This window comes from Taurulus bubalis, assembly GCF_910589615.1.
Source record: "Taurulus bubalis genome assembly, chromosome: 4".
Lineage (NCBI taxonomy): Eukaryota > Metazoa > Chordata > Actinopteri > Perciformes > Cottidae > Taurulus > Taurulus bubalis.
Window position 1 is genome coordinate 11,911,479 of NC_136592.1, and position 71,185 is coordinate 11,982,663.

At 39.6% G+C, this 71,185-nt stretch overlaps 8 protein-coding genes across 8 annotated transcripts in view; 1 reads left to right on the forward strand and 7 right to left on the reverse strand.

Moving 5' to 3' along the window:
- Positions 1 to 2,222: 2,222 nt before the first annotated feature.
- ist1 (IST1 factor associated with ESCRT-III) lies at positions 2,223 to 7,666 on the reverse strand. Its single transcript, XM_079217074.1, has 10 exons — positions 7,636 to 7,666; positions 6,989 to 7,089; positions 6,523 to 6,703; positions 6,282 to 6,369; positions 6,082 to 6,165; positions 5,874 to 5,984; positions 5,571 to 5,780; positions 5,054 to 5,155; positions 4,538 to 4,583; positions 2,223 to 4,144 (listed from the first exon to the last, which is right to left on the reverse strand). Exons 2-10 carry the CDS (start codon positions 7,074 to 7,076, stop codon positions 3,978 to 3,980), a joined length of 1,077 nt encoding a protein of 358 aa, XP_079073200.1. The 5' UTR covers positions 7,077 to 7,089; positions 7,636 to 7,666; the 3' UTR covers positions 2,223 to 3,977.
- Positions 7,667 to 7,990: 324 nt separating this feature from the next.
- On the reverse strand, positions 7,991 to 13,639 carry mphosph10 (M-phase phosphoprotein 10 (U3 small nucleolar ribonucleoprotein); the record flags this gene model as incomplete). The annotated part of the gene is made up of 11 exons (XM_079216722.1): positions 7,991 to 8,634; positions 9,229 to 9,459; positions 9,551 to 9,658; positions 10,425 to 10,535; positions 10,620 to 10,757; positions 10,849 to 10,916; positions 11,081 to 11,222; positions 11,711 to 11,867; positions 11,960 to 12,141; positions 12,229 to 12,880; positions 13,554 to 13,639. 11 exons carry the CDS (start codon positions 13,637 to 13,639, stop codon positions 8,485 to 8,487), a joined length of 2,025 nt encoding a protein of 674 aa, XP_079072848.1. The 3' UTR covers positions 7,991 to 8,484.
- Positions 13,640 to 14,601: 962 nt separating this feature from the next.
- mcee (methylmalonyl CoA epimerase) lies at positions 14,602 to 16,557 on the forward strand. Its single transcript, XM_079216594.1, has 2 exons — positions 14,602 to 14,891; positions 16,298 to 16,557. Exons 1-2 carry the CDS (start codon positions 14,685 to 14,687, stop codon positions 16,448 to 16,450), a joined length of 360 nt encoding a protein of 119 aa, XP_079072720.1. The 5' UTR covers positions 14,602 to 14,684; the 3' UTR covers positions 16,451 to 16,557.
- Positions 16,558 to 17,631: 1,074 nt separating this feature from the next.
- LOC306735836 (ferritin, heavy subunit) lies at positions 17,632 to 21,539 on the reverse strand. Its single transcript, XM_079217396.1, has 5 exons — positions 21,258 to 21,539; positions 20,202 to 20,307; positions 19,155 to 19,301; positions 18,742 to 18,867; positions 17,632 to 18,089 (listed from the first exon to the last, which is right to left on the reverse strand). Exons 2-5 carry the CDS (start codon positions 20,301 to 20,303, stop codon positions 17,931 to 17,933), a joined length of 534 nt encoding a protein of 177 aa, XP_079073522.1. The 5' UTR covers positions 20,304 to 20,307; positions 21,258 to 21,539; the 3' UTR covers positions 17,632 to 17,930.
- A 2,640-nt stretch (positions 21,540 to 24,179) lies between these two features.
- On the reverse strand, positions 24,180 to 25,997 carry rplp2b (ribosomal protein, large P2 b). Its single transcript, XM_079216906.1, has 5 exons — positions 25,937 to 25,997; positions 25,033 to 25,156; positions 24,884 to 24,932; positions 24,586 to 24,678; positions 24,180 to 24,300 (listed from the first exon to the last, which is right to left on the reverse strand). Exons 2-5 carry the CDS (start codon positions 25,153 to 25,155, stop codon positions 24,221 to 24,223), a joined length of 345 nt encoding a protein of 114 aa, XP_079073032.1. The 5' UTR covers position 25,156; positions 25,937 to 25,997; the 3' UTR covers positions 24,180 to 24,220.
- A 4,610-nt stretch (positions 25,998 to 30,607) lies between these two features.
- lin7c (lin-7 homolog C (C. elegans)) lies at positions 30,608 to 33,608 on the reverse strand (the record flags this gene model as incomplete). The annotated part of the gene is made up of 5 exons (XM_079216397.1): positions 30,608 to 30,775; positions 31,956 to 32,165; positions 32,265 to 32,336; positions 32,511 to 32,629; positions 33,572 to 33,608. 5 exons carry the CDS (start codon positions 33,606 to 33,608, stop codon positions 30,608 to 30,610), a joined length of 606 nt encoding a protein of 201 aa, XP_079072523.1.
- Positions 33,609 to 36,779: 3,171 nt separating this feature from the next.
- Positions 36,780 to 38,172, reverse strand: bdnf (brain-derived neurotrophic factor). The gene has a single exon (XM_079216430.1). The coding sequence runs from the start codon at positions 38,155 to 38,157 to the stop codon at positions 37,348 to 37,350; it is 810 nt and encodes a 269-aa protein (XP_079072556.1). The 5' UTR covers positions 38,158 to 38,172; the 3' UTR covers positions 36,780 to 37,347.
- A 27,689-nt stretch (positions 38,173 to 65,861) lies between these two features.
- kif18a (kinesin family member 18A) overlaps positions 65,862 to 71,185 on the reverse strand; it is a gene marked incomplete at both ends in the record, with an annotated part of 26,418 nt that continues 21,094 nt past the window's right edge. The window contains 4 exons of the mRNA XM_079216943.1: positions 65,862 to 65,992; positions 66,251 to 66,348; positions 66,479 to 66,568; positions 69,255 to 69,636. Coding sequence (XP_079073069.1) covers positions 65,862 to 65,992; positions 66,251 to 66,348; positions 66,479 to 66,568; positions 69,255 to 69,636 — 701 coding nt within the window. The remainder of the gene's footprint in view (positions 65,993 to 66,250; positions 66,349 to 66,478; positions 66,569 to 69,254; positions 69,637 to 71,185) is intronic.

The window sequence follows — 71,185 nt, forward strand, 5'->3', positions numbered from 1 at the left end:
ATGTGTGTGTATACAAAGAAAATGTCTGGTTACTTTCGTTCATTTCAGGAGGCTGTTATTTCCATTGTCCAAACAAATCCACCTCTATGTCTGACCCCAAATCAAACTCACCATCACTGAAACCTACAACACTCATAACTTAACGAAGAAGCTCAACCTGAATTTCTATGTTCATAACCAGATCAGACCATTTATCACCATACTGTCTCAGACACATGCTGAATCTACATGCGATCATTATATTGTCTTCCAATTTGGCCCCTCACCACAAAGGAAACCATTGAACCAATAGCAAGACTATAGAGCTCATGAGATCCATTGCAACCTTCCCTCTTAGACTCACCACTGCACTGTACTTTCACATTTTAACACCCTGCCGTTTCAGAACTGTTTTTGAAATATTTATCTTTTGTAATATTGTTATAGTTATTTTAAGGAATAAACTGTCAATCAATCAATAAAGTAAACACAATCAACAAGCAATGAAATAGGGGCCCTGCTAGAATTAGTGAATATACTATATAAAAAAACATTATCCATTAAAAACATGGACTTGGTAGAGTGGGACGGTGCTTTTACGTAACATATGGGATATATGGGAGCTGATTACCAATTTATGACCTTTTTCATTTCACCTTCATGTCACTTTAATACATGCTGAAGGTGCATCTCACGACTTTTCAGCATACATGCAGTCTTCTGTGAGATCCAGTTTGTCCTCCCGTTGAATGATTTATGGAGCAGAACTAACTACATTCAAGTTTGTGCTTTTGGTTTGGGAATACAAGCAGGTCTGAAGACACTTTTATGTCCTGTCATGAAGGCCACCTGTGTTTTTATTTAATCACCAATCTATTTATGTTTTCATGTATTATACTATGATACTGTGTACGTAGTGTATGTGTGAACTTGAATAAACATATCTATATTACCTAATACGTAAACCTGATAATCTTGTAAACCTGACAATTTTGTTTGCCTCAATGTCGCTATTATATTAAAAGATGTATATAGTATGTATGCATAAAGCAAGATTTGTATAAAGGGATCTTTAAATTTACAATGTGTATTTATACACTCTCCCCACGGCTGTAGCGCATGAGGAAAGTGGTCGTTCTGTAACCACAAGGTAGCCGGTTCGATCCCTGGTCTCCCCATAGCCCGCATATCAAAGTGTCCCTGAACAAGACACTGAACCCCCGGTTGCTCCCTGGGCGCTTCTCAGCAGCACACTGCTCCTTAATTACTAAGGATGGGTTAAATGCAGTGACCAATTTCCCCAAGGGGATTAATAAAAGATACTTTATTCTAATGTCATCCGGTCAATTTCACATTTGTCCTTGTGGAGCAGATACACATACGCTTAGTATTCACATCAACATTAAGAGCAAACTTAAACAAAACAAAAAATGTTTGTGTGTGTAATCATTTTCAATCACCACTGAAAAAGCAGTAGTAATGACAGCCTGGCCAAGTGAGGCTTAGACCACCAGCATTGAGTCAGTCTTTGACATCACACAGAAAACAAGTACTTGTATGACATTATCAGATCAATGCAGGTGAGATAAGCTAACTACTAACTAATCCTGCTAGTATTTCCTTTGCAGAATGCATCCTTTCAGTGAAATAACCATGTTTGTTATTTTTCCTCACAACATTCCAGTAGACTCAACCCATATTAATGCCACAGGGATTGGCTTATTCAAAGAAGGGTACTTGCCATATGTGACATTGTGATGAACACACACAAACTATTGTTAAACAGTTTACTTCATATCAAACATATTTGATAACATCTAGCTATTGTTCCTGTGTGAATGCACCTATAATGCACCCAACTTAAGACAAAATGTCTGTTAAATGCACGTCATGTAAACAAATCGGATTTGTTTATTCAGCAGAGCACGGTTAAAAGAATGGTTGACCTTCCGAGCTGAAAATGCCCTGCTCATTCACAGAGAAAGCACTTCACTGGACTTACGAGAGTATTTAAACCAAAATCCTGTGTGAAATGTAAATTACTATATAAAATTGGAAAAACCTACACCTCTAAAATAAGCCAATTCATCTTTAAATAAAAGTTTGTTGTAGTTCACTGCTACTGGAGTAATTTATCTTCAGGAATAATGATTTCCCTTTACACTGAGGACCCTTGCTGGCCACCATTTGACATTACATCGTTGTAAAGCAGGGTTATAGACAAAAAACTTACCAGCTTCCAGTTCCAAATACTCTTTTATTAAATTGTTATTTTAGTATACAGTTGGAAAAAAACTTTTTTTTTGCAACAAGACACGATTTTGTGTCTCAATGTAAGCATGAAAGAACAGTCTATCATAGAAAAGACAGTGAGCAGATCACAGTTCTGTAGTGTTAATCATCTCTATTTTCTCCAACACATCTAAAACCACCAGCTGGAAAGCCTTTTTATTTGTTTTCCAGAGATCGCTGAATCATTGTATTCAAGGCCACCGTCCATTTGCCAAGCAGGCAGAGCTGGGTGTGGTTCGGTTGCAGCGGCACGTCACGTCTGTACGACAACAAAACTCCCATTTCGCCACAAGAAATCAAAACATCAACCTCTATTGCCAGAACAGGCATTTCATCAAATCTACAAATTTCATCTCAACAGGTTTTTAGAGAATTGTTTAAGGGCAAAGCAGATAAAGCAAAGTGTAATCTAATCAAATAAAACCCAGACATAACATATGTTGATGAAAAACCAATACATAATCCTAGTACAGACTGGCAAGGCCTCTGATGAGAAATGGAACCTAAGGCAAATGCAGAGGTGCACATACAGTATAAGACACATGCACACATGCTCACAGAGGACAACACAAACCAATCACCTCTGTGGTCAATATTTACATCTAATCAATCAAATTAGGTTGTTGTGTGGCTGCTCATCGGCTTGTAAATTAAGTACTTTAATTTTAAGAAGGCGCAGGCATTTAGTAAAACTGAGATTCTAAAGGGGAAAAAAATATATTATATTTTGGAAGATCCTGTATATTAAAAAAAAGGATTTGTCAAATATTGAAGCACTCTCTGCTACCAAACATTTTTTCCCGGTACAGTTCAATTATTCGTGAATCTATATTAATGTAAATGCATTATATTACAGGTTTTCATACAGTTTTATCACTTTACATCTGTGCCCCACCACCTCTGTAACAGGTTAGACATGCGTCACTGTGGACTTTCCCAAGAGGGCTCATACAGTACACTTTTTTTTCCTGGTATGGATGAACCTAGAAGTGTAAAGAGTGTTTAAAAACCTCCTGCTCACTCGAACAAAACTGCACGACCGAGCAAGACACTGAAAATATGGCGTCTATCTGTCCCCATACATTTATGTAAAAAAATGAATAAATTGCAGGGTATTGGAGCCTCGTCTCAGAAACAATGTCTAGCCTCTGTTAGTGTGAATGCCAAATCCCCGTCGAACTGGGCTGGCCAGTCTGGCTTGTTTGACTACTTTGAGACTGGACTGAGTGACACAGTGGCAAAGATCAAAGCGAAGCATGTGGAAAGTATAATCAAGGTATGTACTGCAATTATTTATTCATCTCCTCCTCCCCCACCCCCAAAAAAAAACCCTAGGGAGAAGCAATAAATTCTAAGTTTGGTTAAATAGTACATTAAATAGACAAACTGGAAATGTTTAAAGTCTGTGTGAACTTAAAGAGGAGTGAACAGGAGTCAAAACCCACATGATTGTATGTAAGGATATATATGATGTGCCCAAAAGAAATTAAAACATATGGTACTCACTGGTACTGTCAACAGAAATAAGGTTTCTGCTAACTGCCACGGTCACATTCATACAAATGAGGTAAGAATACATGTTTAATGTAAGATTACTGTGGAAGGGAGAGAACTATCCAAATCATTTCCAGTTTTGAGCTGCGTCGATGACAACACATGCCTGTGTGTGCGCGTGTGTGCATGTGCATAGACCAAGGATAAAGCAATTAGGTCTTCTTCTTCAGCTCCTCAAACCGCCGCGTTAAGTCGTCAAAGTCGATGTCATCCGAGGTGGTGGTGTTTCTGCCGAAGGAGGTTGTGGGGAGCGTGTCAGGAACAGAAGGGAGTTCTGGGAGAGCGTTGTTGTCAAATAGCTGAGATGAAGGGCCAGGACCTGAGTGTAACATATGGTATTGAATGTAATTAATGCAGCAGTATACCTGGCAGTTTTTACAACCGGAAAAACACAGTGGTGGTGAATAAAGGCCTTGTGTGCACTGACAAAAATGCAAACAACAAACAATGGCAGGTCAGAAAGCAACCTTACTTAACAGAACATTTAAATATGCATATGAACAAATGCCGTTTTAAGACCTGAGGGATAATTTAAATAATGTGATGTTAAATATATATACTATATATTTATTTATTTATTTTCTTAAAGATTAACATCAACAGAGGGAATACATGGAATTTTGGGTTGAATGTTTTTTGCGGGGGGGGATTTGTTGACAGTAACAAAAATATAGGATAAAAATACAAACAAACTACTGGTGGCATAACTCACCTACGGCCTGGGAAGGAACAGAAGGTTTGTCAGTTAGGTCATCAATCTGTAACAAAGAGAAAATGTGTAAGGGGTCATGTCATCTTCATATTGAAAAATAATAATATTTTACGTGTTAGTGTTGTGAAAGTATTAACAATTATGTTCAATAATGTAAAAAGTAGAAACAAACAAAATAAAAAAGGGAAAACTGCAGGAGATTTTTGAGAAAGTATCACCTTTAGTGTGTTAAAAACAGACTTTAGGCCTTAGCTCCCTCTAAAATGCACAACACTAATCTGCCCTCCTCAGAGCAAATGATCAAATCAAGTTAGTAGTTAGTGAAGTATTAGCACTTCATGCAGATGAGGAAGAATCTGGTCCTACTCTGAGAATTGGTGCAAAAAAAGTAAAAGACATGCAAAACTGCAAGCAAGCTGAATAAACTGCTCTTCCCTGAATGATGCCCTGCCCTGTCCGTCTTTCCATATGTGGGAACGGGAAGGGGGCATGGATGGGAGAGATTCAGTCACTTACAGACTCGTACGTGGGGGGACAAGAGGGCAGCTGAGGGGGCTGCCCTCCTCCCATGGGGTGCTGGAAGTTGTTGTAGGTTCCAATGGGATTGTTATACGGTTCCTGAAGGAAAACAGTCAGGTATTAGTCTGAGGGAGGCAGGTGACAACCTTACATGTATAATTATCATGTATTTCAAGCCATCCAAAGAAAAGATAACAAAGTGCAATTGTTTTCAGACCATAAATCGGGTCTGGGTGCGATGATTGCTGGTAAAACTACATCTTCACACAGTCATATCATCACAATGACTGACTTCAAAAGTAAAAGAATGGGCCAAAATGTTACATTTACTTCAGAATAAAATGGACTATTTGTTTTAACGACATGTTCATTCAAATCACAAAGCAATAAATCACTGAAGATAATTCAGACATCTTTATGAGGAGCTTTAGTAGACAACACAACTTTTCCATCATCAAATGCATAACTCCCAACAAAATCATAAAGAATGGGGTCTATAAAAAGAATCTCTTACTTGTCCTTTAGGAGATGGATAGTTGAAAGCTGTTGGCATATGCATGGGCATGGGCATGGGCATAGGCATACCACCAGGGGGAACAGTGAAACCACCACCACCACCTCCTCCTCCTCCTCCTCCTCCTCCTCCTCCTCCTCCTCCTCTTCCAGACTTCCTGTCAGTGTCCACGTCAATCAGGTCTGCCTCCTCTCCAGGAGACACCTCGGGCTGTCCGTAAACAGGGGTGGATAAGCAAGTAAATCAACACAATGCATGATTTCATCCTTCAAAGTGAGTGATAATAGATTCTTTAACACTCACCCGGACCATGGCGTCAGGTTCATACGGCACATTATAGTTCTTGGCGATCTCTATCAGGTAGCGCTCCACTAAGATCTTGGGAGGGGCCTCCACACCCAGTTTGTGCATCAGCTATAAAACACATCAGATATTTGATTAAATGTCACAAAAAAAAGTTACTAGGTAGAAGGTGCATGCATTCTTAGATAGACATGACAAAATTGCCTACCCTATCGTTGACTGTGCCAATCTGGTTTGTCCTGCACAGCTTGCCATACTCCTTGCTATATTTTGCACACAGCTGATCAGATACCTGATAGAAGCATTTACAGATACAACTGTCAAGACTGGCACAATAGGAATTGACAGAATGTGTTCAATATTGTTGGCAATGCCACCAGCATCATGTTACACCTAGACAGTACTTACAATTTTTAGTTCAGACACCTCTGCCTGGAGACGAGGTGCTGCCCAGATGAGGGTGGACACTGCCTCCTGTAAGCCTGGGTCCAGTTCCCTAATTGGTGAAACAGGAAAGGGGTTCAAAGAAAAGGCCACAATGACAGAGTGAGAGTTAATAAAGCAAAACCCCACACATTCCCCATAGTCAATGAATGCACACGTTAAATCAGTATGTTCACCAGGTGCACCTACTTGACTAGTTACTCACTTCATAGACTGGATGAGGCCAAAGCGAGTCAGCAGCAGGTCACAGTAGAGCTCCAGGATCTCCATGGCTTCCACCAGATAGTCTTCTCTGATAATGTGCTCCACACGGATCCGAGCCCGCTCATCCTTTCCTGATGACAGGTAATCTGCGATCTCCTTCCTTGCTTTTTGAGCAAGCTCAGCTTAATTTTTTCATTTGTGAATGAGAGTGGGGAAAGGTAAACTGTCATTATCTTTTTAGTTTAAAAAAAATACATAAACATAGCAGAGATAAATGATATCACAGTTCAGAAAGCCTGGGCTTATTTGAAGCCTCCGCCTATATAATATTACATTTTCACAACATTATAGAGAACACAAAATTAATACACATAAGGCTTGGAGGAGCAGACAAATTAACAAGAACCCACTGATTCCACCTGAACTGGGAGAATAGGACCAGGGTTTGTATACGTGTATGGACTTACTTTTCTTTTTCTCAAGGAGTTTGAGACGATTAATGACAAGCCGGAGGTTGACTCTCAGCCTCTCTGCTTTGAATCCTCCTCCCAGCATGATGACAGACGACCTGTGAACACGAGAGCAGCATGAAAAGCACTGACTCCACGCGGAAGCAACAACCCAAACCTCAGATCCAGTGAGTCACGTCATCATGTGAGCGTGACCAACAGAATGACTCCGCAGATTCAACTCCTCCAAACAAATACTACACACACGAGAACATTAAGCCAGATTGCTAGCAAAACAAACGTGCTAAACGTTTATTAAATGCTCAAAACAGTTAGCTGTAGCTTGACGCGACAGACAGCGAACGCGGCTATATTAAGCCGCGCTATTTTAGACTTTAACATCTTATGTATTTAATGTATCGGATGTCCGTCTATCTACTAAACCATACTCTGACATACCCGTTTGTAAACAAAGCCGTGGGTCTATGTTGCTCCGATTGACATTTGGCAAGCCTTTGCTTTGTTTAGCTGTCTGTTCGCTAACGTCGACTAGCTCTCGCTCAACGCAAGCGAAATAAAAACAAACTGATCAAACACACTCGAGTAGTGTGGAGAATATTACACTTTTAAAGCGAATGACAGTCAGTATAGATGTCGTGACTTACCTGGAAGTATTAGCCAAGCGTACACAACTTATTTGGGTTTCTGTCAGGGTTCTGTCGATTTCGTCGCCCGGTTTACTTCCGTAATGATCTGTAGTGACGTCATGGGAATAATATCTCGAGAGGGCGTGGTCTTCATGCTTTTTGTCGAACACGTTCGACCACAGGTGTGACCAAAGTACACTGAAGTGCTATTAATTGCTGTTTAAGTAGTCGTATTTATAACTTTATTTTTACAGTATCATATTTAAGAAAAGTGTTCCACTCTGTATTGCACATGGTGGCTATCTTATAAGCAAAACGTACACAAGCTAATATGTAATGACTGAGGCAGGAAAGGAGTATGATTGCCGTAAGAGTATTTATTCAGTTATACCTGTACCAGATGAATGTGTTCTTTTATATTCTTTGGCTTCAATTAACCGCTTCTAAAAAGGGCTGATAGAGAGCAGCCTTATAAACACAAACCATCCTAGATTGTTACAGCGACATGTTTGTTGTAATGATCTGATCTTTGTTTTCGCCATTATGCACTCAGACAATATAAACATATAGGCCTCCATATACATTGTAATTTTTTGCAATGTATGTGTATATAAAAAAAAGAAAGAAAAGAACATACGACCGAACAATCTTGTTCACACAGGCTCTGTACATTCATCTTTCCTCAAAGCTCCGATATTTCTGTTATTTATTATTAGTTAAAAATGCGTTACTCATTGCCAAACAAACACAACTGGGCTCTCCATTTATTTTAATGAAAATGGAAACATTTAATATATTGCAGCTTTCTCATAAAAAAAGAATCTGTACAATAAAACGTTGCTAGTCCACACCAAACCATCACAGTTGTTATAACTTGAGTTTGCTGACAGAAACCTCTTTGTGTTTCTTCTTCTTTGAAGACGGATCCTTTGCACTTTTGATCTGACTTTTAACCTGGTCCTGCAGCTCAGAGAAGAAGGCTTGAGAGGACCGCAGAGCCTTGTCCTTCCCCTCATCCTGAAACAGAGGAACACATTGTTTATTGAGTCACCTCAGGAACATACAGTTTGATTTATTATCCAAGAATTCATGTAATGGGTATTTTGGCATGAAGATGTGATGTGCCTGGATAGTGTAAGCAGACATATGAAGCTAACACACAAATAACCAAGCACCACTACTTTGATGTAAAAGTTCTGTTACATATAAAAGTCCTGCATTAAACATGTTATTCAAACAAAAAAGTGCCAAATTAAAATACCCGCTATGCAGCTAAATGGCTTTCGTCGATGATACATTATGGTATGCGATTGTTTTTACTGATTCTTCAATGTGTAAACATTGTAAATGTTGTTGCTGGTCAAAAGGCAGTTCATTGGAATTATTTTCTATACTTCTGGGTAGATGATCATATTTGTAAAGTTTTTTATATTGTTCATAAGTTTCATGTGTAAACTGTTAGTAATAAAGTAACTAGTGACTATGACTATCAAATGAGGTAGAATATTTCCTCTAATGTAGAGAATTAGCATAAAATCCAAATGTTGCATTAAAGCACCAGTACCTCATAAGCACTGAATGAATACTGACTACATGAGAGAAGTCACCCACCTTGAGTATCTTGGCTTTGCCTCCTTTTGTGAGTTTCTTCAGGTTTTCTGTGACTTCAGCCTTTGAAGGCTTTCTGTTCTCCTCAGTTGTACTGGCCTCTTTAAGTTTCTGCCTCTTTTCTTTCTCCTTGATCTTTATACGCTTAACCGTCTTCTTGTGGCGTCGGTCACGCTTCTTGTCCGTTGCCGTCTTCTCAGTATCACCCAGAATTTCTCCTGCTTTGTTCTTCTCCTTTGGTCAGAGGAGAGTATTGTTAGGACACACCGTGCAACTAAATAAACCAAGATAAAAGTTCATGTTTAAAAATTAATTGATGACATACTTTGATTTCTTCTGGTGCGAGCAGCGTGGCATCACTAGCGCTGACTGGAGCCACCTCCTCCATTGTGACAGACGGCAGGTTAGACACCACTTTGACCTCGGGAACGGGCTGTGGACAAAGAGCAACATCAATTCAAAAACTGTACTGGCATGCCATTTTTGTCAAAATAATCAGTTTACATTTGCAATTTATTCAGGATATCGGGCTGATACTGACTCATGTAGCTGTATCGGTGACAAAGAGGCTGATCTATACAATTTAATTCTATGTGTATATACTGGAATTACAATTTGTGTGTACATTTTGACCAATTTGCTGGTGTGCAATTTATTATTTTAATAATAAATAGCAATTCAGTAAATTTATATCTATATATTTATTTGTTATGTTTTAGTTAAGAAACCAATGTTTAACTCAAGCCTGAAGAATGATCCTAGGACTTCCATGCAGTGAGGCATACAACTTGTTAATTAAAACACTGGTATCAGATTAGAACTAGGTGTAGGCCGATACCCAAAGCCCAGTACTGAGACTGAAAAAGTGGGGACGGTGCATTCCTACAACTCATATGTATTCCATTCATGCATTGGCACTTTTGACAAACCACATGTTTTTAAGGGGATGGCATGGTATATATGTATGTATTATGTTTCAAAACTTTGAATGCATTAAGAACCACAGATTAAACTGAAGTGGTCACAAACCAGAGTTGGCTCTCAGGTTAAAAGACACATTGGGGTTTTGCCCAATAAGGCTGTGATTTCTGGTGAGTGCGGACACTTTGACTGTCCTTCGGTAAGTTGTAAAAGTTCATCTCAATGTTTTAAAAATATTTGGCGGCTTTCATTTAGTGCTGTCTATGGGCAAAACTTACTGGTTTGGGTGTGAAGTGGAAATTGGAGAGAGCATCCAACTTTAGGAAGAGTGTGTCCATAAGCTTTTGGATTTCTACATGAGCTGGGTTTTCCTGCTCCTCGGTCTTTTGCTGAAATAAGAAAAATAGCGAGAAAGGATAAAGCACAGGTTCATGCGTATTGGAACAGCAGTGAAAACAAGATAAAATTCAAACCTGATTCTGCTTGAGGTATTCTTGCTCATAGATCTCTGCTAAACTCTGCTTGCTCTTCTCATGGTCCAACGTTAGCCTCTTCTTGTACTCAAACACCTCCTCTTTGGGTTTCTCCTTGCGGACCACATCATCAAACGCCTTACAGAAGCACAAGTCAAAGGTACTGGGTTATAAACTATGATTACATTTGTTTCAGACAATATAAAAAACACAAGTTATGGGGACTAACCTGGTCTTTAATTCTCTGTTTAATGATGTCTTCAAGCTGTAGAGTGGTTTCCTCTGTGATACTCGGGGCTAAAAGGCCAAATAAAATCTTGTTATCCGATTTGAAGAAGTATACAGAAAGAAATCCTCACAACTTTAAACACAACATAAACATAACCCAAGGGTGAATAATTGTATAAATCCAAAATAACATACAAACATCTGCCAACCTCAAAAGAAGAAGAGTCACTCACCCATCCTGCCGGTCTGCTCAAACTCCACATCTTCCTCCAGCATGCTGTTTTCTGGACGAGTCTGTGCTGTAACCTCTCCTGACAACTGCCATGATTTCTGTCCTAGAGCGGCTTGCTCCAACTCCCCTATCTTCACTGACATCTGGAGGTTAGAGAAACAAAAAGATGTAATAATTGCCATTAGCGAGCATTCACACTGACATCAACCCTGCACTAAAACAACGTAAGGGGTTGTGTTGATGAGGCATGTTGTTTCAGGTAGCGCCGAGACATTAAACACAATCCAGGAAGTCCTGTTTGAGGAAAAGATCTATAAAGTAAAAGGATTTTTAGGCCCTTTCAGACATGCACCCATTCAAGAGATATCTCGTCTGAGAAAGCGTCCTGGTCACTTTATGCAAAAGATGACAATCTTAAGAAATTGGACCTAGTAACATTTCTGTGCCACTTTCAACACCGTCTGAATTGAATGCCGTCAGATTAACGTACAAGCCTACAAGCAGTACTGTTGCAGTGATACATTTATGGCCTACAGTTAGTGTAAAACTCACCCACTAAATTATGATACTTGCGCCATATTTAGGCACACAGAGTAGCAAATCAAATTAGCAAAATGTTAAACCCGATTACCTTTTCTTGCCGTTTTTCAAACGATGACTTTGTTTCAGATTTTGCTGAGCTTGGAGTTTTTCCTCCAATAATGTCCTCCACAGCCTCTCCCTCGCTGTCCTCATCCTCAGAGAGGTTAAAGGTAACTTTCTTATGAGATGTCTCTGTCTCTTCATCCCTGGCAAAGGATAGATACAAACATGATGGAATCAATCATACACGTTTCTCTCACACACAAATATATGTATTACATAATGAAATCACACTTACTCATCGTCATCCTCCTCTTCACCATCATAATCATCAGCCTCGTCATATATTTCTTCTCCACCTTGTTCCCGGTTTTTATTCATGCTGTCTTCCTCACCATCTGACTGGCCATCTGCTTTAGCTGGTTCACTATCCACAGCATCAAAGAAGTCCTTGTACTTGAGATTCCTTGAGCTCTTTACCTAAAATGTAAATAATAATACATATAGTGTATGTCATGTATCATCAGGACACAACAGAATATGTGAGAAAAGTGATAAAACACATACAGTGATTTTCTTTTTCTTTTGGGCTGCAAGTATTTCATCTAAGTTGAGATCGTCATCTTCCTCGGAGGGCATGTCCTGAAAATAGTCTAGCTCATCTTCGTTCTCATCCTTCTTTCCCTCTCGCTTGTCCATATCATCCAGAAACGACTCCATCTCTGACAGTTTGAAGAATGTATCATCGACCTCAGAGGGAACCACCTTTGTTTTGGAGCCTTTCCTTCCAATCTCCTTCTTCTGTTTCTCTCGTTTCTCCAGAGCGTCCACGTCAAAATCTAAATCAGAGTCTTCATCCGTGTACGCCCCACCCTCAACAGCCATTTTCTTAGACCGTCTGGGTGCTTCCTCCTCATCCACATTTTCAGCATCAGTCTCTACTTCTGACTCCGCACTACTCTCTTCATCCTCCTCCTCCTCCTCAACCAGCACTGTTAATGTGTCATCTGCCAAAGCTTCATCAGCTGCATTTTTAAAGTGTTTCATCACAGCATTGTTCTGGAGCTCCAGCTCCTGCCAGATCTGCTCTTCGTCAAAGTTTTCCACCACCAGCTGAACCAACGGGCTGCCTTTAAAATTTTGAGGCTCTTCAGCTTTGTGGAGGTCATACAGGATTTTAGTGAGAGAGGTAAAGTCTGCTGCCACTCCATCTTGAAGGCTGAAAAGGTGGAAACACACAGTCAGTCAGTATGGCAAGTCTGGTGTTGTATTAAAAGCAAAAGTTTTTTCCCCCACCTGAAATTAAAAAAAACCACCTCTGCTAACATCATACAAATTAATACACTTTATAATAATAACATTATGTGAATGTTAAATAAAAGACTGCAAGTGCTATTTGACACAGCAAATATGTTGAATGAGTATGTTAACGTTTAGACCAGACGTAATCTACTAATGGCATTGATCGAAAGACTAGATGCGCGAGAACGCATACATTTGGCAGTGGATTCAATCCAAATATTGTGACAAGTTTAGTTCCTGTTATAGCAGATGGTTGTCTTGCGTTCAATCTTGTATCACAATCAGCATTTGAATTTACTGTACTGATTGTTTCTATTAACTGTTAATGTAGTAGGGTCTAATATATTGGGCAGTTAAGTTATGTTTTAAATGTAGCAAACTATCTGTCTAGATACAAGCTAGTTATTTTCTGCGTTTGTTTTCTAACATCCTCCCAAAACCTCTTCAATCTCAAAGAGCGTTAGCAGTGCGTGCAGTTAGCTTTAGCTAACGGTTAGGTTAGCTAGTTCAAACACATCTCTTCAAACAGGCGTAAACAACATTTAACACCTTTTTTCAAACACACAAACAGACAGACATCAAACACTTGCCTCAGGAAGTTCTCGGGTTGTGCTGTGTTGCCTTTTATTGTCTTAACACACTCCTCCAGCACGCTCAACATAGCTCCACTAGCCATCGTTTCTCCCACATGCGCCCTCGTCTGTGCTACAGGTAAACAGGTCCGCCGAGAAACTCTTCCGCTGCAGATTTTGGTTCCGTCATACAAACATGGCGTCCGCAATGCTGAAGGTTGCAGGTTGGTAGAAATAGTTATTGTACTACCAAACGCATATTTGGTAGTATTATCAGTTGCTTCGTCATCAAATTATTTATTGTAAAACCTTAAACAATATTGCAACATCATCAATATCAGCTGCGTTACACAAAGTTACTGTCCCTACTTACGTTACATCATGGGGTTGTATTCTTGCAGGTTTCAGGATAACGTTACGTGACACTTTTTTTGGTAAAACGACTGAATTACTTGTATTACTTATATCTGAATACATGCAAAGATAACTTTCGTACATACTCTTATAATCACCAATGTATAAACGTTTTCTTCTTTTCAACTCATATTAGAAATGGTAAAGAACTCTATGAGAGCCTAAAACTTAACATTTGACAAAGGTCGTAGCTATTCACTGTACAATTGCATAAGCTTAACTCTCTAATGAAGTGTTTAAATTGTGTTATAAACTACTGTGTGTGTCATCAAATGCATGCTATGTGGCATAGACTATTTTCAAAACTACAGACCTTCATTTTTAAATCTGGTGGAGATTCCAAAGATACAAAATGCCAGGATGAATTTAGGGAAAGGTGTGAAATTATGCACATTACATAATATTTCCACGTGATGGAGTGGTGTAGTGGTGCTATGTAAAAATCACACATCTAAGCTGACTGTGTTGCAACAAGCTGGTACATAATATATTGTATAACTAACCTACTGTCAGACAGTGTGAAATAAGACTATACTTTAGGACTAATGTTCCAAAACAATAGCCACAACTAATTTCACTATATTTTAATCTGATTATTCAGTGGGAGGTCTTTCCAGATGTTCTCGCCTCACACTTCTGAGGACACATTCAACAAAACCACCCCTCCATCAGGGCCTTCCTGGGTCACTCTGGAAGCTTGGGAGGCTGAACCACATTGCCATCGCTGTCCCTGACATGGAGAAGGCCACGGCTCTGTATCGGGACGTGCTGGGGGCCACAGTGAGTGACCAGGTGCCCCTGCCCGAGCACGGTGTCTCCACAGTGTTTGTGGAGCTCGGCAACACTAAGCTGGAGCTGCTGCATCCTCTGGGGGAGAAGAGCCCGATCGCTGGCTTCTTACAGAAGAACAAGTCTGGAGGGATGCACCACATTTGTATTGAGGTGAGACAACATTGATAACTTGTCATAGGGATTACACTCAGAGGACACTGTATCAGGTACATTTGATCAGTATTATGTAGGACTCCAACTCTCCCTCTGTTAAGCTTGAATAGAACTTTCTCACTACAAACATGATCTGTCGTAGCAGAATAAGCACGAGTATAGCTAGTAACACAGACCCGTTACCTTTATGTGTGCAAGTGAGCCAGCATGCTCAGCAGGCTTTTTTCATCGCAGACATTTTGACTTGTCATACTGGTGTACAGGTGTTCCATTATTGATGGCTCATCAGTAAGCCGGGACAGCAACCATTATGCACAGTAGCAGAATCCTGAAACCAAAGAAGCTAGGTATTTTAGAATTCTGCCATTATTCATTACATTTTTTGCTTGTAATTCTGTGGTATGTCTGTTAACTACCAAAACAATAAAGTGAGTTCAAGAGATGGTCAGTGTCCAGGATTCTTGTTGAGGCATGAGTTTTTGCACCCGTCACTAAGACTTTATGTTATGCAAGAATTGTTTTGAAACTACTAATGTCACATGTTGAAATGTCTTCTGTGAACAATGTAAATACCAGGCCACTGACGGCAGTGACACACCTGAATGGAAAGTTATTCATTAATAATTTGTTTTACCTGTTTGATGGGTTGAAATGTCTGACCTGAGAACGGCATTATGTTACAAAAACACATTAACCAAAAGATGCTCTTTTAGGTCTAAAATCTGGAGACACTGAACTCCAGCGCTTACTTTTTCGTGAAAGACTTACAAAACACTTCATACCTGAAGTAAACCACACCAAAACCAGGAGAATATCGTGTATTTGCACATTTGGTTTGCTTCTTATTTGGGTTCCTCGGTAAAAGCTCAAATAAACAATTAATCAATTAAACAACCAATTATCCAACTGCCCAATAGATAGATCAACCAATATTAGCTTAATACAGATATATAATTACTGGCGTATAGGTTGACTTCTAAGTAATAAGTACTACAGAAACGATACAAATATGTGTGCACTAGTCATCCAGTAGTATAAACAGTATTACAGTTTGTCCACCAGAGAGCACTGACATATTTGAATGTAAAACGTCCCTCAGTACAAAAAACGACATTATGTGTCAAAATACAAATTGTCGTCAGACTCGTCAATTATCAACACTGGTGTCAGTCTCCAATTCATTATTTTGGCAGTTAAGCTACCTTAAACAAAACAAACTAGCATTTGCACATTTCAAACCTTATTTTAACCAATAGGCCCTCTTTGTTAAACATTTGACACCAATACAGCACATTTCATACATTCCCTACTTAACTGTGTATTGAAGGTCATCAGTATGATATTGAGTGTTTCAGACTCTCCAACGTTAAACCAAATATATGACGTTTTCCTGATGTTTACAGGTAGACAACATTAACGCTGCAATAGCGGACCTGAAAGCAAAGAACATCAGAACTCTGTCAGCAGAACCCCGGATAGGAGCTCACGGGAAACCGGTGATGTTCCTCCATCCTAAAGACTGTGACGGTGTGCTGGTGGAGCTTGAAGAAGCCTGAACACCTCAGTCTGCCAGGAAATGTGTGAATTCAGTTTGCTGACAAATGTTGATTTTGTAATATTGTTCTTTATAGAACTTTTGATCTCAAGGTGCCTCAAAGTTATTCTTCCAGTTCTGTTCTTTACTTTTGTGTTGGAAATAAATTATAGTGTGGTCTATTTGCATTTGAGTTAGGACTTTGACTTCACTCCAATATCCTACAACAAATAGCAGGATGACTAGTTTCCAATAATACAAAAACATTGTCTTAAGGTGAAACATGCTTAAGTTCAGAGTATAATAAGGAGTGCAGTGCAGTAAAGTTGGACAAAAATACAAAAGACAATATTTTCTTGGCATGCAGTACAATCAGACATATAAAAATGAGTTCCCTTTATTAAAGTGGAACATTAATTTTTTATATTTAAAACCGTGCCTCTGTATTCAATTCAGTTTACTTTGTATAGCCCAAAATCACACATATGCCTCAGAGGCTTTACTATCTGTACACATCCAACATCCTCTGATGATATCGCCACTAGACGTTTGCATCTCTGAAAGAAAACAAATGTTTGCGATTACAAACTCATGTTGATGCAAGTCTACGCTCAAACATGTCATTTACACCTCCTGTAAAAAAGGTTTTGAGTTGATTCTAGAGGGTGATAGACATTGTAATGTTTAAAACTTGTCTTTGGTACCATCGGTTGATGATCACAACTGTCTAGGCAATACTCCGACACAAAAGAGACAAGTGGCCATTAGCTAATGCCTTAAGACACGAACTTCAGATGATCATAATTAGTTTCACGTCCAGCTGCTTATTTGGGATTCTTTGTGTATATTCTCTGGACACCACAGGCTTTGAGGAAAACAGTAGTTATGTTCTTCACATTCAGGTAAACATTGTGATTATTTTCTCAAATACCACTCTGTGGAGTCTCCTTTAACTACCAAAACATGTAGCTGTCCATACATTTAAATGCAATGCCAATAGCCAGAGCTTTAAAAACCTGTCATTTGCAATAAAAACAGAACCTACAATAGAAGCTCACTGCCTAGTTCTGTTTTCTCAGGTTATGGAAGTGAAACCAATCATTAGTACCATTTTTACCCATCTGTCAGTGGACATGTTTTGCGAGATACAAACCGTCTTTGTTTTTAACATTGGGACAACATAAAAAATAAAAGAGAGACATATAAGAATCCAGAGGGTTCGTTTTATTTGGTTTGATTAACAGCTCTTGGCATAAAACATAGCAAATGCATAGTAACGACAGAGAGAAATGCAAGATAAAAGAGTGGGCTTTGAATGGAATAGCTCACAGCTCTGAGATTAGTGAAGTAACTAATGTTGAGTAAATGGCAACAACGAGTAATATAACAGGTTTAAATGACTTGCTAGTACCATGCAGATGGCTTCATATTTGAATAATGATTGAAAGCAAGATACAAACACAAACATGTAGAAAGCATTTTTAAATGTGATTTGGATGGCTTTAGCTGCTTTCTTTGCCCAGGGTGTGTTTGTCAAACAGGTACTCGGCCATGCCGTTCTGAGGAGCTCCCATGCGGCGCAGGTTGGTCACCCAGTCTCCCAGCTCTTTGATGGACTTCACCTGCTCGTCCAGGTAGTGTGTCTCGATGAAGTCACACAACTGAATGAAAGAGCGTTAAATCAAATTAGAGCTGAAACGCACACACTCACTGAAAGAACGCCTAATATGGCAAAACTGCCGATCCGTTTCATTTACATTTTGAAATGTAAAAAAAAAATGAACATTAGCAAAGGTTACACAAGAGTTGGATTGACACTACGATCACATAGATCAATAACTCACTAAATGACTGCAAAACAACACTGTCAAATTGGCTAGACTTAAAAAGAACTTTTACTGAATATTAAAACAAAACAAGCTCAAGTCTGTTGCATAGTACATTTACTTTAAAACACCGAAGCTGCACGGTATAAATACCATATTTGGCCACATTAAAGTCTGACGGATGTTTTTCACATCTTGCAAAAATGAAACTTGCAGAATTTGCAGCTCATTGCAGTGAACAAATCTCTAGATTTCTAAATTACAGGTGCACAACCGATGCGCATGTCGGAAGTGCTTGTGCTCAGTTCTGATTTTTAAAGTCTAAAACAGGGTAATACTTGGGTAGGCAAGAGGTAACAGTGCGAGGATTTTTCTAATCACGCTCGAGTTATTTTAATTTTGAGAATTTGGTTCTCGAGCACTTAACTGACATGGAAAAAAAGTTTCACGTTGCTTTGCAAACGCCAAGCTACGATTCAATACTCACGTGTGGGTCGTTGTGCTCAGAGCAGAGCTTGTGCAAGTCCAGCAGTGACTGGTTCACGCTCTTCTCAAGTTGCAGGGCACACTCAAGGGCCTCAATTCCACTGCCCCACTCATCCCTCTCTGGCTTCTGCAATACGAAACAGGTCGGGAGAACAGTGAGACACTTATTAATGAGGCCAACAACAAGCCGCCTGATTATTTTAGAGTGAGTTTGCAGTTTAACGTTCAACGGGTTGTGTGTTTTGTGTCGGTGAAAGATAAGCAGCACAGCACACTCACACCCCTTGTATCTTTTTGGCCTTATGTTGCTTTCCCAACATGCAGTATACGATAGCGCAGAACTGGAAATATCACACCCAGTCCTTAAGTTAAAACTCTCAAAACTAATAGATTTTTTTTTTAATGAGCTTATACCTTAACATCTTGTAGGAAGATCCTCCCCCCCCTCTGGTTCTGTAGTTTCATCAGCTTCTCAGCATGCTCACGCTCCTCATGTGACTGATCACGGAAGAACTTGGCAAAGTTGTGCAATGCCTGATCATCCCGGTCAAAGTAGTATCCCTGTGAGGAGAAAAGAGGGTAATGTCTGGTTAAAAAAAAAAAAATTAGGAATTTCCTTCAGGTGAAAACAAAAAAAAAAAAAGGCCTGAAATGTGGCCGAAACGTAACACAGAGATACATATCCTCCAAGATAACCACACACACAGCTAAAAGGAGCTGTGTACGCAGAGTTTAATATGATAAACTTTAGCTGTAAACGCTTCCATTCAACCCAACATTACACTACGTGTGGGGTCAATAGGTGAAAGCTGTGCTTTAAAAGTGAAGCACGTTTTTAAGGTCAGGCAATGCACTCCATGCCCCTACTCTGTACATAATCTCTAAAAAGGAACTTTAGCCTTTACTTTGTTTCTCAGTCACACATCTAATTCACCTCAGTTCAGACACACAACATGAGACAGACAAACCTAGACACTCACGCACATGGTTGACATGCTATTTCTTCATTCAAATGGCTGCTCTGAGGGTGGCTTTTAGACATAATTCAATTCAGTTTATTTTGTATAGCCCAAAATCACAAATTTACCTCGGCGGGCTTTACAATCTGTACACATACAACATTCCTGTCCGGGACCTCACATCGGACGAGGAAAATAAAGATAGTAAAAACCCTTTCATAGGGAAAAAAAAAAAAAGGGAAGAAACCTTCATGAGAGCAACAGAGGAGGATCCCTCTCCCCGGAAGTAATAGATGTCATGAATATGACTGAAATTATTCATTATTATTTATAATGACAGTGGGCTACCTGACAACCACAATACAGTCTGGTTAAAATGATTGAATTCACTTCTCAATAATAACTGACACCTGCAACTGATAAGATACAGTTCCTCTTATGCTTAGCGTCACCAACTCATCTTTTTTTAATTCCCTTTTAAACACTTCTCTATTAGACTCACCATAGACAGGTAGACGTAGGAGGCATACAGCTCCAGGTTGATCTGCCTGTTGATTGCAGCCTCGCAGTCCTGGTGGAAGTTCTGTCTCACCTGGGAACTCATTGTTCTGAAACACAGCCAACAACACCCTTACTAGACAAACAATGATACAACTCATAAGCATGTGTAACAATAGACACGTCTGATAATCCCATATGGTGTGTGTGTGATATATCTATCACATTTAAAGTTGAATCGATTAGTGTATTTACAGTAAATTCATTAGCATGTTGATAATCAGTAATCATGGCAAATATGTCTTTACAGTGAAAATTATTTTTAATATTGGTCAAATCTGAGGTGCACTACTTTGTATTTTACGTTTAGTTTAAATATAAAATGTTTTGACCAAATATACCATCCGACTGTTGTGAGGCAATATTCAGCCCTGAACAAACAAGTTACATAAAATGATAATCGATGGGCCCAACCTTCAGAGGTATCATTTTTCCAGAGCACACTGCACCAAACTATTACCTCAGTTTCACGGGGTTTGACGCAGGTTCATGTCATGTGACGGAATCTGGTCACATGAGTAAAAACGCAACAATCCCACCCCAAAAAAATATTAACACGACAGTTTAAGAGCCATAATGTTGCATAACGTCAAACGTCGCATTAGGAGACACTTGAAGCCCCGACTGTTTAAACGTATCGTTTTGTTTATTGTGTGCCATGTTGTCGTGTGCCTTGTTGTCGTGTGCCTTGTTGTCGTGTGCCTTGTTGTCGTGTGCCTTGTTGTCGTGTGCCTTGTTGTCGTGTCCGATGTTCTTGTGTGTCCGATGTGTGCCATGCCTGGCACCGAACAGGTTTACCGCTACGCAGAGGAACGAGAGTCAACTGCGCCAAGGCCTCAGTGGCGCGCGGCGGGCAGGAAATAAACAACCGCACCAGCACCGAGCGTTACGTCGCTTTACTCCGATGAGCCAACATCTACGGAGACGTGGGTCCGTCCGCGGCAAACACACACAAACACACATGAGAAGACTACAAGCTTCTAGATGAATTATTTCTTACCAGATTTCAGTGGCGGGTCTTCTCGTGAGGAGATCGAAAGGCTGTCCCGAGTCTCGCGTCGTTGACCAAACAAACGGTTCAGCTAGCTAGCAAGCTAAACGTGTTCAGAATATCTCAGCTAGCTGATGTTTCAAGGTAAAATAATTTTGATTAGATGGTTATCAAATGCGGTCTGAGTTATCAAAGCGATTGTAAGGGTACGAAGACAGTTGAAAGGTTGCCGTTCAAGCACTGTTGAAGCAGGTAACCTTCACTGTCCGCTAGCGACTCGACCGACTGATAAGCAGATCGTAGCGCCGTGACGTCACTGCGCGGAAGAGGGCGGGACAGGGAGGAGACTGACCCATGCGCTGCCCCGCCCCTCGTACATTTATACCATATTGTACTAAAATAAAGAGGGTTTTCAGTGGTGGCAAAGTACATTTTCTGAATTTCAATTTTGCGGCATTTGAGTATTTCTATGTTGTGCTACTGTGCACATTACAGCTACCGTGGTGCTTTTCAGAGACACCAGTCCTGGTGCAAAGTAACTACTCCTATTGTAGAATATACAGTATTAATGAGTATTTCTACACAGTGGTATTAACTAAAGTAAAACTTCTGGGTACTTCTTCTGACATGTTTATATTCTTCGAGGAAGATATTTGACTTTTGACTCCACTAGATTTATCTGAGAGCTTAAGTTATATCACTTGCTGATAACGATCATTCATTGAAAACATCTGATTGGTGAATGACATATAATACATTATAGATTTAACTATCCAACAAATAAATCAGGTAAAATAGGCCAATCGTGACCAGCTATACCATTGAAATACTGCTTATATTCTGTAAAATAAAAACACGTAGTTAACATGCTGACTCAGCTTTGAATACCACACAACTCAGCTCTTTGGAAAACTCAAAAAGTTGGGGATTAAGTAAGTCTTATAGTCACACACATGACTAATTGTCATATTGAGACATACTGTGGGAGTTACCATATTCAAAGTTCATAATTTAACAGTGTAGTTGAATCTTTCACAAGGTTAGATTACCAACCAGATTACCAAATGGGCAACTGTTGCTGGGCACTAAACCCACAGATTCACTGTCACAAAGTAAAATTATCTTAATAAAATAAAAAATGAAGTGAAGCACAATGTTCTGTATTTTACTATATATAGTATGAATAACACAGTAACGAAAATGGGTTGTTTCTTGCCTTGAACAGGACACAGTATGTTTTGTAAGCTTCGTTTTATATCACCCCCAAGATCTATTTAGGGCCTGCCAGTCAGCGTAGGAGCAAGGATTTGTAGGCCTTGTGTTTACCAGAAAGCACTGCCGGAGAGGTGCAAGTGCTGTTCAAACAAAAATGTATCCATAACATTTTCTCACCAGCTAATGTAACTCGGTCATTGTCAACTGTATTGAAATGGTTTTGTGAGACACTGTGCGATAATAATAATAAGAGGAACGCTTATCAAGAATTCACACTATTGAAATGAATATTATGTGTTGGTTTCAAAGCTGTTGTAAATAATTTACCTCCAGGATGTTGACCTTTGAGCCAGATGAATTGGAAGCACTAAATGACATGGTTTGACCAAAGTAAAATTTCAAAGCCGAGGTGCGTCTACTCTTCAGCTTCACTGATTGCACTAAAAACCTCAGATTTCACTTATTAAATTGATTAGTTTGATGGCTGTTTTGTAATAAACCTTTTCTTTTTGATACATATAAATGTATTTTGTAATTGGATTTTGAGGCAACCCCTAAGACTATACATATATTGTATATTGTAAATAGTGAACCTTCAATTAATCTAAATGATCTTGAGCTAAAAGCCAGTTTGCTTTAAATACATTTACATTACATAGAAATGACTATGTACAAGCAGGTCACCTGCACGTCTTTTTATTTTAACCATAGCAGTAAATAATGCAGGTATAAGTATACTGTAGGGATCAACATATATCTCATGGATAATTAAAAAAAAAAGTTTAAACACGGCATGAAATAGACGACCACTGCATTTTCTTTACGTGCATGTATGGTGCAAAACATATTTAGGCTTAATTACATGATTCATTAACAAGCTACGTTTGGTATTTGCTCTGGTGTGCTACAGCAAACCGATTTCTGACTTTCAGTTATCAAGCTCCTCTTCTATGGAACCAGCTTCCACTGTCAGTCACATGTAAAAGGCTTAAGCCTCTTTGATAGCGTTTATAATTTAGTTAGGGCTGGCTCAGGTCTGCCCTGGTCTAGCCCCCAGAGTAGATATGTTGCTATAGGCCCAGACTGCTGGGGACATCTTAGACTGAGCTCCTCTCTGCCTCTGTATGAATTCATGTCCCATCAATACAGATTACAAACTCTACTTTTTCTCCAGTCTTTGTGCTTTCTCACCTCACAGGTTTACATAGATAGACAGGGGTTATATCTGGGCTGTGTTCCTGACCGACACCTACTGCTATAATCATTATCAGCTGCATTGCCAATACCATTACTGCTTTTTGGTAGTTGCAACTTTTTCATCATACCTACTACTCTCAAATGAATAATTTCTCTCATAGGCATCAAATGTGTTATAACGGTCACGTTGTTCATTCTGTAGACATGACATTTATTGCACTTCTGTCCATCCTGATAGAGGGATCTTCCTATTTTCTCCCTGTTACACAAGTTTTGCCAATGTGAGGTCAGGGAGAGGATTGTATGTGCACATGTAAAGCCTTGAGGCAAAATTGTGATTTTGGGCTAAACTAAATAAATTGCATTGAATTAAAAACTTTGGGTTACTGGTGGCTGTTTATTATCTTTTAGAAGCTCCAGCTCACATTGTACCTCAACAGCAACAAACCTTTTCCTACCCTATTAAATACCAGGATCACTTTATGTAGTCATTCTGCAAAGAAAAATAAATTGAAATAGTTTGGTGTTTTTTAAAAATTTTATTAATATCTGGAGAAGGTTTAGTCGAAGAGGCCGAATCCCATATCGTCATCGGACGCCTCAGAGTCTTCCTTCTTCTCTTCCTCCTTCTCAGCAGCAGCTGTGGAACAAAAAGCACTTCATATTATTTCCTGCTACTGTCACCATAACATATTTAAACAGCTACGCTCATGAGATCACTGTTAATTCAACCAAGAATTATTAACATTTATGTCATTACATAAATGTGAAGTCACATTGTTTTCTATCAAATATCAAAAAGACCCGCTAGTCATCAAACTATCGCAGACTAAATTATTTGGCTGTGTGTTATATTGACGGCCAAGGCAGTGTAGGCCAAGCGTCGTTAATGGTGACAAACAAGGTGCTAAGCTGCAACGCTCACCTGCAGGGGCAGCAGCTCCACCTGAGCCAGCAGCCGCAGAGCTGGCAACGGCTACAGCACCACCGGATGGGACGCTGGCCAGTTTACCGTAACCTGAGGAGACACAAGTTGGCAGACATCAGCTTAAGTGATAACATTGACACTCTGCAGTCACAAGACGGCGGTCAAACAGTATGCTATCATTAGTCATGATTTGTGAATTTAGTTAGTAATACTGACAGCTCGTTTATCTTGGATAATTTAAATGAACATGTTGCCTAAAGAAAACTTTCAGAATAAAATCTAAATAAACACTCACCTGTGGCGATCACCTCCTCCACATTCTTGCCTGTAAGCTCAGAAATGACCTGTTGAGAGATCAAATGTGTGAATATCACAAAGGAACCTGCCGATGGTACAAGAACTGCAGTCCCAACATTAGACAGTGAAGTGCAGGATGCCCAGTACCTTGTCCAGGCGTGTGTCATCGGCCTCAATGCCAACACTTTCTAGGATCTTCTTGATATCCTTGGACTCAGGTTTGTCATTGCCACTGAGGGCAGCGAGCAGGTAAGCAGCAACGTAACGCATCCTGCAAAAAAAAAATACAAATAACCAGGAAAGTTCAAACAGTGAGCAGATGTGTTTATGGACGCCACTGACCACGTTTGTAAACTTTAAGTAAAAAGTAACCTCCGTGCTAAAGTAGTAATAGAATCATAGATTTATGAAATTCTTACATTTAGACTTTCTAAATCAACAGATTGACGTTAAACACAAAAACCACGAATGTGACACTCAGTCTTAAGTACTTGGAGGCAATTTATTAGCAAAAACCAGACTACGCTCTTTTTTGTTACCAACTGCATAAGTTTCGGATCTAACCAGCTAACCCTACTCCGCACGTGACAGTAACACTAACAAGCAGCCTGATCTACCAATTTGAGTTTATTTCATCTTTATACTATAACACGCCAGATCGTAAAAACACATTTGAGTTGAATAATTAACAAGACAGTCAGAAAATAGCGTGTTGCATCTATAGACCAGATTTACGGCGTGATCTCCATTTTAAGTATTTAGCATAAACTCTGGAGTGAAACATTGATTCCCAGACAAACGTTAGTTAAAAACGTGTGAAATGAATATTACATTTTTTCCACCCATGTGGCGGTTCTTTAGTAACATTAGCTAACGATAAGCTAATTTAGCCGGCAAAGACGGTGCGGTGTTTGAAATTGGAAAAATATCGTTAAAATTACGCTGTTCAACACTTTTGAGCTACTGGGATTGATGGTGTGCTCATTTATATCGATAACATGGCTGTTCTCCCCGTGATAAATACATGTATTATATCTTTAAATACACTCACTTGAGCTAGACGGTGAACGCGTGTTCACTTCGAGGTTAGCACGGATAGAAAGGAAGATACGTCACCCGATGAAGGCGGAAAAAACCTCCATTCTTCTTCGTGTTCAATAAAAGACAGAAAACAGTTACACCGCCACCTGCTGTCCCAGAGAGTGTAGTGCACACTGGGCCTCCATTTCAACTGTAACGATATTATACTGCGAGAAACTCAATGTCCATAGAGAATGTTGATATCTTATGTGCAGTCACGAAGCGTTATTGTAAACCTCTAAATAAACCGACAATGGTTTCATATATAAGACATAGAATAATATCTAAAAAAAAGAAAATGCAGAAAACCACCATGCTCTATTTCTATTAAAACACCAAAATACCAAAAGCAGTGAAATGCAAGAGATATTCATCTGAATGTGGCATTTTCATTTTATTTTCTAAAAAAAAGATTAAAATACATTTTAAATAAACATTTAAATAAATGGTTTATTTAAAGTGTATTTTAATTTATATTTCATTTGTAATTTGTATTATACTAATTGTTTTATTTTTATTATATACATTTTTTGTATTTATAGCAATATTAAAATGTGTGTTCCATCAAGTTGTACTTGATACAATAAAGCCAAGGGATTAAAAAAAAAGAAGCAATATTGAAAGGTCCCAATCACAGTTCAAGAAACCAATAACATGGATACACATCATTCAAGCTGCTGTCAGGGGGCATTTACTGACATATTTTATATCGGAGAGCAACATTTTCGAATCTCTTGAGCTTGTGCTAACCACAGACCTTATGCCAGGCATCTAATAAAAAAACTCTTACAGCAAAAATGTGACATTTTCCTCAACATCAAAAAGAGCTCTTACTATGTGTCTTGCAAATGCTTTTGATACTGATACCTTCTGTAAAACATCTACCACTTAAAGGATGTGTCAGACATGACAATTATCATGAAGACTGTAATTGCATCTTCTATAAAAACAGACATGAAGCCTGTAATTGCTTCTTCTATAAAAACAGACATGTCTTAATGTCTGTTTTTTTTATAAATGTTACATGCCCATTGCACATGTGTCTTTTGTACTTTTTAACTGCCTTAAGTGTTTTTACCCAATGTTTTTTAGCCTAAAAATAAATATAAATAATGATCAAAATACATTCAGAAGTAAAATATTGAAGCAGTTTATTTAGTCTTTAATCCAACTGTTATTTTATTCTACATCAAACATTTTACATTCCACATCAATGTAACACAGTAAACTGGGTAAGAAACTAGAACACAACATAAACACAACACAACCTACAGGTAAAACCCCAAAACAAGCACAGACGCAAATATTTCAAAACATTATCAAAGTTTTCACAAGTGTTGCAAGTTTGGTCTTGGTACTAGAAAGAGAAGACAAATCAGTTCAGATCTCTGAAAACAGTGCTGATGGAGGACAGTCATCTCCAACGTCAGGCAGTCTCAGTCCAACAGCAGTGCTGCTTTCAGAGAGACTTTGCTGATATGGCCTTGGTACAGTCAAAATGGAAGTACCAATTATTTCTGTTATTTGTTTTTAGGAAAATCACCTATCAAAATTGAGAAAAATATCAAAAGAAAGCTATTATAAAAAATACTATATTGACCATTCCAATATATAGACAAGAGAAACTGGTAGAAAGTTGAAAGGTACATCACAAAATGTTGCAACCACGTTAGACAATGGTTAGTGACATTCAGTGGTGAGTGTGATTGTGCAATATCAACACCAAGTCTCATTACATTTTTCCTGATTTACTATTCATGTGTGTAAGCAGTGGATCTAGCTAGCTAATGTTTAATAAAACACAATCAATATATTAAATTAGGACATTTTGGCTTCTATGTACACCCAGACTCTCAAACAAAAGTATGCTCACAGTAGCCTATGGAATGGTCTATTGCTAACCACATTTTCACATAAGCCTTTTCTTCTATGTGTATCCGGGCCATTATCGATTAGATAGCAAGGCTAATGTCAAATGGAGACTTTCACAGCAACTACTTGAAAGTGATCAATATGAGAAAGCTACAAACATTGTAAATGTCTCATAAGATAATTTAACTCCAATGTGTCCAAGTGCAGCGTTCCAAAACGGAGACATTTGTCCTCACAGCCTGAAAGCAGTCTGCAATAAAATGACCTCTATTATGCGCCATTATAGGATATTTCCAACGTTTTTTAAATGACCTTGCATAGATAATTGATTTTGCATTCAGTTTTTGCAGTGCGTTTGTTTTATTTTATACCTTGTCCAAAAATTCTGCATTTTTCTGGGGCTTACACGGGTCATCATTTTTGTCTTGCAATATTTAAAGCAATATTAAAGTAACGTACAATCCGGCAAAGACACCTTCCACTGACTTGAATGAAGATAAAACCTGACATTTAACAGAATAGCAGGCTTTAAGTTGACGGTAACAATGGACATTATGTAGTGTCTGTGACAAAGAAAAGAAAAAAACTAAAGAGTGTTTGTTTGCTCTAAAGTTTACTTTAGCAAACAACAGACATTTTAGGTCCAATTATTATAGTTATTATTTAGTTCCCTTAATGTATGTTAAGAGGTGGTGGATAACTTAACAAAAACACCCAATGAAAAAGTAACTCCATCACCAAAGCAGCTGCACAGGCAATCGGTGACCTAATTTCAGATGTATTCGTCACAAAGACGGCACTATTTAATTAGCACAATATCACCATGTCGGCTGGACATCCATCAACTGAACATCTCATACTAATTTTAGTTTGAGTGATAAAGTGTTTCAAAGAAAACCATGACTTGTAGACTTGTTTGATTGACATTTTGCATGCAGACATAAGTGTAGGATTTGGGCTTCTCCATGAGGAAAGGTGTTTTTAAAAGCATTAATATTCCACATTATAATAAGGAACATCCATATTATAGCTAAACATGCTTTCAGCAAACACGTTAAAACTATTTAAACAAAAGTTTTAAGTGTTGTAAACGTGTGAGGAAGGTCTATATATACACAGCATCTTGGGGGTCATTGACACTGTTTTGACATTAGCCTGCTTAAACCTGCCTGTCAGGATCTTCAACAAAATGTCACATCATTCATATTTTTCAAATATTGTACCGATTGTATATTAAATACAAAGTACATGGGTGCCATTCAAATGGTGGCCTTAATGAAGCAAAGACCACTCTTAGCGATGATAAAAGAATGACAAAAAGATATGGAAATAAATCATATTACAAAATTATTTTAAATATGGGAGTGCTCTGGTTTTTGAGAGAAAGCATCATAACAGAAGTAGTTGTTTAAATTTTAAGAAATGTTTCCATACACCTTATCCCAGCACCAGTTAAAGATGTCAATGACTACCAGGATTTCAAACAAGTTAATTTAAGAAACACGTTTGTTCTACAAGACAATGTTTCAAACGGACAAATAAAAATACAATATTCCAATGCAGCAGATTTACAGCACAATCCTCTAAACGTGAATATGAAGTAGCCGTATATCAGCCATAATAACATCATCAGCCATTTCATTCATCAAAACAATGACGAAAGCTCACATTAGGCATTATTGTGACCAAAGAGGTTGTTTGATATTCCAAAGACAAATGTTAAGGAACTAACTTCCAGCTAAGTACTGTGTCTGGTGAAAAGGAAACACACAACATATAGTACATTCCTGATTTATGCCAAGACAAATTAAACAGAAGATGAACAGGTTTTATATTGTGTCACGCTAACAGCAAAGTATTTGCTTATGGTTTATTACTTTAATAAAAGTAGAAACGTGAGTTTCTGTGGCGGCAGCAATTTAGATCAAAAGTTGCTGAGACCCCATTACATCACTTACAGTGCCTACTGAGCTTTTTATAGTGTGGTGTGACGTTAGAAAACTATAAATGTAAGCCCAGAGAAAAATAGCTAATCCATCATTTTTGTTTTGAAGTGTCCTTTCAGTGGTTCCCTTAATATCAAGCATACAGCTGTCTCTTTTTAACTAATTAAAATCGTTATCAACTCCTCCAATGCTTCCCTTCAACAACTACATCAAAACTGCACCTTTTCAGAGTTTGCACAATTAAAGGGTTTCTACAGATGCCACCATGTATTTATGTAAATTCAGATCTTTGAGAATAACAGCACACAAGCATTTAATTACCAGTACTTGACTTTAAACCATTAAAAATAAAAACATAACGGTGAACACAGTACATAAGATAAACATGTTTGCCCTGAGGCACTTGGTAGTGGCTGTGATAAAAGAATTAGAAAACACAACCCTTCCAGTCAAAAGAATTGTGTAGTTGGTCTCAAAAGCATTTAGAGTTGCATTCAAATTGTCAATTCAAAGATAATGCACATGTGTGAGTGACCACCTACACTGACAATCATGATCGTTATAATGTTTGTCTAGAGTTGTAGTGTCCAGTGTAACAATGGTGAATATTTAAAAAAAAGAAAAAAGAAAAAGGGTAGAAGCAGAATATACAGTATCTGTGAGTAGGAACAAAAACTAAAAACTTGAGTGTGTTTGTGAAGCATTTTTCAGGGCAGGGAGATAAAAAAAAAGAAAAAAAGAGAGAGAGTGAAGGAGACCAGAATACATGGCCAGAAGGCTAAAGGAGGAGAGACATGGGAGCTGGGCATCAACACAGTTAAATCCTACTGGGGGTAGTTGTTCTGTTGCCGGCGCTTCGCCGACCTCATTTTCTCAAAGCGTGACTCCATTTCCTCAAGAACTTTGGGGGTGTACCTTACTACCAGCTTCACGGTGCCCTGAGCGGCTTTGAGGAGTTCCACAGCTTTCTCATGGTGCTCACCTTCCACACTCTGGGAAAGACACAGAAACATGCTGTAAGATTTGAACACAGGGAGGAATAACAACTATAGTAAAGTCCAATATTTTTAGAGCGTCATAATCCAAAAGGCAATGAGTGGGCAATTGTTATGTCGTAACCTATGGAAGAAACAATAACTTCAATGCTTTATTGGTATTGGAGTGACCATAAAACTACCATAAGGTTTGGCAGCCTGGTTCAACTTGCCATATAAACATTTGTAATTTGGAAATTGTAATAGTTAAATAAACTGAGCAGTAAACAAAATCTATTAGATCGTTATTGGCTGATTCTGGAATATTAAACTAGCTAAGCACATATGCAGAGTGTCGTGAGGAGTTTAAAAAAAAGAAGCAAATAACTATGTTTAAATTCACTGTTTCTCAACAAAACAGATTGCATGCATCCTTGAAGCCAAAAAACATGTTGAATGCAATTCACTTCCTCATAAACCATTATTAGAGGCAATTCTCAGAAGAGTTTGAAACCTTTGTCGTTTACATCCATATTTGCTTTCCTAGCAGTCTTCTCCCCTCTGCCTTTGTTGGCGCTTTTTTGGCCATTATTCTTACAACCACCAACTGCTGATTGGTGGAATAGTGTACAACCATTGGCAGGACTGAGTATGTGTCATCTACATACACAGGGGAATGGTTGAGTATCCCCACTGAAAAATCAAGGACCAACTCCTAAAGACATTGCTCTATAGCAACACTGAAAGAAAAAAAACTCTAGTCTGTAATTTTATGATGTAGTTCTTTTGATAGCTGCTTTGTGCTACTTTAGCGTTCAAAGGGACTGTTGAAAATAACCAACATGATGATAAAAACACATCTCTGTCCAACTTTGGTGGCAAGTACACTAAACACATGAAAAATGTCAAGTTAAAGTTCAACTCAGCTATATGTTAAAGAAGCAGAGGTTAGCTTTGGAGAGAGTCTAAGGACATCAGGTATCCTTTGCTGTGCAGATTGTTACGCCCTTTGACATGAATTTGTGATTCATGATGATTTATAGAAGTCAATCTACGAGGTTGTAAATTGTTAATCTGCCCTAATTGCTGAAGTGTTTAGTTTATCACCTGGTGAATAATGAAGCCTAGTTTGCGTGCCATGCTAAAGCTTCACTTTTAACATCCTGGAGTAAGTCTGGATTCGGTGAATAGAACGTACCACCCCATTAACAGAGAGAAGCTGGTCGCCTCTCTTCAGGCCTCCATGTCGGTCGGCGATGCCTCCTGGGATGATCCGTGAGATATATATAGGCGAGTTTTGCTCCTTTCCACCCATTATATTGAAACCCAAGCCTTCTTCTGTTTTGGGCAGTTCCACCACACGTGGATGCGAGTGTCCCTCACTTGCTGCAAAAGCTGCCACAGTTGCCTACAATTTAAAAAAGTGGTGTTATTCAACCATTGCAAATGCATTACATTTCTCGAGAGCACATTTATTAGAAATATATACTATTTGACTTGGGTATACCTTAGCTGTAGCATTGGCCCTAACCTCAGGACTGCTGTTGATGTCCACAGTTTCATACACATGTTCATAAACCTGAAACGACATTGTTGGACAATATTTGATCCAAACGATTTCCAAACGGTGAATGCAAAGTCATCAAACCAAACTCTGTTTTTCAAACACATTAGTTTAACATCAAAGGAGAAAAGTGAACTAATGCCATCTCACAATTAAGAGTCTTGAAATAATAAAGACAAAGGGTCTCACTTCTCTGACAGCGTTGCAGAATTCACTCTGTAAGACCCTCTGCAGCGCCTGCAGCTTCTGGGGAGGCACTTCCCCTGTCCTTTGGAGCTTATCAAGCAGTTCAACAGCTCGGTTAATATCTGTCAACAAGAACACATATACACCACCGTCAAGGTTTTCATTGATAACTGCAAATTGAGACATTCGCAATGACTGTTTACTGCGTTAATGTCAGTACTAAATCTGAACCAGTTGCTAAAAAGCAAGAAACTAAGAATAAGCTTAGCAAATGTTTTTAGTTACCACTGAATTAATATCTTAAGTTATTTACTGATCATTTCTGTCAGTTAACATGTCTTCAGTTAGTCTGAGATTGAATTAACCTCGACTTTCACTACATTTGTTCTGATGATAAATACGTCGTCCTTGTGAGGAAGCTTGTTTTACAGCACTGTTAATATACCATAAATAAAACTATTAATAATAATAATAATAATAATAATAAACTGTTAGTCAGTAGAGCAACTTCCAATACACAACACTCCAAAGCAAGATATACAATAAGATACTACTTTATTAGTCCCACAGTAGTACATGTCAAAGCTAACATATAGGTTATAGGAACACATTATCCGCTGCTCTGTCAACATAAGTAACCATAAGGACAAAAACAATACTCCAATCCTCTGTTTATATTTGTGCATTATTTTGTCCTGCTCATTCTTGCAGGTGCAAACAACTGTCTGAAACCTCAATTAATCAACAAACGTTGAACCTTTAACGCACCAGGTCCACTGATTATAACAGGACGGTGTCAGTTAGCTCTGAGCTAGCTGACGAACGACCGTAACTCTCGCTCGGTGACTTGAATATATATAGCGTTAACTAGTCATAAACTCTGGCGATCAGCAGGACGTCGTTAGCCTATAAAGATAATGTGGTACTCTTACAAACAATAAAGTACAGTTAATGTCCTGCCGTCAGAAACAAGCCCAGCTCTGTGAGGCTAAAGCTAAGCTAGTTATGTGAATGGATCACAACAAATACTTCTAAGCTAACGCTGGCTAGCCGATTAAGTTTACCTCTTTCCAACCGCACGGGCTCCCCAAGCGATGCCATTCTGGAAACAAGTGGCTACTTAATGTCAGGTAGTTTATGCGTTAAACACTGGATATGGAAAACGAAATATGGTAATCCCAGCTCACGTTACGGCGCTTAACCGAGACGATAAATCAGAGAGATTAGCCAAGTTAGCCGGCTAGGCTAGTTGCCAGTGTCGTGATGCATTCAAGTAATACTCGTAAAGTGGACAACTGAGCACCACAATCATGTTGTTTTCTAGGAGTTTTGGATGATCAGAGCCACCACTGAATGCATCTATCCTAACGTGAATCGGTCGATATTTTATTTTTAAACATTCCAGACGTAGTTAAATATGTATGTCATACTATAACTTATATATATATATATATATATATATATATATATATATATATATATATATATATATATATATATATATATATATATATAATACGGGTCGATCAAATCAAGCATTCTGATTGGTTGAGAGTGAGTCACGAGGTGTAGTTTATTCAGCCATAAAGTACTGTACAGCCTGTTTACATTTAGAGCGTTCCATATCAGTGCGCACTTAAAAACAACAGGTAGATTTAAATTGCGCGACCGTTAGTTGTCATTTCAAGCTTGACAGTTACCAAACATGTTCGTGTAAACTTTGTAACGTCCGCAGTAACGACCCGCAGACGTTGGTTTCCTTAACTTGCAGGTGTATTGCTTGAGTGTTCACAGTATTGCAACGGGGCTCTTCGCTAACAGTAACGTTAGCTCAAATGGAACAGTTAACAAGCTCACTTAGCATCCCCCACACTAGCATAACGAACGACAACACAACGTCACTTCCTCCCTAAAATGAGATGAGGAATGCGCGTCGGGCCTAACAACTCCCTTGAACAGTACATTATTGCATGACACAGTACTGCCTCTCCTACCTTATTGCTTAAATATATAATGGAAGTTATTTATATTCTTGATGATCTTACTGCTCGAGTACCTTGGTGCTGGATATGCCACGATGAGTCAGGTTTAACTTTAAGGATAGGTATTGGGTTGTGTACTGCGAACATGGAATATGGACCTTATGTGCCGTGTTTAGCCCATATTGAGACTCCAGTACAGAAGTCTGCACAAAACTGCTGCTGCACTGCTCTATGTGGACTGAAGCTTTCAAGCTTGATTCACTTCTGACCACACCCCAGTGATGACAAGTAAAGTGTTTGCCTTTAACATCTGATGAAATACACCTGCTATGGCATCACTGATTGGGGTTCAGCCAGACACACAACACTTGAATTTATGGAGCAGCAATATGTATTGTCTTTTTTTTTAAATACAAAAGGCTAATTGGCTGGTAGCTTCAGCCACATCTCTGGGTTAAACAAATGCTAAATCATACTGTAAGATATATTCACATGCATGATTTATGATCACAAAAGACAATATGGGCTCAATTCTGACTGAAAGACAACTGGTCATTTCAGAGTCACTTTGATTAGGAGATGACAGTTTTCTATTACTGACGCTTTGTGAAACAAAAACAGCTAAAGGATCCTACTCATGATAGATGGAGCAGTTCAGAATAACTTGTCTATTATATATGGCAAAAGGTTTGATTCATTGTCCTATGCTGAAAATGTGTAAGTGCTCAGACACGTTGTTCGAATTGTATTAAATCATTCAAATTCAAGGGGGGATTTTCTGTGAAAGTCAAGGTTGAACAAATGCTAGTCTTCCTGTAGGATAACTCAATACTTTGTTATTCTTACTTTGTCTGTGAAGCCATGACAAGAAACCTTTTAATGGGTGATTCATGACAATAGACAATTTGAGACTCTATTGCATGCTTGTCATCTTCCTGAGAGGTGGTGTAGAGACTCTCTATTTGTTCTAAGCTTCTGTATAAAAAAAGTAACTCACAGTATCTTCATCAGCCTCCTCTGGAGGATCCAAGACAAATAGAGAAGAAAGTGGAACATCTTTTTTCTTTGCAGCAAAATGCCAGATCCGGTTCTCTTCAGAGGTCAAACTTACCTTCAGGTTGATGACGAAGAAGTAAAATGAGGTGGTTGGTTGGGATCACATGTAGCACAAATATAAGACATAATTGAAACCTTTAATGAAGCTTTGTCTGCTTTTTTTAATATATATAAGTGTCTTCCCTTTCCGAAGTATGTCATATTATGGGTGGCTAAGGATGGGATTGATGATGTTTAGATGCAAAGTGAACATGTTTAATTGTTTTCCTGCTATGACCTTAAACTATGGCATCCAGACTTGGAAAGCAAGGAGGTCTCACTATGTAACTTTAATGCTCACCATGAGTTATAATCTGCTGGAGATACGAAGTTGCAGTAGTCTTTAACCAGATATTTTACTGCCGATAAATGTACTGCTGCATCAAATTGGAGTGATTGTTCTTTTGTAGAAGATTTAAAATGGGATTACCATGTCATATCAGGTGTATCTTTTAAATGTACACAAAGGTTTGTGTCACTGTCAAAACTCAGCCTATTTGTACTATTATCTAAGTCCTTGTATTTGGGAAATATTATATGTGCAGCTGGAGTAACAACTAATTAAATCACTGAAAACAACAAGTATCAAAGGCCATTCAGTACATTTGTGTGAGTAATGTGCTGGTGGAGAGCAGGAAGTGGTTTAGGAGTATTTTAAAACCTTTTCCCTCAATATAACTCTAAATAACACAAAAACCTGCAAAATATACATTATTTCCACCCATAACACTGTCATTATTGATTATAAAACCGAATGCATTGACCCCTCTGCTATGATATTTTCTTGCAGCCTTTATTTATAGAGCATCCTGGTCCTGCATGATTTTAATTGGGTCGTTTTTGTTGGCAGCACGTTTTTGCAGGTGCATGAGTGTGAATGTGTGTGTGCCATGCCTTCTTCCCCACCTTCCTGTCTGTATAATAAAGTTTATCCTGCTCGGAAATGCATTGTTGAAACTTTATCGACATGGATTTTGTTTTTCAGTTGCCTATATTTTTATTTCTTCAAATATTTCAGTTTAATATTGCAAACAACTTCACAACATACAAAATGAATAATATTAATCCAGAAACATGTCAACGAATATATTTTATATATATATATATATATATCTATATATATATCTATATATATATATAGATATATATATATATAAATTCTTTTTTTTATATATATATATCTTGTCCTCTGGTGGGGATAAAAAAATAAACAGCAAAGCTTTGACAACAGCACCTTGACATAGTATGTAAGTCCAACATTACCTTGAGAAGTTTAGAACAGTAAACAGATAAATTACTTGAGAGGAAAATTGTTTTCTGCTGAATATGTAAACGGAATGTTTTTTTGGTCAGCGTCATATCCTTTTTTGTAAGTGGAGAATTTCTCAATTCACAATTGAAGCAGCATGCAAGCTTTTTGAAGATGGAACTGTCCTCTCATTCCTTGCCTTTTTTTTCCTCCTTCATTTTCTAATTCTTGGCAACGTAAACAAATCACAATGTCTTGAGGGATGTGATATAGTAATTTAAACTGGGCGCAAATGACTGATCAGATTTTTTTTAATTGTTTACAAGGTCATGAATATGTTCAATAAATAGACTGTAGTATCACTTTTACTGTATAAACTTCATCTTTTTTTACATGCAGTCCATAAAATTTTCATTTGACGGAATAATTTACCCTGTTATGTATATATACAAATAGATATTTTCTCTTTATTCTCTTTTTTAAACTCTTCAATAAAATCTATACATTTTATACACTATCTCCCTCTTTTAATGGTCAATGTGCAAACACATGAAGTGTCTATCCTTATAAACCGCCAGCCAATCTTCTTTTTGCTATCCATGGTAAGCGCTCGCACGTAGGACTGGGTTGTCCTGCATTGGGAATTATAATGCCGCTTGTCTATTCCTCTGCAGCCCTCCTTTGTGTACCCAATGGGGTTGCATCTGGTCTCATAAAAGTATTGCTTCAGTTGGCCATTGGGGACAGGGACCTTTTCCATGACGGTAACTGTCTGCCCAGACATGTCTATTGCCGTCTTTTTATCCACAGCTGTCACCCACTGGCTAATACTGTCACACACACTGAGCTCTCCGCGCCGCGAGGGATCGGAGTGTCGCCGCACCCTCATGGACATGTTAGCGGCATCCAGATAGTTTTTGTATTCCTCCAGAAGAAAGAGCAACGGCGGCTCCAAAGGCACTTGGTTGCTGATCATCACCCGCGAGTCGTACAGGTCGACATCCTTGGTCTCTGTGGTGACCAAAGAAGATGGGCCCCCACCACCCTGGCCCTCATCAGCCTCCTGTCCCAGCTGTGCCGCCTCTCCCTCCACCTCCAGCAGCTCCTCTATCACCTGCTCAAAGGTTTCTGTGAGTGAGGGCAGTTCCCCACGCTGGCCTGGCCCGCCACCGCTCTGTGGAGTCCCGTGGCCTCGTGTGGCCGTCGCAGCGGCGCCCAAGTAGCCTTCCGTCCGATGGCCCCGCATGCCCGGGGCGTCTCTCAGGGGCGCAGCTCTCATGCAACTGAAGTATGAAATAACCATAGTAAGGAACAGGATGGTCATCACTCTTCTAACCTGGTGGAACTGGAGGGGGAGAAAAAGACAAACAAACAAATGGGGAGGGAGAGAGAGAACAAAACTGTTAGTCAAAGAGCATTTTCAATGAAGTTAGCTTATTATTGATCTATCAAGAACCATGTAAGCCTTTATTATTATGTACACCATCTATTCTTTTTTTGCATGCCAAAAAGAGAGCCGGTTGTTTTGGAATAATCACAAAACGTTTTTTTACTCAACTGAGTCATCAGTGTTTTCAAAATGTTTGCAAACTGAAATCCCTCTGTTCCTATGTGAGGTCTGGCTTAGATTTTTATTTGTTGGCAGCCGTGCACAAAAGCGGTGCTGAGCATCAAAGAGATTGCTTATTACAAAAGATAAGATCACACAAATAGATGTCACTTCATCCCAACAGGCTTGTTATTATTATATCATGAGCTTTGTGTTAAACTGTGCAGTGTGTTTCTATAACGTGTACAACCGATTCATCCCTCACTGCCTCAATCTTTGTGTTGTCTTGTTAAAGATTATCTTTGAAAGCTTAGACCGTCCCATATTTTTTTAACTTTATAAAGGACATGGCAGATATACATATTCTTAAACATTATGTTACTTGCGGAAAGTTTTACGATTTTATAATACATTGACCATTAAATTGACGGCTGGCAAAGAATAGATACACATTGGGCTCCAAACACGTGACGGTCAACTGTAAACTGCCACACAATTAGGAAAGGCTCTGCATGTGTTGACATAAGGATATGGTTTTGTTTGTTTGAAAAGCTCATGCATTATCTTTTGGCTTAGACATTACCTCACTAACAAAATCACCATTATCAACCCTCATGGACAGCACTTACTGGCTGAATGACGGAGTGGGAAACGTGTTTGCGTCAGCTTTGACAAACACGGCTGCTGCGGTATTATTTATCTTTTCTTTTTTTAACTGGTCTGCGCTGTCGGACAGGTCTGATACTGGAGTTTGTTGAGGGACACTGTTTGTTTTTGGTGCTGAGAGCACTGCAGGATGAACTAACAGGATGTCATGCAGAAATTGAGAGACAGAAAGATGTGTCATCCTCACTGCACTGTGAAGTACCAATCTGGTGAAACTCTGAAGTCAGAAGAGAAGCAAAGCACTGTCGGGGTCGGGGGGGAGCCAGGTGTAGCGAAAATATATATAAATATATATATGTATGTATGTATGTATGTATATATAGCGCCTGAGCACATATGCAACCCTTACCTTTCAGAAGCTCTAAGATTCACAGCAAATCAATGATATGGCGGACATCCAACAGCCCGACATAAAAGCAACCATAATGAAAAGAAAATCTAGATCTTGCTTTCCACAGGGGCTCATTTAAAAATAGCCTGACCGAGGCTTTGACTGCACTCTGCATGTCCCAACTTGATACAGGAAAAAACAGCGAGCAAACACACTCTGCCTCCACTCAGGACGGACATGAGGACCTTTACAGTAAGGGAGGAGCAAAAACCCCACCTTAAAAGCATTTGTTTCATTCTTAATTGGTATCAGGGGCCGTGGCTGCAATTAACCAACATCATGGTGACTGCCATAGAGATATCTCGTCTATAAATAGATGTGCTGGGAGTCTCAGTCTCTATTCAGAATATCACATCCTTCTTCTTAATGAGCCACTCATTCCCCGAGCTCAGTGACGTGCATCTTCAGAGTGTGTGAGTGTGTGTGTGTGTGTGTGTGTGTGTGTGTGTGTGTGTGTGTGTGTGTGTGTGTTAGGGAGAGGGCATGGGGAGGGGCTGGCTTGGACATGTTTGCAGGGAGATGAGGGTATTTTTCCTCTCACCAATTAAAACAACAATGAGAACAAAGGAGCTAATTATCACATTTTAATGAAATACTGTTAATAAAAGCCTATTTATCAAACTTAGTAACCCTTCAATATTGCTCAGGTTTCGGTTCTGATAACAAGAAATCTCTGTGAGGCTTCCCAGCACAGAAAACCATGTAGGTTTACGGGATCGAGGCCAGTCACGAGCTTTATGTGTAGGATGCATTTAGGCTGATATTATTATCAGCATCACGCTCAAATGGTTCCACTTCCACATGACGGAAATGAAGGCAGAGGGCTGATTACTGTTAGGCGTCAAACTTCATGCTGGAAATGGTGCAGACGATGAGTGCTGCATCTTCCGTAACAGACCACAGGGGTAATATTGCAGTAGCAGGGGGTGGAGAGAGTGCCAGCGTCATTTCGCAGCATAACAACCACCGATGACGTCTCTTCCAGGTCTCCATAGGGTAGAGAATGGAGGGGAGGAGGTTGCTGGGGGTAATGCCACTCAACAGTGTGCAATTGCATGCTGCTCCCCCGGGAATCCTCACACCGGGAACAACAAATGATTTTATTTCTATCTCTGTGATTTCCTGTTTCCATCAGGGCAATCAATATGGCTTATGCTCTCAATCAACATCCTGTTAAAATGCGATAAAGCCAATGAATCATTTAATTGCTGTGGGACTGGCGGAGAATCTCTGGCTTATATCTACTAGAGGCTAAATGTGACAACTGATTGGTTCACTCTTGTTTTATACATCCAGTGAAGAAACATTTTATGTGCACTGCTGGATTTCGCAGTTAATGAAAAAGCGGCTTGTGAGTTAACACAATGAGCATGAATAATAGAGCGAGGGCAGAACAACATATGGAGGAATGTTTGGAATCAAATGTACTTTTCTGCAGCCTCGGGGCCAACTTTGTGACGACTGGTTTGATGATAAAAGAATCTAACACAAGGAGGTGGCTGGGCACAGTGTCATTTTGTTTTATCTAGTATTTTGCCTTGTGTTATTGTAGAAATCATATAATTTGTAAATGAAATCCAGATAGATCCCAACAATCCAGCTGTGTCACATAATAAACTGAGTGTCCTGGATGTCTGAGTTTGACAGTTCTTTTACCCGTAATTGTAAATCACTTAACATGAGATAACAGGAAGAGAAAGCCTGCAATAACTACTGCAAACACGCCTTTATTCCAGACAACACACCCAGAGCACGAATCACCCAGAACAATAGGAGCAGGTGAGTGTGCGGACTGTCTACTGTTTGGCTCTGACGTCTCTAGATGACCACCTGTTCATCTGCTTTGAGAGCGGGGATATGTAACTTATCCTCGCATTTATTCTTCGTGCCAGGTGGGGATTAAAGTGATAAATGCCGCCTTTGACAGATGCTGAAAAGTTTCTCTAAAGCATGAAAGGACTGGTATTATTACACATTCAGTAATGTTCCCAAGCCTCCAAGCACATGTCAGCACACTTTATGGCTTCATCTTCATGAACAGCGTGCATAATATCTTAGGAACCGTTAGAAGGGGAAATAAACATCAAACAGAGGAGATGAAAGAGGGAAAATGTGCCCACTACATTTGAATAGAAATGTACGACCTATAAGCCACAATGTATCCTCATTCTTGCTCCCTTGTGGGCATCCGTCTTTGTTCAGTTCCTCAAGAAGCGTGTCGGGTTAGAGCTATTTACCTAGCAACATGTTTTGTCACGTTTAAAGTGCACAGCACACATTGCCAAATGTTCCGAAGGGAAACATACAGCACACGGTATAAAAATGTCTACCTGAGGACCCCTTGCGTGCCACAATGCAGCACTTAGAAAAAGGCAATTAGAGTTGTCTGCATAATGGCTGACACATGTGGAAGCTCGCCTCCTTGAGATCTGTTTTCAATCTGACACAGTTTCAGAGCACGTTTAGTAATAGATGAGCATCACTAAGGGATTATACCTGGCCTCCTGGCCAACCCCAGCCACTGCCACAGACAGCCCGGCATTCAAATAGCTGATGAGTGATGTGTGCTATCCAAATGAGTGCTGCTTCCCTCCCACACTGTGTGCAGCATTTGGGCCATTGAGAGACTACAGCAGCAACACAGGCAGTGTGGTAAAATCTTAATTGACAGCCTTAAACGTGCTGCATCTGTGTTAATGTGGTACTCTTACATGTCCTATTAAGGAGGAAACACAAATTAGTTCAATTGAACCTACGAATCACCGACTCTGGAACCTGAGCACTAACATAACCAACAGACCCATAGCGCCAAATGAACAGTGCTGCAGTTCCACGCATTGTGCACTAGATGGCGTGTGAGACCGTGAAATAAAGAGAGCTCCTTCTCTTTCACCCTCCCTCCCAATCTTTCTTTACTTCCCTCCTGTGAAACACGATAGATAGATAGATAGATAGATAGATAGATAGATAGATAGATAGATAGATAGATAGATAGATAGATAGACAGATAGATAGATAGATAGATAGATAGATAGATAGATAGATAGATAGATAGATAGATAGATAGATAGATAGATAGATAGATGACTGGACACAGTTTTGGTTGTGCATAATTCAGCTTTTGATAATTTCCACTGCATAATACGCCCTAAAGTTCACTTATATGGTACTTAGTCACAACTCTGACAATAAATGTGGCCCTAGTGTGCATTTTTTGGAAAGTACATCATTATTGCATCATTAAACCATCTCATCTACGTGTGTGCTGCTATGATCCAGATATTTTCACACTAAGTTGTCAAAGCTCAGCCAGCTTTCCACCACTCTATAAATGGGACTTTATTTTAATCATTCTGGCAAGTAATTTGAAGATTCAGTGCGAGCACACAACACCAAGAAGTAGACTCAACCGTGTATGTTGGCCGACGTAGCTGGGCGTTTAGGTCTCGGGTTTCCTATAAAGTCTTAATGAGTTCATCAAAATCTCCCCCCCCCCCCCCCCCCCTATTCCAATACAACCATACAAAAACTGTCTGGACTTTTAGTTGTGTATGTGTTCACAACGCAGGAGGGTCCGAGATTATAGTACTGTACCAACACTGAACAAAGACTTTATTGAGTTCTTTATGGGCAGAAAGTTGCCCTTAAATGTTCAAACGTGGCGGATTTCATACAGAGGCGCGCTTCTGGATTGTTTCCACTTTGTTATTTACGAGAAATACTAATAATAAGGCACGTTTGCTCAGGCTGCTCTAATAATGAAACAACAGCCTAACCCCTCCACCCCCTCGAGATTACATCTGCTGAGCTCGTGCTCTCCTCTGGAAACCCAATCAACATAATAACTCCGTTTTTTATTAATGAACGAGAGGATAAGGTTACACATATCCCCTCTCGGGCTGCGGCGCTGTCTGTTCGCAGGATAACCGGAGTTGATCGAGCTACTTTAAGACCCCCCCACGCCCCCCCCCCCCCCCCCCCCCCCCCCCCCCCCCCCCCTCCAACCTCAACCCCAACACACACACGCGCGCGCATACACACACGCAGGCACCTCTGTCTTTTTCTCAAGCAGCATCAAACAAAGCCAAAGTGCTTAAAACAACTTATCGAGTAACAAACAGACATACCTTTTGCTGCCCAGTCGTAAAACAGACCATTCAACAGGACAGCAGTGTCATCTGGGATGTTTTGGACAACTCCCTGAGTAATTTACTTAAGCGATATTTTCCTCTCTGTACTCTCCCGACAAGCTTCAGGATATCTCTTCAGCTTTGGAGCAAATAGATTAAATTATTGATGGTGGAAATTGCATGGATGAGGTAATGCACTCCCATGGCTGCACGGCTCCTTTGGAGATCGTCTGAAACTGAAGTTGTCGCATGCTGAAACGCCGCAGCAGCAGCAGCAGCAGCAGCAGCACGGGATGAGCGACCTCTGGAGCTGAAATGAGGAGCCTCTTTGCAACTACAGTAACTTTACTACACAATGACGCTGCAACATGTGACCTGCCGCTGGCTGACTGGTCGCCGCCAAACTCCTGTTTAAACAGCCCCCAGGCGGAACTGTTAATGCGCTTTCAGCGTGCATTATGCGCTTTTGTTTGTCTGCATACCGCGCAGCCTGCCTACAAACCATAATGTCTGGCGAGATGTAAAGCACGAGCGAAGACTCTCCTCTTCCGTATTTCGCCAGAGAGGTGGCATATCTTTTGAAGGTTTTTGCGTAACAGCGCGTCTCCACCAAGGCGTGATACACTGCGTGCCATTTAGAGTTGGCCTCTTTGCGTAAAATTAGATATTCAAAGAATTTTAAATCAGCATTTATTCTACTAGTCTGTGGATTGTGAGGAGGATATGCACTTTATGTCAAACTACACTGTAAGAAAGAAGGTATTTGAGTGTAAAGTATATATTTGTGAAGGGTTGTCCCCACTAATGAATCCATTTTAGGCATCCTGATCCAACATCCTTGATATAGCCAAATAAGATGATCACACTCTTCTCATATAATGTAGGTGGGATCCTGAGCCATTTCTATAATAAATAAGGCCCTGAAAATCATCTGAGAGAAGTCTTATAATTTTAGCGATGTAGGTGATAAAACATTTGGATGGCAACAGGCCCTGGAGGCTAACAAAGATGTGAACTTACTGAAAACAATTCTGCTTCTCCTTGCTTTTAAAGTGAGCCATCTCTACAACAGATGGATGACTCCCCTGCAAGTGCTCTGCAGTGTAGTAACCAGCTTTCACAGGTTATTATAACCAAATGTCAGCAAACACGTTTAAATGATATAGGCCTACACAAAGCTCACTCGGAGGAAGAAACTGCTTTGCTTCTTGATGGTCTTGTTTCCCCTCTTCAGGAACAAACTGGGAACAATTCAGTCCCTTTATAATGCAGAATTCAAATAAAAATGTCAGTGGAGCCACAACCTTTCAATGGGTGATGAACGTTTGGAAACTCCACCTCTGATGAATACAAGAGTGAGCATAATGGGGAAATAGCAGCTCATTATCCTTGTGAGTTGGCCCTGGTCCAGTACAAAGATTTATTGTGATGTGTTTGCTATATTGCCATCATGATTCTTCCCTGCTCGAGCTTATGAGCTGGAGAGCTCGGCATGTAGCAGTATGGGAGTGGATGCTCACACCTGCTTAATGAGTCACTCCCACCTCCAACACACCCGGGACATGCCAAGATAGATATAGCCCTCCCCGAAGGCTCACAGGAGGTGGGGGCAAACTCTGGATGACAAAGAGTTGCATCAGCAATCACTGAGCGACATGACTCCAAAGAGGATAAAAAAAATGCACACTGCACAAGGGGGTTGTTCCAAACAAGTAATTCATAAATAAATCACTTGGCAACTCATTAGAAGAGCAAAAACAACAACATGGTCTCTCATTTCTGCTAATACAACACAACGGAAGGTGACGTATCAAGAGAAGTCTTTTGGCTTGCATGAGGGGACTGGATTTCTGAATGAAATTAATAATGTGTCTAGTAGCTGGAAGCAAAAAGGAGTTGTGAGGAGTGTTTAGGATGTTTTGGACTCATTCGACTGAGGGTCAAACAAAAGTATGACAGCGGCAGCCAGAGGCCTTTCTGAAAACTTAACCGCTCTTTCATCAGAACTGAGGCGTAAGATTTCTTTAGGTTTAGGATTTCTCCTCAAAGCACCACGAACAATGATTCAATCTGAGGAGTTGGGAAGGAACCATGTTATGTGGCAAATTTCTACAGGTTTGAATTCCCCATTCATGGCCAAATACATGTGATTTGCAGGAACAGTTGGTTAAGTCTCCCCTCACATCTTCCCTGCTCACAACCTTTCGCCTGTTTGTGCAGCAGAAAGAAGAAACAACCACAGGAGCTGACAACACGACACACTTGTATAACCTTTCAAGGCTTCTCTTGCCAAATGCAGCACGATGCTGACAGGTCCGCACTGCCGAAAGCTTCACATAGCAAGTAGAATGATGCCTCTTTGTGCGAGCAAGGAACCGTGTAACGCGGACAAAATGACATTTTGTGAAATGTCATTTTCACTTGGGATAAAGGAAGACGCTAACGGTATTTTGATCAAAGTGAAATTGCATTCCTCCTTCAAAAAGCAAACACGTCAACTGAGAAAACATTTTGTATGAAGTTAGATGACGTCAAACGAGGGAGAGGGCGAGCTGGAGAACAGTTGAGAAAACTCCAGACTGGAAAACAGATAAACCAATACAGGCCTTGGCTTAATCACATGCTGGAGTGACGAGGTAATTAATGTCATCCCCCCTGTGATGACAATAACCTTTATTGTAATCATCAGGTAGAAACAGAGGAATAGTCTCCTAAGCTTCATATACACTCCAACCTCTACAACCTCACAGATGATACATTACAGAGTGGCACAGACTGCACATCTCTCCATCACCTATTAAGTCTGTCTGTCTGACTGTCTGTCTGTCTGACTGTCTGTCTGTCTGTCTCTTTTCTTGGCTCATGCCTTCCTCCTATATCTCTCACTCTCTCTCTCTCTCTCTCTCTCTCTCTCTCTCTCTCTCTCTCTATATATATATATATATATACATATATATATATATATATATATATGTGTGTGTGTGTGTGTGTGTGTGTGTGTGTGTGTTTTATTGTTTCGGGAAGTTGCTTGAATTCAGTGCTGCATGAGACACACTTGAATGGTTTGCCGGCATGATCGAACATTCACACACACACACACACACACACACACACACACACACACACACACACACACACACACACACACACACACACACACACACACACAGACACAGAGAGAGAGAGAGAGAGCATCATGAATCCCGCAGTGGTCCGACGTATCTGATGTCTTTACAGTCAGAATAACTACATCCACTGTGTATTAATAACTTATCGTGGGCTCCTTCGCTGTAAAATCACAATCACGCCACTGTGACGAATAACTGATAATTAAAGGTTTGGAATTAAAGGTTCAAGCCTTCGCCTCCTGCCAGAACTTGTTTAAACAAGCCTGCTAATTGGAGGAAGGTGTTGGTGATGAAGATGATGATGGTGGTGGTGGTGACTAAAGCATTAGCAGCAGTGGCGGCGGCGGGCGATGTAGCCTACATTTCTATTATGATTAAGATTAATTGTTCGCTCTAAATATATCGTGACGTAAAGCCGTAAATCAAAATTTCCGCGATTATCGCCGAAATAATCAATAGTCTACTTATAATAATATCCGACCAGCTTGGATGAATAGACAAGTTATTACATTTCATGAATGAAAACGTTGTGGCAAAGTGTAGCAAGCACAATCCGAAAATGAGTTTAGTTAAAGAGACACGCCGATTATTTATATTTAAAGAAAACTCAACGTCCTTAATTGAAAAAAGAGATTTCGCCAAATTCCCACTTTAGCTCCCGAAGTGCACGAATTGATGCAACGGTTAAAAACGACACACAAAGGCCAGCATTAAGGCTACAATATACAATAAAAAGCAACAAACACAGTATGAAACAATCTAGTACAATACTAGTGTAAATCCTTATTTCTGCATAATGCATTTATTGTTATTTATTTCGTTAAATAAATAGGCCTACCGAAAGAATTTCATCTGATTTTTTTTGCAATGAAACCTACCATCAGGTTTGTTATTGACGCCCACCCCAACTCTGCAGAGCTGAGAGTGCAAAGAGAGAGAGAGAGAGAGAGAGAGAGAGAGAGAGAGAGAGAGAGAGAGAGAGAGGGGAGATTCTCGGTAAAGATAACACACGCGGAGACGCACGCACACAGGGGCGAGCGCACGCAGGCGCACGCCCGCACACAAACACACGCAGCCCCATTTATGGACTCATCCGCTGACGTACATTGCAGAAAAGTGCTATAAAAAAACCTTCATACATACAAAGTGTGTCGTGCCACCCCACAGACCCCTCCTAACCCGCCTCCGCTCATCCCTCCTCCTCCACCTAACACGCCCACGCCCACACCATAATCCCACGTCTCAGTAGATTTTTTTTTGTAATATTAAAAATACTGCTATATAGCCAGAAAATAGGTATTCTGCGAACAATTGATTAAAACACCCGAAAAAGAAGATGCAATAAAAACAATCTAACTCCCTTGTGGTTTATGTGAATAAAAGGCCAACTATTTATTTCATCTACCACAATTTGTACTGATCTTATATAGATTAAAACGCGTATCGTTTCGTTAAATAAATTAATGATTAATCATTATTTGTGTAATAAACGTTTTTGTGGCACTGATGAGCCGGAAACGTGGCTATTAGTTGCGACGAAACCTTTATTAAAGGAGCACTTTTAAGAATGTCGGACAGTATAATAAGTAATATGATCTATTTTGGTTTCACTGTCATATGGAATGAGGAGTAATAGGCAATAATATGCATGAAACCGATCTGCGCGCATTACATTGGTGGGTAAAAATGACCGAAAACGCCAGCGGATGGTCCATAAATTCAGATACAATTAGGAATTTACTGGATACATTCGTTTTGAAGTATTTATTTGAAGATGCAGCCTGCAAGAGAAGTCTTGATTAAAACAGGACTGCCACTGGGCGTTGGGGCTTTTCTCTTCTCTTGCAGTTGTTTCGCCGTCATGCAATTGCTTCGTCTTGGATCAGAAATCTTAAATCGTTGACCAGAGGAAAAAAAGAAGACGAGCGAGAGAGAGAGAGAGAGAGAGAGAGAGAGAGAGAGAGAGAGACTGAGAGAGAGACTGAGAGAGAGGAAATAGACAATATCCACCGTTTCTGCATCGGTGCAAGACGAATTGTGAGGCTACAAGTCCTTCAGATGAGCAGAGAAATAAAATCCCAGAGCAGTTTTGTGTGATGATCATCTAAATGTAACAGCCACGCGTGACAGATTGAACGCGTGCCTTCATTTGGAATAAAAAAGAAAGAGAAAGACAAATCGATGCCTCCCGAACAATTGCATATCAAGCCATCTTATCTCTCTACATCGCATTCAGCCATAACATCTGTCAGTGGATGCACTTTGACCACGCCCATCTTTATTGTAATTTCACAGAGGAAATAATAGAACAATTTGTATACTGTAAAGGAGACTCGCTCTGGCAAAACCGAATTACACGAGTCAAAGCGATTAAGAATTAATTCATTTTATTTTCCATTATTCATCCTTAGCCTGCGTTTGACAGGTCGACATAGAGCCGTGTATGGACAAAAGAGGGGGGTAGGGTAGCAGGTGAAGTGAAAAGCACCTTATGAATGAAACCGTGGAGCAGTCGTAGTAAAAACACAAGTGATTTGATGGCGATGACGGGAGGGGGGGCGATGGAGGGAGAGAGGGGAGGAGGGGGTAAAGAGTAGGGCTATTTTTGGTCGATAACAAAATCCAGAGGGTTTGACATCAAGACAAAACATGAATGCAGCAGACCAAACATGAACAAAAAGCACAGACAGACAGACAGACAGACAGACAGACAGACAGATAGATAGATAGATAGATAGATAGATAGATAGATAGATAGATAGATAGATAGATAGATAGATAGATAGATAGATAGATAGAGCTTTTTCCTCACAATTGTATGATGTGCACCATGCATCAGTAGCCTACTCCAGTTCTTGCAGGCTGGAAGGATCACTGCAGCGTCTTAAGTCCCATATTGGGAGCATGATTAGGCACAACGCAACGATTACGCAAATTGTGTTGCAGCAGGCAGTGTTCGGAAACTCAAAAAAGAAAAGAAAAACGGCTTCAAAAAGCTCTGTTTCATAAAATCCCAAGCACGAAAACGAGTCACATTTGAAATGCTTCACATGACTCAAAGCTAATATGAATGCGCACGCACAAATCTTCTATAAATATAGCCTAACTTCAATTTAAAAAAAGGTAGATGGTCTACGAGATATTGGTCACCTGGATCGGATTTAATTTCGGAGTTATTTCGGTCACTGATGCCCACAATGGACACACTGCCAAGGCGAAGGCTGCATGCTGTAGTTTTAAAGCCGAAGTTCCTTTGAGAAAAGCCAGAAGAAGCCCGGAAAGACGACAAGCAACAAAAGAGTGACATGAAAACAATGGATTGTGCTCTTACCTTTACAAGGGCTGACAACCACTATGTGCGTGGTTAGATCTCCGCGACCAAGACTTGCATGTCCCAAAGTTTAACGCAGTGTGGGGGGGTACCGACAATGTGGTGTGCAAAAGACCAGACGACCTAACATTTAAACTTTCACAATGCGCTACAAAAACACATCTTAAAGCACACGCTCTTAATGGCAAGCGCTTTTTTTCTTGTAGTTTTTTTGGTAATTTTATTTTTTTTTCTTTATTTTCTCCTCTCTTTAGAATCCCGTTTATTTTCCGTTTACAGACCACAGGCTCCCTCAGAATAAGCTTACCAAAAGTTGAAAAAACAATCCCAGGTTTGGCAAAGGGGGGCTGGGGAAAGAGAGAAAGAGAGTTGGCGTCCACTCGGCGGTTTAGTCCATGCACGACTCCGGTGCCTCTGTCCAACGTGCTGAAAGCATAACACAGCCAGGGTAACTATGAGGGGCCGCGAAAATATCTATACTTTTGTTTGAGCTCCCACTTTAAACTGCCTTTTTTTACTCCGCTGCTTCCCCGCGTCTTGTCACGTGTATCCCTCCCCGACCCCCCCACCCCCTTGCCAAAGCAGTCCCGTTAATATTTGATCACATGTTGGTCGGACATTTCCTTCCAGATAACAGCACCTATATCACAAAACGCCGGTTCAATTCTGTGTACAACCGCCTAAAAAAAAAAAAAAAACGGCTCCACTCTCACGCCAAATGACAACTGCCAGCGCTGATACTGAGCCCTATTGTTCTGAATGTCATGCTAGTGGCAAGTGTCACAGGTAAGTGGCACATGTTGCATTTTTTTAACACGAGCACCGCACAAAAAGAACATACATACATGCATGCATAAAATATAAAGCCCACACTGCCAATCCAGCCTACATCACATCCACATTGCGCGCAGACACAATGTCATATTCCCTTACCTCTCTCACTGTACCGGCATATCCTGAGCCAAAGAAATGCCACACAATCTGTCTTTCTACACAGGCTTTGTCAACATCAGCCTCATCAGACACGGGTCTCGATACTGAGTTTCTCAAGTAGCCACTGAGTCCAACCCTTCCAGCAATGCGTTGCCAGACTAAATAGCAAGCACGACTATTTACTGGTAATCATCCTTTATATGCGGTGTGTTTCCATTGCTACTTACCATTTTCCCCTACGCTGTCCTGGAGATAGAAGTGTCTTAATATCCACTCACTCCAACAGATGCTGGTAGGTAATGTGGCTTGTTTGAAGTCATCATATGAGAACTTCTGCTGTGCTCAGTAGATCGCCCACCACTTCGCTGACTTATGAATCTAATAACCCTTCGCAATGTCGGCGTGCTAACACTCTCTTAGGCAACACCTTGGTGGCTCTACGCTAAAGACAAATATCAACAAGCCTGGGTTGTCAGAAAAGCGTGTGCAGACATACGTAACACATTCGCCCGGTCAACGCCATTTGGGGTCTTACGTGATTGAAATAAGCGACGGCAATCCAAGTTTATGGGGATATCAGTTCTTGACTGATCGCTCGCTCACTGCCTCAAATCTTTAAAATCTGCATTGAGCAAAAATGACAGACACATCAAACTTCTGAGACATATCCATATTCACGTGTTTGTGTTATAGACTGTTAACTCCCTCTTTGGCGAAGGGCCATGTAGGCCTATTGCGCATATGCACAAGTGGTCATTTAAAGATGTGTCTAACACGGACATATTCGCTTTTGCAAAAACAAATAGCACATTTATAGCGCCCCTCTGTCTGCCTGTCCTGTAGTTGAGGAACTTGTTGCTGCTCAAAATGAAAACACCCCACCGCTTTTTGTTTTGCCGGACAAAAACACTCAAATAGGCTATACTTACGTTGTCAAATTCTGTTAAAGTACTGCGTGTTTCCCCGGACAGATATAGCAGGAAAAAAAAGTTAATCCACGTCCTACAGAAGCGTGATTACTCTGAGAGAAAAGCGTAAAGAGTGTTAAAAGCCAGGAATGATACTTTATGATCAGGGATATCTAGAAAGTTCAAAGATGAAATCAGTTATCAGTAAAATTCCATCAGATGCACTACCAACACTCGGCCATCTGATTTGTATGCAGTGACGAAGCGCTGTGCTTGCAAGTGAAACCCCAAATGTACTAAGTGACATGAGTAATAGGTGATATTTGCCTGACTCTTTGCCAGCATACCAAACTTTCTCTAGAGTGTTTGTAAGAGCAGTGTCATTCTTGTGGTATGAAAGACTTTTTTTTTGGTCATAGTTTATGGAAATCACGCCGCATGGGTGGCGCGTTATTGGAACCTGTAGGCGTCTGCCAGGAACCAATAGCATAGCACCCATCTGACACATCCTTGGACTTCTCTTACAAAAAAAAAACAGCTGCTCATCAAAGTGTTCAAGGTAACACGATGCTCTTCAGACATGTTACCCCGGAACAGTGAGTCTATACACGTTTTTCATCAGAAAAATGCACTGATTTGAATATGTTTAATTGTCAGCAACGTGACATTAGAGGAGAGAAGAAGAAGAAGAAAAAAACATGCAAGTTTCTGTGTTGTCATGTGTCACTTGTCAATATTGTACCACCAAACTTCTGACACATTCAAAAGTATTTTCTTGGCAAACAGTTGATTCTAATTTGGTCTGACTACGCATGTACTCTGTCATCTTGCTTGTAGGCAGTGGCCAAAAAAGAAGAAGAAAGAAAAAACTTCTTTTCTGAGCAGTTTGTGTCAATACATTTCTATCTCCAAGACACAAGATGGCATAATCAGATAAAATTAGAATCGTGATTATTTTTTGCCAAGAAAAATAGATACTTCTTCATGCACCATACAGGCAACAAGTGCCGGACTTAAGATTCACACGTAGCTTATTATCCTTCAACTCCCTCTTTTGTAAATGTAGGCTTTTCACATGGCGGCTACTCATTACTGACTACTACTAAAAGGGAGTGACGTAAAGAGAGAGGTAACACATATCAGCTCGGCGTGGACAGCATGCTGTGGATGAACAATCCCATCACCTCTCAGGCTCCTACCATCATCCTACTCCCAGTCCTTTCTGATTCCTGACGTGGTAACTTGACTTGCTCCTACTTGTGATGTTGTTAACACTTCCTCTGCTCCCACAGCTTTTCACAGACTCCGTTACTGACTCATGCTCGTCCCTTTTCCACTATCCGTGCACTCCCTCGCACTCTTCACCACAATATCTTATGGCGCAGTCTGAGGTCACAGATCAATCACTTCATCCCCTGGGCTGCATATGACTGCATGGCATTTTGCTCTATGGCCTGCCAAGATACTTCACCTCTTTTTAGCTTCCTCTTGGAACTTTTAAGTGTTTGAGTGGAATATTTTTTGGCAGAGGGAGTGTTATTAAAATGTGTAGCCAACGGCCTGCACCGTGGGATAAATATGGAGATGAATATGCGCCATTACCGACCTCTGTGGTTTGTAAAGAAAGACTGAGATTGATATAGGTATTGATATTCATTTTACAGCAAACAGAGCAAAAAAGATGTATGATGTAAGAATAATAGCAGGAATGGTCACTCTTTACGGGTTGGCTCATTACCACTTGTTGTTATTACTGTGTTTGGTGAAACAGACTTTACTTCCAAAGCAGCAGCCCGCCTGTGATTTAATCCAACAATCTGCCTATAAAAGCCTGAAAATGAATCCCAGCTCCACCTTCTCAAATGACAACTGTGCAAAATTAATCACCAGGAAGAAGAAAAAAAAATATTGTTGAAGCCATTTTAACACTGCAGTCATCATACTTCCCTGTTTACATCTGCTAATTACATTTGGGCCCTGCCTGGTCTCTAGAATCATTACTTAAATGTAAAGTGCGGGCCTAAAATTCTGAGTCTATCAGCACTTTCCTTCCCCGTCGCCGTAATGACAACTATTAGTCGAGGATGGATCCAGTCGGTGGCTATGAGTATAATTACTCTGTCTTAATCTTTGTTCCATACATATTGATAACAAGAGCCCCACGTCATGTGTTACTCGTACCTGCTGTTAAAAATAGAAGGCCCGCTGATGACGGGTTATCTCTTACTGTCAGAGCTCGGTCGGTGACTCAGAGCTCAGGTCTTCAGAAAGTAATGCAGCCCGTAAATGATCACCCAACTGCAACCATACTTCACACTGATGGCGAGCGCTGCATTTGTGCTAATTTCTCCGTTCTATGTATAGTGTGATGGACAGTGTCAGGAAGAATGATATTTGGGTTGCCCCAGTCAAGGCTAAATTTGGACTGGTGTGATATTGAGGGTTTCTATCTGGCTTTGCTGTGCTCAGTATCATCCGTCTTCTCCCGACCATCTTTTACCAGTTAAACACCAGGTGAGTATGTAAACTCTGTCTTTAGTGTCCGAGGGGAGAAATCTGGAGCTCTGGGCGTGACAAACAAGTGCATTGATCTCCTAACTCTGACTAACCTCCGTCTGCTCCGTTGGAGATGCTGCCTGTCGGTCGTTAGCTTTATGACTGCCTTGGTGAGACGGGTAACCTGGGCTTGCCACTGGACTGACAGGCTGCCAAACTACAGTAAGCAACCACGGAATTAAACACAAAATTAGAATTTAAACTATCTCGAATATCTTTGATAAGTTTCTTGGACAACAAAAAAAGTGAACAGAAATGTGGATTTAAACTTTTCTCAGATCAAATATCGCCCCAGGACTTTGATTTATCCATGATCGGAATGAATGCAATGTATTTTAATTCTGCAGCCTGGTGCACTGAGATGAGATTGTGTGTTTGTGTATGGGGTAGTGCAGATTTGAATACATGTATTTGCATCTTGTTGCTTAGCCAAAGGCATTATTGGCTCCCAGTGGTAGTGACCTGAAATTTTGCATGCACGGCAACTCTGCAAATGGTAGCCCCCTTATGATCAGCCAAATATTGCAAAGTAGAAGTAAGAGGCACTGACCTTCAACGCAGCACATACATGTAACACACGTCGACAGAGACGTTTACATTTCATGATTGTCTCTCTATCCAAGTTTTTCTGCTGTACTCTATGAGGAAAGGAGAAACAATAACATTTAAGTCTATCTGCATTTGGAGTGTGATGGTTCAAATTCATATGGTGACTCTGATCATTAATAGTCCTGTTTTCCCACCACAATGCTTTCGAGAAGTCAGACACACCGTAATGTAATAAAAGAATGATTAAAAAGTAAGTAAAATACCAAGAGTGTGGTGATTTTAACAGCTTGGAGCCCAAGACAAATTTCCCTGGGGGACAATAAAGTATATCTTATCTAATCTAATCTTAACCATTGTGAATACCTTGCTGTAAAACCCAGTGCACGCCAACTTAAAGCACACATTCCAACAAGGTTAGCAACCCAAACATCAGCAGTGCTCAGGCTTTAAAACAAAATAGGGTTATTTTTATGTAAAAGCTCTATTTTTGTTACCCCCGTACTAAAATGCTGCTGTGATGAATGTAATCTTTATGTGCTTAAGCACTTGTGGGCGCCCAGGAATGGACGGGTCAAGAGTTTGGGCTCTTCCACTGGTCGTCTGCTATAAAAGACAGTAGCAGCAGCCTGCAGAGGAGGTGGAGGCTCGTGACTTGGAGGCTGGCGGTTGAAATCCCCGGACTGACTGAGGAAAGCGACGTACGGAAGTAACACTGTGCTCTGCCTCAACAGCAACTGTCAAAGTGCTGCAGCTTGGAGTCACTGAAGTCCCAACTGTTCAGTAACAACAGTGTCAGACCGTGGCAGTATACTGGGCTGCTCCCAGGTGTGAGTGTATGAACTTTCTTTTTCCTTTGCCGGTTAAATTACTGGTTTTAATAAAGTGTTTGGACTTACACTCAAACAAACTGGAAAATCGTCATGTAACACCTACTTAAACCGCAAATCTCATTCTGGACTATGGAAACAGCCGTCAAGGCAACAATCTCAACACAGTTGAGTCAAGTATGTAGCTGTTCTCGAGCCTTCGGTCATGTCACATGATCTTCATCGTCAGATAGAGTTTGCCATATAGAAATTTGAAAGCACCAAGACAGCTACCAAATTAACCTTTTGGTGAGATTGCAAACTCAACTCCAAATTATTTGTTATTTTGGTCTACATTATGTGATTTACTTTTGAAATACAGATGCACCTCGCTGCATATTATTTTGGAAAAATGTCCACACAATAATCAAGATACAGTTCAATTTCTATTTCAGTTCCTGACACAATTGGAAAAGATGAAAAATCCCCGGAAATTCCTAATTCAGTACCAGTTTGAAATAGAGCAAGACCGATATTGGCTGGGATGATATAAGCATACTGTGTATTTGTCAGCCAATGATTCACAAGAAATTGCAGTACAGAAATGCAGAAGATTTGTTTGAGGCAATTAGGAGGTGTCAGCGTTGCTTTGTTTGTTCACCAGTGAGTCATGACAAGCTTTTTTAATAAAAAAAAAGTAATAATAAGTAAATTTTAATCAAACTGTTCCTTTAAATTGCTCCTCAAAATTGAAATATAAACATCTACAATCCTTTACAATTGTGAGCAAAGTCCCACATGCTGAAGATGATTTATATGCTTAAAAGTTTATATGTTTTCATATTTTTACACCTCTTTACCATCTGTTATAAAAACCAAACCTTCTTGATAAACAGCGCGACATGGTTGGTCAGGTGATGTTTTTTCATATCTGAACTGCATGCCCCCAACTCCCCTTGAACCGCCCCACTCCCCAACAAGATTCCCCATTACAGTTGACAGACAGACAGTAGGCACAAAGTTTAAAATACAGGTCTTAAAGGGCATAAAAGCTTTGCAGTGAATGGTGAGGGAATTGTTAAGGATAATACAAAGGAGTGGGATTTCTCGTGCATTTGTCTGCGAGGGATATCCCAGCCAAAGTTTCTCTATACATCAAAGGGCCGCCGCAAATAAAAGCACACTTGTCAGGGGCGAACAAACTGCCTCCTTTGTGCCTTCTACCAGCCAAATACAGGCACACAAAGCCTTTGGATGTACAACACTGCAAAGAAGACATACTATTCAGATGACATGCTTTGCTCTCTCTCTGGTGGTTTGCTGTGTGCTTTTGTCTGCCCTGACCAGGACAGATATATAATATCACTGGATCAAAATCCTTTCAGTCCCTTTTACTCCCTGTTAAAGACTCCCGTTACACTCCCTCCCCCATACACTCCACTATTCTTTCTTTTCTTAAACAAAGTAAACTTGATGCAGCCAGATAACACTTGCAGCCCTCAGGCCTAATGCCCAAAAATGAGTCTCAGGTTCATTCAGGTTTTTTAAGCAAAGAGTCTTGTGCAAACTGTGGTCAGACAGACTGGACACATTTCACTGTTGCCTCAGGAAATATTTCTACATTCTGTTTTAAACATCTGTTGCCGGCATCTTTTACATTCCTGGGAAATAAATCGCTTTCAATGTTTTTTGATCCCAAAAAAAGGTAGAAAAGAAGAAAAGTAATCTTACCGCCCGCACACGACTCACAATTGCACACGACTCACACACACAGTTAGTTTAGTGCAAACTAAAAACACTGAACATACATAAAATGTTTTGCGTTGTAAAATCTTGTAAATATTAAAACACATTATTTGTCTATTTTAATCAGAGCTGCAACTAACGTTCGAAGGAGTCACAAAAAAAATTGGAGTGGTCTCGAGATGATGAACAAGAAACTTGTTCTGCTACAAAACCCTTTGCGGTTTTCAGACTTTTCTCTAACCTTACTCTTTGGTGGAAACATCAACAACTTGGTGACAACGTGCATGAGGAGTCAAAAGTAGACGTGGTTTCATTTGAGGAGGTCGCGTGGAAAGTGTTTGTAAATCAATGCATGTGCCATTCAAGTGTTCATTGAGACAATGTGTGATTTACAAATCTGACCATTGATACATTTCATTTATCTACTGAGGACTCCTGGTTGAGCAAAATAAATTCAGGAGTGTTCACAATTTAACTTTTACTACATGCAATGAAAATCTCAATGAATAAAATACAGCTGCCATTGTAAACATTATTAATCTAATAGTAATGTTTAGTCACATTACGGAGCACATTTATTCTTCCTAGCAGTCTTGATTGTTTTCACTGTAATGCCACGGTAAACCAAGAAGCTTATTTCTAAGGAACACCTAATTATTGATTGGCAGTACATGTTACATAAGGCCCAGTATGATCACAGCACAGAGTAATTGTTTAATTGTAATATATGTGTGGCTGGGAAATCATAGTACGGATTTTCATGAGCTATTTTTGCTTCACTTATCTTCTTTTTTTTTACATTTGAGAAAAATATCACGGCACACCTGAGCCATCACACAGGCACAATGACGAGAACCACCACTTCGCTCTGCCATAAGAGATTTCAGGGTGTTGAATAAAGCAAGTCTCTGAGTGAATGCAATGACTCATCACCAGGGTCATTTGCCCTTCACTGCAAATGAGTGTGGGTGTCTGACTAACTTGCAGTTATAAGCTGGATATTGTTTTTTAATCATTGGAGAGGGAGAGAGAAAAGGTGAGAAAGAGACACCTAGTTTTGGTGCTTGTATGTACAGTAAGAGTAAGTAAGTGTGTGTGTGTGTGTGTGTGTGTGTGTGTGTGTGTGTGTGTGTGTGTGTGTGTGTGTGTGTGTGTGTGTGTGTGTGTGTGTGTGTGTGGGTGTGTACAGTATGTGTGTCAAAGAGACAAATACTGAGGGTCACATTTTGAGTCTTTGAGACGCATTCTGTACCCGGAGCCACGTGTGTTATTTATCAAACAGCCGCTTTGGCCCGGAAGTGCAGCTACCTGTCATCTGACGGAGAAACCCTCTGCGTATCCGCCTCCCTTCCTCCCACATTCATTTGAGGGAGGAACGCACCAAAGGTGGGAGGAGATATGAAAAATGTGGTTGGTTGCACATTCTGCCTGCTTTCTTAAAGTTCACACACTCTGAGAAGGCTGGTGGAACTTTTTGCTTCTAAAATAATTAAGCTCTATCTGCTGAAATCCAGCCCACATAGCTACTATAATATCCATTGTAACACTTATTATTATGAGAGCTGACAAGGTCATTGACTCAACTTCTCGATGGTTTTTGACTGTTGTCATTAAGTGTCATTAAGGGTATAATGTCACACAAAGGTGTTATCAATTGCTTTAAGCTTTCAGCAGGTTAATTGTAAATCATTTCTTCATAAAAACCTATTCACTTTACCACCGTGAAGGTAAATGCCTAAAGCACGGAAATTAAATAGATAATACATATAAATAAATAAATAATTACATGAATTAATAAAATATAATATTTTTGATATAACTTTTAATGCCTTGCGTGTTTTTTACAGGCTTAGCTACGGCCAAGTTGTCATGACAAAAACTGATTTCATGGGTTCTTATGAATGCGTGCACATCCCCATATTTGTGCAGGAGGAAACATATTTGGATGGACCTCAATTTCAGTGGATTTCTGCGGAAATCAATATTTGACCAATGAAATGTCATACCTCCAGTTGGCTTGCTGCCAAAATATGTCTCACCACCCAATATTGTACGAGAAACACTCCAATGACTACCTCAACAGATAGTTGTTTTTATGTATTGTATAGTTAACGTTAGGCACTTAAACATTTTCTGTTGGCGCAGGTCTTTGCTGTGTGGATTGGAACGGGGCCTCTATTGAGGCTCTTTCATGAAACGTGCGTACGTTTTCAGCCAAAGCTGGTTAGTTAACTCAACGATGGAAACAGTAAGCCGGACTCTGCATGAAGGTATCAAACAGTTTTTATGTTTGATCAAAATGGAACATGCAGAAAATTTGCATTCCGACATTCTGTATTCCGCAGGTGTCGTGAACCGACAGAGAAAACAGGATTTCTCAGAAATGCTGATGGAATACAAACTGAAGGCGATAACATACACGTTTGAGACATGTCACTTTGTTGAGAAACACAGAGGATTGTGAAAAACATTTACATTTTCATATTTTAAATACTAATTTAACCTTTTCTCATCACCTGAGGTGACCGAATTATTTGGACGTACTAATAGGATCAGTACCCGAATAGGGACAACAAAACTAACAGGAAAGTGACGCACATGTAAATCAAGCACAGCCTATTCACACCCACACAGTCCTGAGAGGAGGTCGAATGAGGAAAAGCAAGTGAAAGCACCTGCGTGAGCATAACGTGGATGTGTGGTGGCTCCATCTTTATTTGAAACTGGACAGAATGTGTGAATAGAAAGTTGTTAAATTGGAGAATAAAAAGGATGTTCATGGCCTAAGGTGCTGTGTTGTGCTTAGACTTCCCCGTGCAGGTGCATGTCCTCACGACTGACACACTAACTTTGCCACACCCCAGCACACACACAGTCAGTCGCCTACACTGCCTTTCGTGAGAGATTTACATGTTTCACTTAGTGGGCAGCATAGTAGCTTCATGCCCAGCACGGTTGCCCCACAGAAAGTTGATCCTCAGTAATACAACCTGTTTCAAGATAAATCAGACTTTTTTTCCCCGCATATTTTCCCAACTACCAACTTATTTTTTCCCATTTCCTTTTTAAAAATGTGTTACCGCTTAACGCCTCTCAATCGGATCTCAATGAGGACACGGGAGGAACATTATTGATACCAGGTGTAAATGTAATCAGGTTAAATCACGTTAACAAAAATACAATCTGAGTAGGAGACACATTTTCGTGCGAGGTGTAAGAGTGATAAGCTCACTTTGTTATAATGAGCCAAAAGCAAATGCTCTACTTCTATTATTTTCCCCTCAAGATGTGCACGCTGGGTATCAGAGGGGTAGTATTCCTACAATTTGTTGCTCTGGCCGCAAAAACAGGGTTTGTCCCCATTGAGCCCGCAGCACGGGGATTATAGGGATAAATAAAGTCTAATTTAAATCAAATAAATTTAGACATATGTCGTCATCGGGTGGATAACCCTCACCCCATTAGTGGCAAACTTTAGGATATAAACAGCACAAGCACAGATGACAGAAGGACAGGATGCGACAAACTGAATGAGGGAAGCTTTGCGGGGCATTTGAAGGGAATGGGTGCGAAAGGCTGATGGGGAAACAAATATAATTTAAATGTCTGCATATTCCCTAACCCACCCTAAGGGGGTGGAGTCACCCATCCACTCAGTGTGCAGTGTTTCCTGGAAGTTGCGGTAAAGGGTAATGAGCACACACTCATGCATTGTAAAATACCAGTAGGTTTGGGACTTAACCCTGTCTCCATGGCAATTGCTGCAATGATGACAAATTTGGTGTTTCAATAAACAAAATGACTAAACATTGTGGCGCATTAACTGATGTCTCATTGCTGTGTGTCTTTAGCGACATAGTCAATACATGTGTAACACAGAAGGGACACGGGGGTATTTTACACCGTGTTTCCTCACAGGCAGAATACAACTAAATTGGTTTGTCAGAGTTAGTTTGTATTTGCAGTCTGTGGGTTCAAACTGAAAGTCAGCAAAGTACTTCAGACTCGGCAAATTTTGAAATGTTTATTTGCAAGGGTACCTGCACCGTACAGCTCATTGTCTTGAGGATGAGTCATCCACAGGCTACATACAGTACATTTGAGGTGGGCTTTGGAGAATGTAGAGGGGCAAAGAACACTGCTGAGCCATCACAGCTGTACTGATTTTCTGTCACAATGTTTCACAACAGGAGACATTACCTGGTAAAGGAAACTGTAAATCTCACCCATCCCCCCCGCTATAACCACTGCACAAGGTCCTGTCATCAGTCAGCCTTGTATTGATAAGGGGAGCCAGGTATTCGCTGCCACAGTGTTTCCTCACAACATTTGTTTGTCTGAGTTAAACGCAGATGGATAAAAAAAATAATCTGTTTGGTTACATTTGACTGAGAATAATAAACACCCAGTTTGTTGACAGTATACATAGTATACATATATATATATATATATATATATATAATGTTTGTGTATATATGTATATATATATATATATATATATATATATATATACATACATGTATATATGTATATGTATATATACATATATATATATATACATATATACACAAACATTATATATATATATATATATATATATATATATATATATATATATATATATATATATATATATATATATATATATATATACGGACATTATATATATAGGACAGATGTTTGTTGATCGCCTCATTTTGGTTTTAAAGTCAACAAAACAACAACCAACTTCAAAGATTTATTGATGACTGACTAATCGATGAATCATGTTATTGTTTCAACACAAGTTTAAATATCTGTAAAGGTGTAAGTTATCAAGGCTTACCTTATCCAGAATCACTTTGTCTGACCTTCTTTTGAGTTCAAGTATCTCCCCAAAATGTGATCCAATTTTATGGACAACACACTTAATTTGTATTTTTGTACCTATACGCCGATTACGTTGCCTCCCACTGTCGGATGTACTGGGCACAACATGTACATGGTGTGTAAACAACAATCCTCTTGGCCCTGCTTTACATGCCAAATTCAGGGTGCATACCAGGAATTTCCATAACCCGCATTTAAATATTTGCATCAAGCATCACAGCACAGGACGATAAGCACAAGCAACTTTCGTGCTTCGCTTATGGTGCTGTATTTTACGACTGAAAATTGAAATACATTTAACATTTGAAATATCTTTTTCTTTTTAATCTTCTTTTGTCTTTTTTTCTTGTTTAATTGAAGTATCCACAAATACATCAGTGTCCCCCAAAAAAGATGAGCAGAGGAGCATGACATAAATAAATACCAAGGCTGCTCCTGACGAGTATTTTAAGCACTATTTGAAATATTAATCCTCACTTTTCAGCGCGCTCACATCAACATGAGACAGAGTAAACTGGTGTACAATGTTAGGCGAAGAGGTAAAACAAAAGTCAACAAGAGACACTTTTAGTGGGAAGGGGGCAGACAGTGTTGATGGTCAGCTCTCCACGAGTTATTCCCCTGAGACATATTGATGTCGGGTCATCTAAGTCGACGAGGAACAAAAAGTTCACAGCTGCGATGTGCTGCCTTGTGGGAGTCATTGTAAGGAGGGATCAAATGCTTGAATGTGTACGTGGTAATCTCTCCATGGCCAAGCACAAACACAAAGGCTCTTGTCAAACCCTGGATTCACCAACACACTCAAGGTTTCTTTATATTATAAGAGTCCAACATATTTGCAGCAGTGCTTTGTGTGTGTTAGTGTGGTGGTATCTGCAGGTGTGGCAGGTTAAATAAAGCTTCAAAAGCAAACGCTGATTGTCCTCTCTGTGTAGGATCTTTGTTTTCAGCAGCCTCATCTTTTGTGTCCTCTTCTCTGACTCCACATGAAGTCCAATAAAGGATATTATCTCCGTAATTAGAAGCGACGAATGAAAAAATAAAAATAAAAACTTCAATTGTATGTGACTTGGCAACAAAAATAAGACCGATACATGTAATAACATAATGAGGATCAATTAAAAGTGCTCTGACGTGAGGGTGAAATGACATTTAAGTCAACGTGATCTTTGTTTAACAATACAAAAATAGAGTTAACAACTTTGTGACGCATTTTCACAGAGGTGTTTTTTACTAACAAATCACAACACATACCATGTAATGTCTCTCAGGGAGGCAAGATAAAACAATGGGTCCGACATGATCTGAGATTCTACCTGCAGTTGCTAAGCAACACCCACCTCCAACCTCTCAATCTGTCCCATTGGTCAGCGGGTAAAACGCACAAGGAGCCCCATTGGCTCAGGGAAAGTTAATAAACTTTAGCCAAGACCTGCCTCTCTCTCTCTCTCTCTCTCTCTCTCTCTCTCTCTCTCTCTCACTCTCTCTCTCTCTCACAATGAGGAAATTCTTGTGAATGAGAGCATGAGAGGGTGTCAGTGCTTGCGCAGTACAGTGCTGATATATGCATTGAGCTGCTGAGCTAAAAATAAAGATCACACTGAATGCTGTGCCACTGAAAGTTGCAAGACTGAATTGAAAGTGACAAGTCTAGTTCTCTCCAGACAGAGCAAGGAGGTCCCATCCTCATCAGAGATCCTGGAGGCATTTTTTGACGTTTGTTTTTAGTACAGAATTCTAATAAAAGCTTGTTCCTGGCAATTCTTCACATTTGATCAGGCTAAAAATGCACCACAGGAAAGCCTAAATATATCTTTGAAATACATTTCAAAAGATGTATTTAGCAGTGGTTCCCAACCTTTTTTCCCCACAGCCCTCAGATGAGCTCAAGTATTTTACACTTATTTAAACTGGATATCATTTAACTCTGAATATGATATAGCTTAGAAGTGGATACACATTACATTATTTTTTCTTTCTTACAATTGAATTGAGACATTACAATAGGTTGTTTTCCTTTATTTGTAGTTACGTTACTTTTAGCTAACTAATTTCACTTCTTTTCAGCTTATTTCAATCCTTTATCCATTAGTTTGAGCCGATCGTTTTATTTCAATCCTTGATTACAACCTTTTCCATCAGCTAACTAAACTCTGTTACTCTGAGGCAACTATTTCAAAGATTTATCCAGTACTTTTAACTATCTTGACTTCTCTGCTCGCTTGCCAATTCGTTTTTATGCTCTATCGCAAGACGTGGCTTTATGCGTTACAATAAGCTCAGGTTTGTGGGAGGTGCATGTAGACTTCTGGTTATCGTAGCTTTACACCAATTTGTAATGGTTTGTGAGTACATTTTCCTACATATCAACTGAGCTACTTCTCCATCTTACTATGTGTGCCACAGCGACTTAAGACATTTGTTTATTTCAAGATTGTGAATCTTTTGGACATCGGTGTTTGAATTAGTGGTCTCTTTCCAGACCGAATGTAGAGTCTGTACTGTGTTTAATGGGGAAATACACTCATCATCCTGAGGTCCCATGAGGCCTTGGTGGAGACAAATAGCATATCAATCACTACACTTGAGGTTTACATTTTTACTAAAGGCATCTGAAACGGTTGCTTTTTTAATAGGAAGACAATAAGAAAGTTATCTTTGCGAGTTATGCTGTGAGTCATTCCCAGGTCAGTTCATTTTTTCTTGCCATTGTATTTTTCACCTCCTCTGAGCCTGGCCTACGTCACTTATTTATCGTCGGAACATATTGTAACCCAAACTTTATTGAAAACCCCAGACAGACTCAACATCAATAGCACAAAAAAGCAGATATTATATTTTGGAAAGGGATTTACTGATTGAAAAACAGCCACAGATTCTGTTACAAGCACTTTTATTAGGAAATATCTATAACCCCATGTCACTAACTGTAAAGGATAAAAAATACAGACTGCTCAGTGTGGAGCGGTTTCAGATTCTTTGCAGCCAGTCGTCCATTTAATTTAAGGACACGTACAAACAATCATTTTTAGTAGTAGTAATATTTAAAAATACATAACGTAGGTAAAACACTGAACATCCACACTACATGTTTTCATTCTCACTGTTAGTGTGAAAATGAGTGCTTTAATAAGATACATATATATATATATCTATATATATATATTTTCAAATCTAAAGGAAGGGTTAAAAATTTGAAAAATTGATCTTGAAACAATAATCGATACAGATGTCTATACAATGTTTATTTACAAGTTAAGTAAAATTCCACAGCAGTGCGAGGCTAAATCAAAGACAAAAACTAAATAGTGCAACTTGTATTACATTTTTATTTCTAGTGGAGAAACCTACACAATGGAACACTATTTTAGGTTTTGAGAAAATATTTTGACAAGATGAATACGGTTTGAAGAGGGATGAGAGTGAAAATGTCAAAATGGTGCGATTCAAACACAATGTTGCTTTACATTCGTTTGGCCACTCGTTTTAACTGCTGAGACGTTTTATAAAAGAAGGACTTTGATTTCTGAGGTTCAAGAAGATTCCCTTCAGAAACGCTCCTTACAACTCTTCGAGGCTTGTTCTCCTCTGAACCTGGGCACAGACACCAAAGTAAATAAGGAATAGTAGCAAGAATGAACACTACATATTGTGAAGAAAAACAAAAACTCTTCTCCAAACATAAGAAAACAGAAACAGTTTGGACTTGTGAGAGACACAATATTTCTCGTTGCAACTGACCAGAGTGAAAAAATAATAATCACATTCTGGTATATTCAGATGAAATATTATTTTATATTGTAAAATATCCGGTCAGTTTCTTTTAATTTGTTTTTTTGTGCTGTCACTTACCAGCAAAGCGATGCACTCTGAGTGGTCTGCGGGCGACTGAGGGGTCCTTCTTTATGCGCTTGGGTGCAGAGACACTCTGTGACAACTCTTCTTGGATGCTGGCACAGCGAATAAAATGGACAGGGAAAATAAAAAAAGAGTAAATCAATCACATTAATAACTGGATTTCATCATAATACTCAGAACTGCCTAAGTGAACATAAGATGAAAAAGGCAGAGGCACATTACCAGTTCATTTTACGCTTTCCTTGCGCAGCAGACGTCAAGGCCATGTAGGTCGGGGTGGCTCGTCTCAATTCTTGTAAAGACGACTCTTGTCTACAGAGCAGAGGTTCCCGTTACAATGACATCTTTACATAAGGAACATTTCCCTTTGTATTCAAAATCAAAATAGCTTACAACTTATGTTTCTTGTATTGTATTGCAAAAGCGACGGATATAGAGATCTTAAGTTTTGACATTTGATGCTTTGTTTCAATGCACATGCAGGAGTCTTAAAACCTGGAAATGAGTTTGCATTTTTGCACTTCTGGTTGATATACAATGTTTTTTTTGGGTTATACACCTGAAATATGGTTTGTGGTTAAAACAAGCTTAGTCAATACGTAAATATCCCACTCGTACATTTTTAAGCTTTTACTTGTCTTGAAAAAGGCGGTTACCAAATAAATGAGAATGAATGGAAAACATTTTCTCCCTCTGCTGTCCCTGTCTCCTAAACCTCGCATAAACCCTGCCCAGAGAACTCCCACTCACCCGCCTTGCAGTTCCAGAAATCCCTAATGAATTGTTGCCAGAGCAGAACTAATGCACAAAGTTTCCTAAAGTTGCCTTCATCGTTCAGACAGTTAGCACTGTCCCAACAAATATTTTTACAAAAGGTAATGCTTTTTCTTGCTAGCTAAATGGAATAGTTTCCCTTTGAGATCTGACCTGCCTGTTGCAGGACAGCTCAGTAGCCAGGTGCTAAACAGGTGCTAAGAGCTCTCATAAAGTCTGGATTAGCCCCGATCCTTAGTATGTTCGGAAAAACAACTCCTTGTTGGATAGTATGATTGCGTGGTCGCACAAATGTTGCCAAGCAATTGCCATTTCCTTGATCGAGGTGATGCATTTCGATTTTTAGGTTTGTTAATAACAAATACAATACACAATTAATGTGTTAATGTGGGAGCTCATCAGCTTGAAGCATTATTCACTGACACAAACGCGGTCTGATGCTATGGCTAGAAATGTTTCCTATTCTGTTTGCCCTTTCTTAGCGGACTTAAGCCTCTTGGCCCAGTGTTGCAGTCTGGAAACTTGCTGCTGGTGAGAATTTGTATATTGTTTGCACTCTAGTCTTTGTCTTGTTTTGAATAAGGTTTGGGGAATTTATCACTGAATGGTTTAGTTGCCATTCACACTGAGCGTCTTTGACACAGAATTCTTCAATTGCTATGACACTTTCAGTGGGCAGCCAAGGGAGCATGTTTCATATTGATTTTAAACATTTTATGGTACTGCTCGTTCCCTCTGAACCCATTTTTTATAAAGATTTTTTTCTTAATTAAAGTTTCTGTTTATTGCAACTAACAATTTGATAATTTATGCTTTCAGGGAGTAATGTTCAATTAATAATGTGTGGAACAAAAACTGTCCGGGTTTAAAAAGGCATTAACACTCAGACTTTGAATTATCATGCTTCTTTTTTTAAGTTAAGCCATAAGATAAGCATTGGTGAAATAAGGAGTATTTTTCCATCTGGACCAATTTCTTTAGAAACACCAAGAACAAGAAGTGGGGATGTACCTGATGTTTTAAACTCAACAATAAAGTTGATGAAAGTATTGGGATATTATCATTGTCTTACAAACTGGGTGTCTGTGGCAACATACCCTGAACACATATTATTGTTTTTGCTCCATTACATATGAAATGTTTAAACTATGCACACAATGCTAAAAACTGGAAGCTAATGTATCAGCAAAAAATATCCATAAACTGCTAAAGCACAATCCAGAACAGAAATCTTGAGAACTGCCACTCAAACTTATGTCTCTCATTCTCTTGCCTGGACAAGGACTTTGTAATGAAGCAATAGCCTTTTAGGCTATTGCTTCTGATTGAACTGATTGGCCAATCGATGGCTTGTCCAGACATTACACAATATTAAGATCAACTGTTGATGCATGTCATCCAGGTGATTGGGACTTCAGCCCAGAGAAAAGGATAAGAAGTAAAGAAGAAAAACAGAGAAATATAAAGATATATGTGAGATCAGATTGCAATTAATGTTAGGAACAATAGCTCAGAATTGAGACACAATTAGTGGCATATGTCTTGTGGAAAATGGTTCATTGTAATCATGCTAACAATGCTAACTGGTAAAGTTCTGCTTGAACAAGGGGGGCAGCTAAAAATGCTCCCTGGCTATCACTCCATTGCTGATAAAAGCATGTTCAGATAAATTGTTTGATGAACAGGAGGCAAGAAAGTGTGACAAATGGCTTTGATACATTATGACAGCTGCTGCATATTTCCCTCTGAACTTGATTTATACAAATTAATATCCACAGTTAGATGGTGATGTTCCGTTTTGGTTTCTGCTGTTAGAGCAGTATTTACATTTTTTTGTAAGTTTCTTAGTTCCCATGAAGAGGAGTGTTTCCTACATTTTCTTACGATTTTTGCTGTTTATGGGGAGAGAAGTGAACACTATTGTAGCCATTGTGGAGGGACCACAGGAGTGCAGTAGGCGGTATGTGGGTGTATTGATGCATTCGTTTACGACTTCGTAAATGTGTTAAAAGGCTGGACAATATGGACCTTATGTGAGTCAAGAGAACAGTAGTCCACATTACAAGCCAGCCTGCAAATTGATTTGTTATGTTAATCTAATTGACTTGCAGAAGAGAGAAAATATCTTCTGAAGTCATGTGAAGTGTGTCCAAATAACCATATACACCGTTAAACATCGTCAAATTAAAAGAAAATTTCTGAAAAGATTGGGATATTTTCTCACTTTTTAGAAGGAATTTGGTTCCCCTCATTGGCCTTGGGAGAATGGAGTAGTCGACTGGGATCCGAGAAGTCCATTGACGTTGATGCTCGACAGGGACTACCACGGCTAATTATAATGGTTGCATTACTTGCCGTTTGTTCATCATTCTCCTGAACTTCAAATGTCATGTTGGGATCCATGGCGCCGGCAGAGTTCTGTGGCAGGGCCCTAACAGTTTGTTGTGAAGGTTCTGGTGTGCACTGGAGTGGGAACATGCTCTCCTCAAACACTTGGGCCGTGGCAACGGTCTGGGGGCTTTGCGGTGGCAGTGACGCAGACAAATTTCTCCTGATTGGCATTCTGGGACGTGGTTCCAGTTTCATATCTGTCTGTTTTCCTTTACCTAAAAACAAAACAAAAAATAATTTACAGTTAATAGAAATGAAACAAGCAGCAATACAATGTATTCAACCTAACTGACAATGCAGATTAATTGACGTCCTATGAAAAACGAACAGTCATAAAGTGAGATTTTAAAGAGCAGGGTAAAGACCATGAAAACATCTTTTTACTATTAGTGATGGATCCTACAGAACCACAACATGTTCTGCCAAAGCCAGAACCGTTTTGAGCATTTCACATTAGGGATTTCTTTATTTTTATTTTTTCTGTACTCTTCCCACTGGTTTGAAATAGAAAGGATCATGTCACATATTTTCATGCACCAATCAGGGTTGAGTAATATTTGAATCAAAACCTGATGGAAGTTGTGTTTTTTTTGCTTAAGCCCAGCTCTTCAATCAAACCTGTTCAAACACACCCACACAGTCACTTTGAAGCCGGTCAATTGAGAATTTGACTATTAAAACTTGGTTAAAAGTCTGTTCAAAGTTTTTACAAACTTTAACTTTGTTAGTCAAGAAAATGTATTTTATAGAACAATACTTAATATGTGAGAATTTACAGGGGCTTTAACAAGGACATGTTCATATATAATTAATTATAAGGTTCCTTGTCAAAAAGCAAATACTTGAACATTACTAATGAGAATCAAATCGGACTGAGAACTCTCCAGTAGATTAAAGGGGAATGGCCCAATAATCTGCTGTCCGTATCCCATATTCACTTTCTTTCATAACATATCCGCAAACTAATGTATTCATCCAGTGTTTAAGGGTCCAAACGTTGAGTGTGTTTGCGCTTGCTGGTCAGAATATCACATGATGCGGTAAGGCAGCAACATCACCATGTTACTCTGTGACTAAAATGCTTGCTATGGGAATGACCACCTCTGCAACTGACAGCGTTTCAAGACGTCTTTGCAGATGCCAGTATCTGTAACAAGCCATCTTTGAAGTACATCAATGCATTGTTACAGATAAGGGCTTTGAAAGAGAAAGCAAATCAAACCCCTTTAAAAAGCAAGCATGGCAACACTAAACACACCCCTCCACAAATGATGCTGTACCCCATACTAAATCAGTAATAAGCACTGAAGTGTCAGCCTTCGGCTAAACAGTGCAAATTAAAAAATGTCCCAACAGAGAAATGCAATAAATTGCATCAAAATGTGATCAGTAGTTTTGGAGATATTATGCATGGCACGAGGCATTTAAACATTATTGTGCCCTCCTTACACATATAAACTTTACAATGTCAGAATAGATCTGTGACATGCATTATTATTATCCAAGAAAAGCACTGCATTTTATAAATAGACATGAACTCGAGGATTTTACCTGCCAACACTCTTGGATCTTTTTCAAACTGAGAAAAACATGGTGCTCAAACACACAACTCTGAACTCTTTGAACTCTGCTTTTGAAAGGAGAAAATGTAGGTGCTGCTGCTGTAGCAGGTTTAAAATTAAAAAATGATATGTATTTTTTTGTTCATATATTACAGGGTACTCAGTTTGTTGCTCCCATGACGTTAAAATGTACCAACCCTGT

What these genes read in the sequence shown, in the direction of transcription:
- mcee (XM_079216594.1), top strand. Translation starts at nt 14,685, where the DNA reads ATGGAGAAGGCCACGGCTCTGTATCGGGACGTGCTGGGGGCCACAGTG. An exon ending in TGCACCACATTTGTATTGAG is followed by an intron (nt 14,892 to 16,297) that starts GTGAGACAACAT and finishes TGATGTTTACAG; the next exon opens with GTAGACAACATTAACGCTGC.
- rplp2b (XM_079216906.1), bottom strand. Translation starts at nt 25,155, where the DNA reads ATGCGTTACGTTGCTGCTTACCTGCTCGCTGCCCTCAGTGGCAATGAC. An exon ending in GGAGGAGGTGATCGCCACAG is followed by an intron (nt 24,679 to 24,883) that starts GTGAGTGTTTAT and finishes GTGTCTCCTCAG; the next exon opens with GTTACGGTAAACTGGCCAGC. An exon ending in TGGAGCTGCTGCCCCTGCAG is followed by an intron (nt 24,301 to 24,585) that starts GTGAGCGTTGCA and finishes TTTGTTCCACAG; the next exon opens with CTGCTGCTGAGAAGGAGGAA.
- bdnf (XM_079216430.1), bottom strand. Translation starts at nt 38,157, where the DNA reads ATGACCATCCTGTTCCTTACTATGGTTATTTCATACTTCAGTTGCATG.
- LOC306735836 (XM_079217396.1), bottom strand. Translation starts at nt 20,303, where the DNA reads ATGAGTTCCCAGGTGAGACAGAACTTCCACCAGGACTGCGAGGCTGCA. An exon ending in TCTTCCTACAAGATGTTAAG is followed by an intron (nt 18,868 to 19,154) that starts GTATAAGCTCAT and finishes TTCGTATTGCAG; the next exon opens with AAGCCAGAGAGGGATGAGTG. An exon ending in CTGAGCACAACGACCCACAC is followed by an intron (nt 18,090 to 18,741) that starts GTGAGTATTGAA and finishes TCTTTCATTCAG; the next exon opens with TTGTGTGACTTCATCGAGAC.
- ist1 (XM_079217074.1), bottom strand. Translation starts at nt 7,076, where the DNA reads ATGCTGGGAGGAGGATTCAAAGCAGAGAGGCTGAGAGTCAACCTCCGG. An exon ending in ACTCCTTGAGAAAAAGAAAA is followed by an intron (nt 6,704 to 6,988) that starts GTAAGTCCATAC and finishes GAAAAAATTAAG; the next exon opens with CTGAGCTTGCTCAAAAAGCA. An exon ending in ATCCATCTCCTAAAGGACAA is followed by an intron (nt 5,156 to 5,570) that starts GTAAGAGATTCT and finishes GTTTTCCTTCAG; the next exon opens with GAACCGTATAACAATCCCAT.